Source organism: Eumetopias jubatus, unplaced genomic scaffold (assembly GCF_037043125.1).
Source record: "Eumetopias jubatus isolate StellerSeaLion01/CBP00866 unplaced genomic scaffold, mEumJub1_p1.0 scaffold_11, whole genome shotgun sequence".
NCBI classification, from domain to species: Eukaryota; Metazoa; Chordata; class Mammalia; order Carnivora; family Otariidae; genus Eumetopias; species Eumetopias jubatus.
In genome coordinates, this window is record NW_028274817.1 from 39,286,955 (window position 1) to 39,358,259 (window position 71,305).

The 71,305-nt window shown below is 44.2% G+C and overlaps 2 protein-coding genes across 3 annotated transcripts; one reads left to right on the top strand and one right to left on the bottom strand.

Moving 5' to 3' along the window:
• Nucleotides 1-5,780: 5,780 nt before the first annotated feature.
• On the top strand, nucleotides 5,781-56,833 carry MORC4 (MORC family CW-type zinc finger 4). 2 transcript variants are annotated; one of them, XM_028089738.2, is made up of 17 exons: nucleotides 5,781-5,921; nucleotides 6,042-6,114; nucleotides 11,630-11,762; nucleotides 16,963-17,180; nucleotides 17,801-17,948; nucleotides 20,258-20,390; nucleotides 20,701-20,829; nucleotides 24,920-25,039; nucleotides 26,439-26,539; nucleotides 35,402-35,500; nucleotides 38,731-38,859; nucleotides 41,145-41,213; nucleotides 41,630-41,681; nucleotides 43,068-43,243; nucleotides 54,330-55,023; nucleotides 55,321-55,604; nucleotides 55,912-56,833. In XM_028089738.2, the coding sequence occupies exons 1-17, from the start codon at nucleotides 5,820-5,822 to the stop codon at nucleotides 56,063-56,065; spliced, it is 2,814 nt and encodes a 937-aa protein (XP_027945539.1). In that variant the 5' UTR covers nucleotides 5,781-5,819; the 3' UTR covers nucleotides 56,066-56,833. The 2 variants fall into 2 exon arrangements, with proteins under 2 accessions (XP_027945539.1, XP_027945540.1); XM_028089739.2 differs by having other exon boundaries at nucleotides 55,321-55,566; nucleotides 55,912-56,068.
• Nucleotides 56,834-68,592: 11,759 nt separating this feature from the next.
• CLDN2 (claudin 2) lies at nucleotides 68,593-69,285 on the bottom strand. The gene has a single exon (XM_028089765.2). It carries the CDS (start codon nucleotides 69,283-69,285, stop codon nucleotides 68,593-68,595), a length of 693 nt encoding a protein of 230 aa, XP_027945566.1.
• Nucleotides 69,286-71,305: the final 2,020 nt, after the last annotated feature.

Genomic DNA, 71,305 nt, shown 5'->3' on the forward strand with positions numbered 1-71,305 from the left:
GCTCGGGCATTTCCTTGATCCTCATTTTGAGGCTCTTGCTCTGCCCCCGGACAGGCTCTGTTCGCTGGAGTGCTCCCTTCCAACGTGCCGGCAGCTGCTGCCGCCCTGTTGGGTGGTGAGTGTGTGGAACCTTGTGCTATGGCCTTTCTATTGCCCTGTGGAGCCACAGTGACGGGCTTTGTATGCATTCATTTGCTGCTTTTGCTTCTTTTTTTAAAATTTTTTTAAAGATTTCATTTATTTATTTGAGAGAGAGAGAATGAGAGACAGAGAGCACGAGAGGGAAGAGGGTCAGAGGGAGAAGCAGACTCCCCGCCGAGCAGGGAGCCCGATGTGGGACTCGATCCCGGGACTCCACGATCATGACCTGAGCCGAAGGCAGTCACTTAACCATCTGAGCCACCCAGGTGCCCTGCTGCTTTTTTGCTTCTTGCTGTGCGGTGGCAGCAAGGCTCCGAGGAGGCCAAATCCTGAACTTCCAGCAGCTTCCTTGGCCTCTCAGGGTCATCCCTCTGTCTTGGGGAGCTGGAGAGGGCCTGAGAGGCAACCTCTGACCCCAGCTGCCAGTCAGGAGGCCAAACTCTTGGGAGGACACAAAGGTTTTGTTTAAACAGCAAATCCCCCAAGTAGTAAACACACCAGTACTTATGCAGCATTCCCAATGGCCAAAGCAAAGGGGAGACATGGATGGCACACCTTAGAAGAAAGCAGTAAGGGGCGCCTGGGTGGCTCAGTCGGTTAAGCGTCTGCCTTGGGCTCAGGTCATGATTCCAGGGTCCTGGGATCGAGCCCCATGTCGGGGCTCCCTGCTCAGCGGGGAGTCTGCTTCTCCCTCTGCCCCTTCCCCCTGGCTTGTGCTCTCTCTCTCTCTATCTCTTTCTCTCTCTCTCTCCCTCACTCTCTTTCTCTCAAATTAGTAAATAAAATTTAAAAGAAGAAGAAGAAAGCAGTAAGTGGGCATTTTTAGTAGTTCCAAGTCTTGAGTCAAATAAAAGCGAGGTCCAAACAGGGCCTTTATAATGTTTGTGCTGTGCTGAGAGGAAGAAATGGCAATGGGTCACTCCACAAGGAAAATTCTGAATGCTCGTTCCAGATATAAGGTTCCCGTCCAAACCTCACCAGAATGGACATTTATTGTCCCTGTCCATCTGTTCTGCCCCCCGGGGAAGCCCTATTCTATTTCTATAACTGCACTTCAGGCTCTCCGGCTCCTCCTCCAACCCTGCCACTCATTATGGTAACTGCACCCACCTGACTTCTTTTTTCTTTTTTTTAGATTTTATTTATTTATTTGAGAGAGGAAGAGTGAGAGAGATTGCAGAGGGAGAGGGAGAAGCAGGCTTCCCGCTGAGCAGGGAGCCCGATGTGGGGCTCGATCCCAGGACCCTGGGAGCATGACCTGAGCCCAAGGCAGATGCTTAACGGGCTGAGCCCCCCAGGCGCCCCCTCCCCCACCTGACTTCTGATGGTCACACGCAGCCAAGGCTCTCTGTTACGTCGGAGCTCTACCATCCGCACCGCTATGGTGAGCCTGGCCCCGTAGCGGACACTCCCCCTGGCAGGCCGGACCTGTCGAAGAGAGCTAGCACCAACTTTCTTAGAGGTGCTGGTGCCCCCTCACCAGCTCATTCCTCATCTGTGTGACGTGGTGTATCCTGTGGCTTTCCGTTGAGTTTTCCAGGCCTGATTAGTATATCCACTCGAGGATGCTCACTTCTGAATCTTTTTATCCCTACTTCCACGATTGCCCCAGCAATGCTGCCATTCCAACCTCACTTAGCATGGATCCTCACTTTTTCTGTACTTCTAGGAGCTACCCCAGGAGTGAGTTTGTACCATTTCTTGTGGTCCTTGCCAGGGTGTTAAATTCTATATTCTAGGAGGGTGTTCCCACATTGAGACACTCACTTTTATCCAATGTTATAGTCTAGCTCCCTCGGTCAAGCGCTCGCAGAATCCAATTCCATGCAACTCTTTCCAGCTTCTGCCAATCCACGCTGGCTAGATTTTGCGGCTTCTTGGGGGCATAGTCACTTTCCTCCATTATCAGGCCTAGCAAGTTCAGGCTGTGCCTTTATCCTCCTTATAGGCCTAGTGGCCAGGAGGGAAAGTGAGTGCACACATTGCCTTGTGGAGGAGAAATTCTGCATCATCTCCAAGCAAGAGGTGAGGAGATTATCAGTAGGGAAGTCAGATCAGTTCTGGAGACAAATCTGGGGATTCAAGATTTTGGTGGCATCAATCTAGATAGCCCCAGACCGAGTGTCAGGGTCCTATGCTTCTAGGAAGCATTCTGATTTTGGCATTAGCAAACTTGGATCCATTGGGAGTTTAAGCTTTCTTGGGAGCTCGATAACCACCGCATTCTGTTGGGCTTAGAGCTACTATTTCCCCCCTATTGCTCAAACAGTTGCTATATCACACCAGATCGTATGTTCCCTTCTACCAGTATGCCATTCCAGTTCACCCCCTGGTGAAGATCTTAATAATAATAGGACTGCCACCTTGTGGCAGGGGGCTATCTGTGATGCGGTCCTAACTGCCAACTGGGCAGTGAGTGACCTAGCTCCCCAATTGCATCTACGCACCAATTTCTTGGATAAATCTCCGTTTCAAGTGTCATAATTTTAGTTCCCCAGGAAACGGACTGCAAGGTAGATTGTAGCATGCAGCATGCTTACTTACTAATAGGTGTCTTTTGGATTAGCAGCTGTGGAAGGAAGCTGGTTAGGGGCAGAAGGGCAGCAGAGGTGCACTGCAGACCCACCAGCAGCCTCAGCCAACCCCACAGAGAGATCTGGATTTAAAATGACCCTTTGCAATTGTCCCAAGTCGGGCTGAGATGGTCAGGCCTTTCATACCCCTTCTTTGGTCTGACATCGTGGGCTGCCTCAGAAAACTTGGTTACCTTGAGTGAGGCAAGATTACCTGGGCAATCCCTGAAGGGGCTGACAGCTCAAGTCGGCTTGCCAACAGTGTTCTCAACAGCTCAGCCCAGAAAGTCCTTTACAGAAATAGGAGATGGGCCAGCGTATCACAGCATCTGCCACAGGCACCAGTTCTTCGCCCTAAAAATTGTCAATGAAAAGTAAAAATCGAGCATTTATCTTGTCCTTCCTATAGGAATTATATTTCAGAGTAACCAACCAAACAGCCGTGGTTGATGAGGGTGAGCTCTCTACAGAAGGATCCAGTTAATACATGACAAGAACTTATGGATCGCGGTTTTGCAACCCCAATAAAAATTTTTTTTCAGACAACTGAACATCGATTGATGAGACCATAAAATGAAAGGCCGATGGGGAACTTTATAGCAGAATATTCAGGCTGCCTCCACCTGAACCCACTGATCAATCTGAATATCATTAAGTATTGGATCGTATGTACTTCCTGATGTGATGAAATAGGAAGTCTTTAGTACTGTCTATGAGCATTCCTGCTTTCGAAAAACCTTTGTGCTAGAATCTAATGAAGGCTTTAGAGCCAACTCATGATTCATAGTTAAGTTACACTTATTCCTCTAACAAAAGGAGCAAGCTAAATGGCAATATGAAGAAGCAAACAGACTAAGGAGAACGTAGGGCATTCAACAGTACAAGGGACTGGGTTTCTTCAGCAACTCAATAGCATGAAGTAAAAGAGGGGAGACTGTTTTAAATTAAAGTAGATTTAAGACAAATACCCCGTGCAATGTGTGCATCTTGTTTGGATCTAGGTTTAAACAAACCAAATGTAAAAAGGCATACTTTTGAGATAACTGAGAAGATCAGAATATGGACTGGTACTAGAGGACATCAAAGAGTTGTTATTAATTTTGTTTAGTGTGAAAGTAGCATCGTGGTTATGTTTTTTAGAAAAGTGTCCATATTTTTAGAGGACACTGACATATATAGGGTAAAATGATATGATGTTTGAGATTTGCTCTAAAATGCTTACAGCAATGAAAAAGAAGAAGAAAAGAACATATAAAGCAGGTCTGGCAAAGTCTCGATAATTTTTGAATCTGAGTAATAAGTATATGGGGATTTGTTATATCATTCTTTGTACTTTTGTGTATTTAAAAAAATTTTTTAGGATACTAAAAAAAGGGGAAAATGCAAAGAACCCAATGGGAGGAAAATGATGCTTAAAGGATATAAACAGGCACTTACAGGAAAGGAGATTCAAACGTACAACAAACATTTCAGCTTCACTGGTAGTTGGGGAAATGCAAATTAAAACAATAAGGAGAGGGGCGCCTGGGTGGCTCAGTCCTTAACTTCGGCTCAGGTGCCCCATATCGGGCTCCCTGCTCAGTGGGAAGCCTGCTTCTCCCTCTCCCACTCCCCCTGCTTGTGTTCCCTCTCTCACTGTGTCTCTCTCTGTCAAATAAATAAATAAAATCTTAAAAAAAAATAACAATAAGGAGAGCCTATCTTTTATTCAAAAGATCCGCAAGAAGTTAAAAGAGCAGGACCAGATATCTAGCACTATGAGCATGGCAAAATAGCTGACTTGCTGGGAGGGCAAATTGCTTCCATCTTACAATATTTATTAAGAGTAAACCACGCACATGCTATTAGACAGCAATATTCTGTAGAAATTATAGTACCAGAAATATATTATCTATACATGAGGACGTTTGAGGCAGCACTTTTTGTGTTGTCAAAAAAAAAAAAAATTTGAAAACCTGAGTTATCCTAGAAGGATGGTCAAATAAATTATGGTTCATCCATACCAGGGAATGTTATAGTTTTTAAAATTAAATTTTTTTTCTGTAATCAAAGAGTGTAGGTGTAATAGTACAAAAACTAGAAAATACAAATAAGAAAAATAAGAAACAAATTTATAGTTCCAGACCTGGAGCTATCTTGGAATACGTCATTTCAAGTGTTTTTCATTGTGTGTGTATATGCATGCATATGTATTATGTATGTGTGAATATATATACGCATATATATATATACTTGTTTTTCCAATAAAAGAGCTATCACGTTACACATGTTGTAACTTCTTGTTTCTTTCATTCCTTCATGAATATTTTCCACATCAATAAATATTCATCTACAAACATGGCCTTTAAGATCTGCATAGTATTCCTTTTCATGCGTACTCCATAACTTAACCAATCCCGCATTAGGGGGCATGTAAGTGCATTCCAATGTTTTCTTTTCTAAACAGCCTCCCTGTACACTCGCAAAGCTTTGAAGATGAGTTCCCATTTGCCTTCCAGAAAGTTCTGGGAGCTTCTGGAGGCACTGGAGCCAGCATAATCAGAATGCTTTCCCATCACGCGAGCCTGCTATCTTCCCAGATAGCAAAACTGTAGTCTTTCGAACTTGTAAGACTTGTCTTATCCTGCCCGTTAGTCATGCAGCCTAACTGGGACTCCGTTCCAGAAATCCCTACACCCTCTCCCTCCTCTTGCTTCACTCCCGCCCCTCCCCACGCGCCCGCCCCCTCCCTCCCCCCTGCGCTTTCCCGCTCGGCGGCCCGGCCTATGGCAAACGCCAAGAATTAATTAGGGGCGGGGATCAAGGAGCGGCTGTCAGGAGGTCGCCATATTTCTGTACGGCCCTGAGGCCGCCCCGGCAGGCAGTCGGTGGGTCGGGAGAGGTGCTGACAGGGCGGGGCCGCCGCTCGGCTCTGCCGGCCTCACCCCTCCCGCCCGGGACAGGTGGCTGGAGCGCGCCCCGCCCCCGCCAGCTGCGGGTGGGAGCGAGGGAGGGCCAGCCCCGGACGGCCGCCGCCAGCTGCGAGGGAGAGTGAGAGAGGGCCAGTCCGGGACGGCCGGGCGAGGAGTCCGGCGGCAGCAAACGAGTATCGTGGCGGCCAAAAAAATGCTCCTGTACCGAGGGGCCCCCGCGGGCCCTGGCGCGCCGGCAAGCGGGCTGGCCCGGCCGGGCGGCGGCCCACAGGCCTTCGGGATCCGCCTGAGCACGGTAGGTCGGGGGCCCGAGGGGGCGGACGCGCGCGCGCGGGCCCCGGGGCTGCGGGGGGCGCGCGGGGAGGGCCCGGCGGGCCGAGGCCTCACGCGGGACGGGACCTTCTCTCGCCCCCAGATGAGCCCCCGCTACCTACAGAGCAACTCCAGCAGCCACACGCGACCCTTCAGTGCCATCGCGGAGCTGCTAGGTGAGTGGCGAGGGCGGGCTTGGCCGCGATCGCCCGAGGCAGTGGTGCCAACGTGGTGCCGCGGACGCGAGAGGAATGCGCGGAGCCGCGCGGGGCGGGCCGGGGCTGGGGTGGGGGTGTCGGGACCGGCCCCGGCTCCGCAGGCGGAGGAGGGGGACGGCTCTCCGGCCAGGGGGACGAGGTCCCGCAGATAAAGCTGAGGAAACAAGGTGTGTCCGAAGAGTTCGGACGCCCGTGTGGTTTTTCTCTCTGGATCGTGATGTTCCGGGCACTTTAGGATAGCTTAGTTAATAATCAAAAGGAGATGAATAAAAATATCGGGCCCCGAGGCAGCTGGGCACCGCAGGGACTGGCGACCGACGGAGGGCGCCAAGCTAGCAGAGGGGCATTGTGGAGGACCCGGAAGGGTCCCGAGGAAAGGTCTGGAAAACGGACTTCTTTAACTTTTGGGACCAGAGAGTCTGGGAATGATGGGACATCTTTTAAGAGATGACACGAGTGCATTTGGCTCCCTGCGACTGCGGAGGGCTGGGTCCGTGGTCCACGAGCGCCCTCACACCGCTGGAATGAATACTGAGCACTTAACCTCTCGCTCCACCGATGTTTGCTTTTAAAGCGTTTTCAGTTGATCCCTTGAAGCCAAGTACACCAGCTTTTGCAGTAGTGTGCTAAATACTGTGTGGAAAGCAAAGAAGAAAGGCATTCCCGGACAAAATGCAGCACACAGAGCACATTGTAAATGTTTCAGACATGGAAAGAAAGGAGAGACGGTTATGGGACGAGGTAGCACCGAACAAAATCTTGAAAAGTGGTTTGCAAGCTCGCCAGATGAGCCCCAGCCCGTACTGAAACAATTGCTGTGGCCATTCAGTGTGAGTTGTCTTGAGCAAGAAGTCAGCAGGCAGCAGGAGGGTCAGGAGAGTTACTGGGAAGGGAGATAGAGAACTTTGATGATTAGTTTCACCATCACAAGAATGCTTACATCGTGTATGACTGTTCTTTTGAAGGTGCAAGAAAAAAAAGTGACTTCGACACACTTTGAATCCTAGAGAAACAAGGACTCTATCTTTAAGGGTTTGCACCATGCTTTGAGTGAAACTTTGCTGGGTGGAACCAGACCTCTGTGTGTGTAACTCTCAGAAAAGAAAAAAGAGAGAAAAATCACAATTTACTTAGGGGGAAGTGGGAGACAGAGGTGTTACTCCTTCACAGCTGCACTGTGCAAAACAATGGATCCCGATGCTGTGCTGTGTACTGAACCTTAGAGGTGACTTGAAGAGTGTGTTCTGTTTGTAATTTTCAATATACTATATTATTTTTGTCCCGAGCATTAAATTAAGGAACCTAAGCCTGGCCCAAGATGTCTATGAGTGCAAGTGTGTATGTGTATTAATTTACATAGACACGCATGCCTGCACACATGCATAGGGAAACACAGATTTTAAAACCAAATCACAGCTATCTGTGGTAATATTAACAGTAGGAAGAAAAGGAGAGCAGAGGGTTAACTGGTAACCCAAAGCTTTAGGTTTTCCCTCAATTTTTTTCTCCTCCCTTTATGCATTAATTTTCTAGTGAATCATTCATTCAGTGAATATTTATGGAGCATTCACTGCGGGCAAGGCCACCATGGTAGGAACAAAAATGAATACAACATAGACTCACTTTTCTAGTAGGGGGGAGAGAAAACTCGTACAGAAGGTTTATGCTTTGTATAACAGCAAAATGGAAAGTGATATATCAGCGAAGATCTACGGATCGAGTGCTGTGGGAGTTCAGAAGAAGGAGGGATGACTTCCAGCTTACCAGGAAGAGGAGAGTTAGGAAAGGCTTTGTAGATAGAGGAGGTGACATTTGAGCTGAGATTTGAAGGATTGGGACATGTGGATACGGGTGTGGGGAGGGGAGGGCATTCCAGGCAAAAGAAACAACTGCATGAACAAAGGCATGAAGAATACTGAGTCGCTGAGTTTCATTAGAGCGTGGAGTTTACAAATAGTTACGACTATAAGTCCTTAGAGTATAAAGCGCCGGCACAAGTACATTTTTAACTTTACCCTTTGAGGTATTATACGGCATTATTATAATTAATATTATTATTGTCATTATTATATCATTATTATTCTCATCCTGCAGATCAAGATCCGGAGGCTCAAAGAATTTAACTGACTTTTCCAAGGTTACATGTCTAGTAAGTGGCAGGTCCAGGACTCAAGCGCGGATCTTTTTACTCCCAAGTACCACGTAGGTCATGAGGTTAGAAAGGCGGCCTGGGACCAGGATGTGACTGGGAGGCCCAGGTATTTGGCCTTTTAGTCTGAAGTTTTCTGAGCAGGGGAAAGTCCTGATCAGAGCTGGGCTTCAGGAGAGTTAATCTTGCAGCAGTGTAAAAGATGGATTGGAAAAGAGAAAGAGCCATGACTTCGAAAGACTAGTTGGGAGGTTAACGTGATAATCCGGATGAGAGGGAATAAATTCTGTAAACTGAGAAAGTGACAGGGAGAATAGAAAAAGCTAGATGTGAGAGAGCTTAGGGATGCATAGGGTAAGAGAAAGTGAGGGATAAAAAATGATTTTCCAATTTCAGACTTGTGGTCATTTGAATGCTGGCTCTGTGTATGTGTTTGGGGGGGAACAGGGGAAGAATAGGCTTGTGTTGGAAGGTGATGACCTTAATTTTAGACAACAATGCTTTTAGGTACATGCAGGATGTCTGTAGGGCAACAGCTTGGCCCTGGTGGCCTTGCAGGAATCCACACAGGTCGTCCTCCTGGAACACGAGAGGATGGGAGGCTTGTAAAGTGCCACCTCGAAGCTACCTCCCACTTGCCATCCTGTCTGTCCAGGGAGGCTGTCACGGGACAGTTTTCTCATTGCAGCCCAGGTTCTGATGAGCCCTGAGGCTTCATTCAGTTAGAGTGCTTTTTTAGAAGACCAGGGGTCAGGTGGACCAAGTCAAGGGATAAGATAGATTCCCTGGGATCTGGTTTCTCATGTTCTTGCCTAAGTGGGGGTGAGGAGGCAGAGATAGGGTCCTCCCACTCCAGGTAGCGTGGGCCAAGTTAGGAGACAGAAGACTCCTTGGGATCTGGTAGCACATGAGATTGTATGGGCCAGGTTAGGGGGATAAAGACATTCCAGGATCTGGTAGTGCAGCCCAGGCCTATGTGGGGTGGGGGGGCGAGGACCAGGGGTTCTCAAGGGTTCTCTCCGCTGTCCTACCTGTCTGTAGGCTGGGCAGGCTGGGATAGCATGTGTTACAAGTTGATACATTTTCGGGAGGTTAAGCAGCAAGAGAGAGGATCAAAACCAGCCACCAGATTGGGGCCTTATTATTTATACGTTCATTTGTTGAGCCAAGGGAAAGGCCACTTCAAACTGAAAATAAGTGTAAAGCTGGGCTTGCTACCACCCGCTGCTGCCTCGCTCCATGCTGCTGGAGCTGACCCTGGCTGCTGGGGCACCCCCTCCCCGCTGGACTCCAGCAACCTCTAGCCAAGGAGGTAAAATGCCTAGCTGCTTCCAGCAGCTACCTTGTAACTCCCAGAGTGCCTGTGTTAAAACTCTTCGGTATGTTTTGGTAAAAAAAAAAAAAAAAAAAAAGCATCTAATAATGTTTGGGCAAAATTTGCAGTAAACAGGAAAGAAAGAAAAGTGATTTTGTGAGCTGATTCATTGACTACGCTGTTACATACACTTAGAATTGGGATGGATATGTGTTATGTGCTTGAGTGGTGAATGTTCATAAAATGTTAGAAAGACTTCCTCCTATGTTCAAAGTTTTCAAAACAGAAATGATGCCCTGGCCATTGACACAGTAAAGGTGTCAGTCTCAGTGGCCCTGGCTTTCTGCCAGCAAGAGTGACTGATAAGTCCTAAAACAATTCAGGGCCTGCTTGCCAAATGGTTTCTTGAAACAGTGTAGGCAGCTTCACAGTGCTGAATCCTTCTGTCAGTTCCAGAAAAAAAAAACTGCCTCTCACACAAAGTAAAACACTATTTCTGATAAAAGCCTCTATTGCATGTCAAACTTACAGTTCCTGCCAAAAGTTGGCCCACTTGATTTACCACATGACACAAGGCGTTGGCCCCACCTCGTCCGTCCTTAAAGATCGACCCTACCAGACCTCTTAATTCCCTTCTGGGGCTCTTGGTGATGGCTTACTACTGTTAAGATTTTTCGGCTCACAGTTGGTGATGATTTTATCAATGGACATGGGCAACACCACTCTGGCCCTTGAAATCAATCCGTGTCTTGTTTTCATTGCTGGACATTCCACACGTCCAAGTGGTTGTAATTGAAACTGTTGATTATATTTTGAATATGAGTAATATTTCTCTTGCTTGTAAGGGATGTTCCCAGCGGAGAAATGCCATGATTTGAACAGTGGTGGCAGGACAAGTACACAGCCGGGACCCCACCTGGTGCTCTCTCAGCCCAGCCATGTGGTATCAGTAAGGTAGTCTAGGATGCCAGGGGAAGGGAAAGGGGGTGGAAGGGAAGGTCTCTGTCTTGATTAAAGAGCTAGTAGGGACAGGAGTGCTTAGCGAACCCATCAGACACATGGTTCAACCTGCCCTCCCATTCGGGCCAGCAAGTCCTGGTGAGACTGTTGCAGTCTGTGTATCTGTGAGTGACAGTTGTGTGACCTGGGGTCTGGGACACAAAGATGTGGCTCCTAGACATTGCCCCCCCCCAACTGTGGGGGGTTGTGGACTTTGCCCGGATGTTAGAATGTGGTTCTGTCTGGTGCCTTCGGAGCCTTAAATGATGAGCCCATTATGAAGACGGGACTCAGGAGGAATCATGGAACTTTACTTACAGTTTTTTCTTTTTCTGCTTTAATTCTACCTTCTCTATTTAATGAGGGTGGGGCAGCTTCACCTTTAAGACTGTGACAGAGTACTTAAGCTGAATCCCTCCCTCTCTCTCAGTGTGCTTGTTAGCATTCACTGGGATGGGGCGGGCAATTAAATGTTTTGGTTTGAACTGCTAACTCTTTCAGGGCCTCTTAGGCTGCAAACAGGGATGGTGATGTAAAAAAAAAAAGTAGAAAAATAGAAAATAAAATGTTCACGGGTGCACTGTAATGTGTGCAGTATGCACCGAAATTGCAGATTCAACTCTTCTCCATAGCCACCCTCTGTTGTATGTGTTCATGAGCAGCAAAGTGCTAAAAGACGAGAAAGAAGTAATAAGATGAAAATGGAGCCAAATGCTTTGTGTAGAGGAGTTATTTTCCCCACAGACCCTGAAATGTGAAGGGAGAAAGGCAGACTGCAGTTTGTCATTATATGAAATCTAGAAATCAGCTTCATAACCCCATCTGCAGTCGTTATCTATTGTTCCCAATAACCCAGTAAGCACACTACCATCAAAGCTCCCTGCCCACCTTTGGGGACATCCACTTGAAGGGGATAAAGGCTAGTTTCTGTGTCTTGGGGCACTGAACTAGAGATTTTACTGAAATACGAGAAAAAGGGGTCTAATATCACAGATTTCTACCTTTTGCAGATAATGCTGTAGATCCAGATGTATCCGCCAGGACCGTCTTTATAGATGTTGAGGAGGTCAAGAATAAATCTTGTTTGACCTTTACTGATGATGGATGTGGGATGACACCTCATAAACTACACCGAATGCTCAGGTAAAAATGTCTTCATTCTTTTCCTCTTGTCTTGAGTTCATGAACTCTACTTAGGGCTTCATAATTTTCTTTAATATTTCCCTTTCCTTTTATTCATTCAGCAAATATTTATTGAGCATATATTATGTGCCAGGGCACTGGTGATGCAATAGACACTATTCTTGCCCTCATAGAACTTACAGTTTAGTTGGCAATTCAGACAGCGAAGCAGTAATTATAATAAAAAATGGTAAACATGCTAGAAAAGCATAGGATGCAATGGGGACCAGCAGGGGAACCAAATCTGATCCAGGAAGTCAGACAAAGCCTCTTAGAGGAAGTGATATTTAAACCGAGATCTGAGGGTGAGTAGTAGAATTTAACAAGGTAAAGGAGCAGGGGGCAAGGGTTGAGGGTTCAGGCAGAGAATAGCAAGCGTAAAGATCTGCAGGCCTTCGCTGGCCTGAGACCTCCTCCAAATTATATTAGCCTGAACTCACTCTTAGATCCGAAGTATTGCAGTTGGGATGATTTGTGGGTTAGGACCATGAATATGCCTGGGTATAACCAAGCCCCATGAATGATAAATAGAAGGCATTCATACACATAATCTTTGAAAGGTTTCACAATAGAATGGCAAAATTAGGGAATTTTCTCTTCTAACTGCTGAAGCTGGTGATAGAGATTTCTGTTGCCACTCTCAGTTCATTTAATTACTTTAAAAGGTTTGTAGTTGAGAATGTAAGTTTGTACTTGATTATCTCCACGTATCACTCAGTAAAAGATGAGTGTTTCCTCAACTCCTTCCTTTGCTCTTCTTTTTTGAGCAGGTGAGGTTAATTACTCTCCGTGTGGCTTCCTGAACTAGTGTGTGAAGCATGAGTAACAATGGAAGAGGGGTTCTGTGGAGGAGGGAGAGAGGGCTCTGAACTATAAAAATGGAAAAACGTTCATTTGGTTGTAGTTCTCTTTAAACTTATTCTAATTCTATAACCCTGTTTATAGGGAAATCCCTTTGAACCATCAAAGAAAAGAAATGAAATTTGGGCATTAACCAATTAAATTGCATTGTTTTACCACTCGGCAGTCTGTGTACCTTGTGTCTCAGACCCTCATAATTAGAAGAATGTTCAAGGAAAGCTTCTGGAAGTGAGAGAAAGATGTGGCCAGTATGTTGGTGAAGGTATGGAGTTGGCCCTGTTTTTTAATTTATAGCATTACTTTTAGCTCCTCAAGTTAGTATTTTATATTTAAAAATACAATTTTAGATGGGATGGAACCAAAACATTGATATGTCTAATTATGTATTCATGTTTCCCCTAAAATCACTTTATTTCATGCATGTATTCATTTTTCCCCCGAAAATCACTTACTTCTTTAGTAATTCCTTCCAACCACACTTTATCCCAGTGACATAGGTGTCAGATAGTGGGCCCAGCAATTTTAGTGCCTTCCATTTTGTCTGTGGAACTACATCTATGAAAGTCGGTGCTTATAGTTACAAGAAGGATGAGAAAGGAGGATGGTTTCAAAATAATCACAACCATTTTTGTTCCAGATTCATTCAACAAATTTTTACTGAGCACCTATGTGGACATCACTGAAGATAAAGTGGTGAACCAGATAGACATCCTTGCTCTCAAGGGGCTGACGGTTTAGTGAGAAGGATAGAAAAGAACTGACTAGTAATACAACTAAATAGGTTATCTCACCTAGTGTTAAGTGCTACGAAGGAAGACTACAGTTTCCATGAGAGTATATAGTGGAAGGATCTAACCTAGTCTAGGGAGTCAAAAAAAGATCCCCTGAAAAGGTGGCATTTGAATTGAAATATGAAGAATGAGTATCATCTGTTCATAATTTTGTTCCCTCCCCAAGGAACAAAACAGCAAAACAGGCAGAAACTTATTTAGCCATAGCCTTTTTTGGCATTATCATACCAAATACCTTTCCCACTAATTTGAGCTGGGCAATTGTTCTTCATATGAAAAATTAATTTTAGAGAGTTTTTTAATGAGTCCTGGGTTAATGTATAGTATATGTACCAGATTTTATTTGTGGTCATATCTTAAACTTGAATGAGCTAGAAAGTCCCATTTATTTAAAAGTTCGTTTAATCCAATCCTAACTCCTGGCCATGGATTCCATTTACCACAATTTTGTTATAAATAATTGAACTTCAGAGGTAGCTTTGAAAATTATTAAGTATGTTCATTTTTCTGGATTTGGTTAGGGACATATTACTTTTGTATAATAATAGAGGTAATTATGCAAAATGATTAAACCCACTGAAATTCTGTGTCACCAATAACATTCGTAATAATCCCATCCACATTTTCCAACTGTTCTTGCTACTCTTCCTATTTCCAGGCTAATAGAATAGTTATCTAATTGCAGCAAGTTTCTCCCATAAATACAGAATCCCAATGAAAATCAAATTAAGAAGGAAAAGCCTATCATTAAATTCCTTTAAAGTCCACAGTGAATTCTCTTTAGCTTCTGGGGCTGGTGTGAAGCAGCTAGTCGAGATGTCCAGCTAGCTGCCGTTCTCCGCAAGGTAGAAAACCTCTTCCAAAGGTCAAGGATTAAAAAGAGCCACAGATCCCTGGATTAAAGGTATTTGCCACCTCTGCTCAGTAGTGCATTTCCTAGTAGGTCTGTTCTTCTGAAACAACAGCCAGAGAATAACTGTGCTTAGCAGTGTTCCATTGTTTTATATTCCATATTACATCCCCAGTATATCTAGGAAACAGCACTGCCTGCCGTCGTGTGTCCACGGATTCGCTGAGGTGTGTTTCATTGGTCAGAGTCCCAATTTAAATTGATCTCCTTGGATTCTAGAATCTTGACATTTTAAGGAACTCGGGAGTGAGCTGCTGTCTCCCTGCATTCCACTCAGCTGGTATTCAGCCCCCCGGTCCCCCCCCCCCCCCCGGTGTGTAAACACTGCTGTCACTTACACAAAAGGATAGAACAGGACTTAACTTAGGGAAGCTGCCTGTCTGAGCCAAGAGATCCCTGGAAAATTAGTGAGCTCTACCAAGCTATGTAAAATGCTTCCCTACAATTCTGTTCTTCATTGTGAGGGCTTTTATACTCGGTAGTTATTTGATCGGGGTCTGGCATCCGTTCCATAATTTTCCGTTAAATAGAATACCTAACACAAGAATGTAGATGGAATAAAACAACACGTGGGATGGGTTAAGTGGAACCTAACAACAACAACAACAACAACAACAACAACAACAACAAAATCCAGTGCTTCCGGCTCCTCTCTTCTCATTTTCTTATCCTTTTCCATGTCTGGTTCTGGCCCTGAGCGATTACTTAGCTTCTCAACCTAATATAGTCATTGGGTCTCTCCAAACTAAGTAACACCATGAGGATTTATACTTACAAAGGGAAAAGGGGGTGTTAGATGTCAGAAGAGTCAGGGATGGCTGGGAAATTAAGGGGATTGAATAGAGTCTCCCTATTTTCACCACTTTCCGTTACCCACCGAATTGAAGCTTGTGTGGCACTAGAGATGGTTTGAGTCCAAATAACCATATAGCTTCATTTCGTGTGATAGGTAGGGTTACTATTTATGAGGAGCCCTGAGTTTTAGATACAGCATTCGATCTGAAGTATAGGTAGAAGCGAGCCCAGGACAGTTCTCAGAATGACTTCTAGAGTTCGTTTAAAATTAAGGTTTAAATGCTACTTTATAATTTAAAATATGCTGTACAGACAGTATATAATTTAATCCTCCTAACGACTCCCATCTTTTTTAGGCACTTCTTACACAAGAGGATTAGGAATGCCTGAATTTCACCAGCTTCTATAAGTTTATTTCCCGGATTACTGAGGCCCATAGATGGCAGAAACTCAATGATCTTTTAGTATTTTCCAAGGAACTGCTGCCCTAGAAATTACCTTTTACTGTGGTTAGGTTTATCTGTAGGATATACAAAGCTCCTAGGAAGTGTCTAGAAGGACATAATGGTTTTATTGTGGGACACTTTGAAATAGAAAATTACAAGCTGGTCCCTCTTTCTTAGGGAGTAGGCACAAGCCACAGCCTTCACGAAGTAGAAACCAGGCACCTTAGCCCTGTTCCAAAGCGTAAGAGCCAAGGCCACGCCGCTCAGCCATGGCAGATAGAGTGTCTCTTTTATTGATACTGGAGAAGCATCTAATCTGTAATCCTTCCTTAGACTGTAAACCATGAAGGCAAGAATCATGTCTTTTCTTTTATTATTAACAATTTGCGTCTCCAGCGCTTAGTACAACACACGGCACGTAGTAGGGACTCCGTAAATATTGATTGAATGAATGAGAGCGTACGACATTGTACACTTTGTCTGGAGAGAAGCAGTCCTTAAAATTAGTTTTATTTGTGGTGAGAGAAGACCTATGAGAAAGCCAATCATTGTTTTCTGGATTTTGTACCTTTCATTTTTTTTGGTTCTGTTATTCTGTTGTGTGTTTAAATGGGGAATCTAAGCGAGGGAAAGGACGTGGCTGCAGAGATTGTCGAGGTGACGCAGTGAAAGGTCCCTAATAAAACAAGAGAGACCTCATACTGCAGCTGCCTGCCGATATTCAGCGAGGGACCTACCTATTTTTATCCCTTGGCCACATTCCAGGGAACTGTCCCAGCAGATGGAGCAGAGGTTAAGAATTGGAAGGGTTATCCTCTGGGGGGAAGGTTGAAATTGTTAAGATATATAACCTCTGGCTTTTCAGGTTTCTAGAGGGTGATGTAGATCTCGTACTTCTGACCAGCGCCGCTACACTGTGGGTTCCTTTTGTGACCCGCGCTCGGGTGCACTCTGAGCTAACCACCCTCTTCACCCTGCCCTGACCTCGCTATCAGCAGTCAGAGCCATTGCATCTAGACAAGAAAGGCAGCTGCCCACGGCCTCCTGCAGTTCTCCCTGTTAGTCAGCGAGAAGAGGCCATCTTGACGTTCGCCAAGTGCGACTGTCTGGTGGTGGGGGTGTCTGTGTGCACACAGCAGCCACACGGGAGAATCTGGGCCGTCACGTCATGGTAATTTCCTATGGTTTTCACGTAATAGTTTTGCCCAGAGGTACCGAAAGGAAGAAAGAAGGAGTGACTTTTTATAAGTGTGTTTCGTTCGTATAAGCCATTCTGCCCATCAGCCTGTCTTAGGATGCTTTTTACCTTTCTGGTTTCCTTTTTTTTTTCTGATTTCTTTTTTCTTGTGTAATTACAGCTTTGGCTTTACAGATAAAGTAATAAAGAAGAGCCAGTGTCCCATCGGGGTCTTTGGTAATGGTTTCAAGTCAGGCTCCATGCGGCTAGGAAAGGATGCTCTTGTCTTCACCAAGAATGGGGGTACTCTCACTGTTGGACTCCTATCACAGACCTATCTGGAATGTGTCCAGGCCCAGGCAGTTATTGTACCAATTGTTCCATTCAACCAGCAAAACAATATCCTTTCTGGAAGTGGCAGATGTTGGTTAAAAATTAGTCTGATCTGACTATTATGATAGAAAGCTCTTGTCTTCAGCTCAAATCCAGCTATCAAAAGTTTTCATATTTAAAGAGGTATTCAAGTGTCTTAAATTTACCTGGAATTTCACTGTATGAAATACTTTTAAAAAATAAATGTACCATAGACAGAAGCTTAGAAATGTTTTTTAGTGTATTGAATCAGCTTATCTGATAGCAGAATGGCGCGTTTCCCTATACCTAAGACAAGCTGTTATTTCTGTTAGAGGACAGATTGTCTTGACCCAAGCAGCACAGCAGTAAAGTTTGAACTCAGCTTCCAAAGAGGCTAAAAATTCAGCCTTTGATCTGTTTCTTAAATAGCCTTTGTTTACACTGTATCTTTGAAGCTGTCGTCTGCAGGGGTAACCGATTTTGGTGTTTTGTCTCTACGACCTTTCTCCCTTTCCCCCCTTTCCTTTCTTCTGTAGCAATAATGCCCATGCTTCCGACGGTATGTGTCTATATTTTGTCTAAACATGCAGCCCAAAAGGCAGATCTTCCTAACTGATAGCGTCCTTTTAAGATATTAATTTTTCTTTGACTGTATTTGGTTTTACAAAAAATGATTATTACTGAGGATTCCTTGCCCAGCCTAGAAGCCATCTTGAACTATTCAGTTTTCAACAGTGAAAATGACCTGCTGTCCCAGTTTGATGCCATCCCAGGCAAAAAAGGCACTCGGGTTCTCATTTGGAACATCCGCAGGTATAGTATCTCAAGGGTGATAGGGTCAAGTAAGCAAAGGTAGTATGATGAAGGACATTTTCAGAAATCTCTTTAGAAAAGCAGAGTGGATCAATTTTGATACATATCTGTGTCTCTTTGCATAGCTTTCCTTAATTCTCTTGGAACCACAGCTCCCGTTTGAGAAAGTGGTTCTTACTGGTAGAATGTGGAGCTTGATAAAGTGGAGACATGTGTATCCTGAGGCTGTTGCCGCAAATAATCAAGACAGTTCAACATTATTCTAAGATCTTCAGAATCCATTTTGAATATCTTATATTCATGGACATTGTTTTGAGAGAGGATAATGATAGTTATTTTACATATTTGACAGTGGCAATGAAGTATGAAAAAGACAAATTAGAATAACAAAGCACAACATGATCTTTAAAAATAAGGATCTCTTGTGCTTTCAGAGTAGCTGGATTAGAAGTATGAAAATCTTTGAAGCATGTAAATTTGAACTATAATGAGGCTGGCTTCACATCAGGCGTTGAGAGCTAATAAAACCATCTAGAAATACTCTAGGATATGTCATCATTTGTTTAATCTCGTCGTGTCAAGTGGAATACATTTAACAGTGTCCACAAAAATCTAGAGATCTTTTATATAAAACAGAGGGGATACCGGTATCTTTAGTAGAACAGGGTATCAGATGTATTCATTCTTCTTTTCCTCCTGAGGTGAAATATTTTGCCTCATTTCTTAGCTGGGTAAAACTATATAAAAACTATGCTGGTTTATACAGAGTACTTTCAGTTAAAAAGAAGAACATAAGGAGTTTTTTTTTTTTTTTAACACATTAGTAATTTAGATCCTCCTGTGTCCTACTGGGAAAAATCTCAAGTAACGTAATTTATATTATAAAGGATCATTTTCCTGTGGTGTTTCCAATGATTTAAACATATTAGTCAGACTTTTTTCTTTGTACATTGTTTTTCAGTTACATGGTATTAGGCGTTATGTGGATAAAAGATTCCACAGTCAAAAAACTGTGGGAAAAGCTGGCTTAAACAAAATTTACCATGTTGCTTTATTGCAGGACTTCTCAGAGGCTTTCATATGCTAATGTCATTTCAATCTGCATTGAAAATGTTTAAGAGAGCAATATAGTATGTGGTATTTCCCAATTAAAAAAAAAAAAGTTTCTCCAGACCCCTTTTCCTTGAATGGTGAATGGTGAGGGGCAGGGAGGACAGGGAACGTCCTCAGAGTATGTGTGAGAGTGGGGTGAGGTAGCAAATATCTGAAATATGCTGGAAAATTCAGAATATACTATTATAGTGAGGTGGGCTTCATACAGACCATAGTGGCTCTGGTCCAGCCCTGAGAAAGGAGCTACATTTTTCAACACAGCAGCTCTGAGCTTCAAGCAGCCTTGAAGTGTGGGGGAGAGATCACTAGAGCTTGAGGTGGCCCTGAGGGCCAGCAATTGTTTCTCCGTTTTATTCAGTCATACAACCCTTATTACTTATTTCTTATTTAAGAGTATTTGGGGGAACTACGATTCCACAGAGCAAACTTTGGGAACTGTTGTTCTGATGTATATGTTTGCTGGATAGGCCATCATTTGTTTTGAGTTTTTTCCAGGAACAAAGATGGGTCTTGCCTTTTTACCCTGGCAGTTGTAAGTGATCTAGTCCAGGGTCTTGGAATGGATCAAAGCTAAGTAGCCCAAAAGGATTATGAGAAGAAGTAAGATCCTTATGAAAGGAATATGAGTACCATTATAATTAAATGATAATTCCATAAATGATATTCCAGAGGACTAGCAGATATATGCTGTTTCTAGAGCGACCTTTCTTTTCCCTCGAAGAAATAGGATTAAATCCGGGGAATCTTGGTATTTCATTAATCCTTATACCATTGCTGAAATCAGAAGTAGGTTTTGATTCATTCCTCTATTTATTCAGTTGGAGAAGATGATGCTGAATGACCTACCAGGCAATACCCAGAAAGTTGTGATCTATTTTAAGATCCTACCGTGAGGGTAGCTGACATCCATTTGATTTATCAGATCAGACATTTCCACCTTCCCCTTTTTTTTCCCCTTTTCTTCTGTACCTGGCATCACCACTTCTATGAAACGTAGTCAATTTGTTTAGACTGGGAATACCTCTAAATATTGTGTGATTTTCAAACCAAGTAATTTATAGTTCCTTTGCACTGATAGGGAAAGAAATAGGTGTCTGAGTTTTGGCTCATCTTGTTTCTTTTCTCTTGGGTTCCTAGTGCATTTTTGTCCTTTGGAGCCAGTATTTGTTAGATTGGTACTTGTCTCTTTTACCCAGAAATAAAGATGGAAAGTCTGAGTTGGACTTTGATACAGATCAGTATGACATCCTGGTATCAGACTTTGGCACAGAAGAAAAAGAGACTGGTGGTGTTACCTGTGAGCTGCCAGAAACAGAGTATTCTTTACGGGTGAGTAAGAGTGGTTTTTCTTCAACAATGAGAGGTAAGATGTCTTGTAACATGGAAATATTGTAGAACAAGATGTCACTTTAGTTAGATAAAGATGACAAACTTCTCGCCCTGTGCTAAGATTCCTTTTCACTGTCTCCACTATAGCTAATATAGTCAATAGCACTTTAATGCGGTAGTTGACATAACAAGGTATAGAAACTAAGCCAGATCTTTGCCCAGAATAGATCTCAGTCACTAGCAGTGTTTTATGAGGCTGTCGGTAGAATTGACAATGTCCTGTAATAATTTCCCCTTCACTGTTCCATAGGCATTTTGTGGTATTCTGTATATGAAGCCACGAATGAAAATTTTTCTGCGTCAAAAGAAGGTGACTACCCAGATGATTGCCAAGAGCCTGGCCAATGTAGGATATGATTTATATAAACCTACCTTCACAGTATCCTTACAACTACATGAAGTTGACCTCTTCATTTCAGGATTAGATTTCCAAGCTGGCATAGGAAAACAAAGACCTTTCTTTTTCCAATTGAAAAATGTGTGTTGTAATACAAATCCTATTACGGTATATTCTTTTATTTTAGAGAGAGAGAGAGAGAAAGAGAGAGCAGGGAGGAGGGGCAGAGGGAGAGGGAAAAAGAGAATCTCAAGCAGGTTCCACGTGGAGCCCAACATGGGTCTTGATCTCACCACCCTGAGATCATGACCTGAGCCAAAATCAAGAGTCAGATGCTTAACTGACTAAGCCACCCAGGCGTCCATACAGTATAGTCTCTGAGAAGGTATTTCTTTTCTTTTTTTTTTTTTTGAAGGTATTTCTTAAATGCTGATCGATGTATCAATTTTATCAGAAATCACCTGGAAATTATTAAAATCATACAGCATCCTTAGATTTTGGAGATTCTGGTTCAGTAGATTCTGAAATCTCTTTTTTTAGTAGGAAATACTTAATTTATTTTTAAATCATCAGCTAATTCTAATGAGTAGCCAGGTTTGAGAATCTCTGCAATAAGGAATGATCCACGCTGTTTGGTATTTCCTGGAATTTTGTTAGATGTTACATTGATTGAAATAAGCAAATATTGACTAGAACTTGTTAACCTTTTGGGCATATTATGATTTTTGTTGTAACATGTCCAGACTTACAATGATGGAAGTTAGGAGAGTGGAAATTAAAGGCTGATTTTCTAAGGTGAGGTAAATCTTCAACAGGTCTGACAGATTTCCTGGTACTTGTCATAATGGCAGCCACTCAAAGGAGTAATTACTGATTTTCACTTCTACCCCGCATTGCACTGGGAATGGATTTCAGATACTTGAGAAAAATCTTAAGATGAACTATGGAAATGGGGTCCATCTCTGTTGATGGCTTTTGGGGCAAAAATAAAGTCTTTGAAAGGGTGGGAACTCCTCTAAGCGGCCGTGAAGAATTGCTCTTATAATTTATTTTCTAGTAATTAAGCACAGCTCTTGGCCCAAGAAACATGTTCACACTCGATTTGCTTTATCAAAGGCATTACCTAGTTTGCTTTGTCTTTCTTCCCCAACCAAAAATTAGAAATTATTGTTCCCTTTTTTAAAAGCTGTATAAGTCCTTATTCATAAGTCAATTGATTTTCTCCTTTTTTGGGAACACATACCTTCTCTACTACAAAAGCTTTTTTTTTTTTTTTTAAGCCCATGTTAACAAATCCAGAGCTAGCATTGTTACATCTGTAGGTAAATTAGTTGTCACATCACTGTATATAGGCTAGGATCTTAGTGTCCTAGGTTTAACAGAGCCGGTTTTAAAGAAGTGCTTTCTAACTACTGTTTCAGGGGATACCACATTTCTGCCTCCAGCTTCTTTCTTTTATGTGTTATCAGAGGGAACTCCTATGCAGTGTTAAAAAACAACATTCTCCTGAGTAAATTTGAAGATCTAATTGGCTTTATTAAGTGATTCGTGATTAGGGCAGCATCGCATCTAGCAATCTAGCAATTAAGAGATGTTCCCAGAAGCTGTACAAAATGGAAGGTATTTATAGGGTGGGGCCAGAATTTGTTAGCAAAAGAAAAGAAAGGATTCTTTTAGGCCAGGTCATCTTCTTTTTGTGGGAGAAGGGAACAGCAGGGTTTTTATCATGTACATAGTGCTGATCAGGAAATTTCAGATTGACTGTTGAAAGGTCATACTGCTGGGATTGGTTGAAATCATAACTAAGGCTTGGTTTGTTGTCTTGCAGGGGCAAATGATTCCAATTTGGACTTTTTTTTTTTAAAGATTTATTTATTTGAGAGAGAGGGTGTGCACGCATGCAGGCCGGGAGGGGGGGGGGCGGCAGAGGGAGAGAGAGAATCTCAAGCAGACTCCCTGCTGAGCGGGAAGCCCCATGCGGGCTCAGTCTCATGACCCATGAGATCATGACCTGGGCCGAAATCACAAGTCAGAGGCTTGGGGACTGAGCCACCCAGGTGCCCCATTTTTTTCTTTTTTTTAACAGCAGTACATTTGATATGTATTTCAACCCTCCTTCCCATTAAACTAGTTACCTTCCCCTATTAGAATTTGGGCTAAATGAATTCACTATAGGCATGAGTGAAATGAAACTCCTGATAAAATTTCCCCCCGACGTCACTGAGGGACAAGAGCACTGATGTTGACTTATTTATCCCTCAGTTATTAAAGGCCTCTTTTCTCTTCTTGTCCTTTCTCCTTATACTAATTTGGGGAACCTCCTCCCCCAGTGTACTCCCACCCCATGATTTAGAATTTTAAAAGCGTGCAACAGAAGAATTTGACATATCTCTAAAAATGTTAATTTTATGGTATAGAGTTTTGGTTTGTTTGTTTTGGAGAGTTTGTCCTGTTTTGCTTTTTCATTGGAATAGGGTCTTATCTGAGGTTAGATTGGAACTTCTGGAGCCCAGAACATATTTTCTGAGCCAAACATTACTGTGTTAGGTACCCACTTGTATGATGCCTTTGTATCATACCTGACCCATTTGTTCCATGGATTTGATGCAAGTAGCTTATTACGTAGGGGGGCAATGGAGATCATTTTTTGAATCAGTAACAAATTTTAACTCATTTGGACTTGAAGATGGCTTAGTATTTGCTTTAATGAAAATTTCAGTTTCTCTGTTCTCCCCTGTTTGTCTTTCTCCCTCTCTTACCTTGGTTTTTAAATCAAATAGAACTTGCTAAAAACACATCATGTTCATTTTTTTAAAAGATTTTATTTATTTATTTGAGAGAGAGAGAGAGAAACAGCATGAGAGGGGAGAAGGTCAGAGGGAGAAGCAGACTCCCCGCTGAGCCGGGAGCCCGATGCGGGACTCGATCCCAGGACTCCGGGATCATGACCTGAGCCGAAGGCAGTTGCCTAACCAACTGAGCCACCCAGGCACCCACATCATGTTCATTTTTTACGTATCATAATTCGCTTTATTTCATCTATCCAAACTTGTTCACTTCTTCCCATGAAATATATTGCAACAGGACTGTTCATTGTCCTTTTAACTTTAGAGGTGATTTTGTGCTTTTGCTTTCATTGTGTTTTGTATGATTAGCAGGACTTACCTTATTGCTTATACAGTTGACTCTTGAACAGTGCAGGGGCGGGGTTTGGGGCACCTACCCGCTGCACAGTCGAAATCTGAGTATAACTTTTGACCCCCACCAAGAACTTAACTACTAATAGCCTGCTGTTGGTGGGAGGCCTTACTGATAACATAAACAGTTAGCATACATTTTGTATGATATTATATACTGCATTCTTAGAATAATATCTAACTTTTTCTTATTTTATTTGGTACTTCCGGGCTGCACAGTTTATTTGTCTGTGAGTCTTTAAAAATTGTCACAAATCTCCAAAAATTTTTCCGATGTATTTATTGAAAAAATCCACACACAGGTAGATCTGTGCAGTTCAAACCAACTGAACTTGTGTGGATTGTGTTGTACTAGTTACAACTCTTGTCTTAACCCAGCAGCAAACTGAACAACTTAGCAAGGGTTAAGAAGTGTTTTGTGATTGTTTATGAATTTTTAAACCACTGATGGCACTTTAGTGTATTTTCCTACACTCTTTTCTCTGCATGTATTTATGTATACATGTTTTTAGATAATGCTTATTGTTATATTGTGAACATTTCCTAATGTTACCAAATATTTTTCAAGGACATAATTTTAAGAGGTACATAATAGACCATGTGAATATACCCACATTTATTTAGTCATTCCCTCATTGTCAGACATTTGAATTATTTGTTTTTCTGTCACTATAACTAATTGATAAATCTCTGTAACTCATTAACCTTTATGGGCTTTCCTGACTGTTTCTCTAGGATAAATTCCTGGAAAGAGAATTGCTTGGTCACAGATTAAGAATATTTTTAAACCTATTGTTACAGATTTTTTAAACGTCCCCTGGAAAGGGCATACCAATTTCTATCCAGTGGTATTTGATGTGTTTTGCTATAACATAGTGCAAAATGTTGTCTGCTAAATCCCTTGGCGTTTGTCTCCTTAATGATTTTCTTCTCAGAATAAGCAGGTGAAAATAACTTTTGGGTTCTCTTGCAAGAATAATAACCAGTTTGGAGTAATGATGTATCATAACAACCGACTCATAAAGTCTTTTGAGAAGGTGGGATGCCAGGTGAAGGTGAGTGGTTAATGTTTCTTCGTCATAGAAGGCTGAAAAGAGGAGGAGGAAGATTTAAAATTTGCAAGGAGTATAGACTCATTAATGGCTTTTACTCCCATCTTATGATGGTTGTTAAATCTGATCCTGGAACTCTGTGTTACCGGTGAGCTGTCTTTTGTTGAAAAGCTCTTTCTACTTCTCATTCTTCACAGTTGTTGAGCATTCCAGGAGCTTTACTCAGTGCATTTTCTAGGTAGCCGTTGAGAAGAGATAGTATTAGAACACCAGCAACTTTGCCATGTGTATCAGTTTATTAGTGTTTAAGGTAGCTCTTTCTGTTTCCTTGGGGAGACAATAAGGCATAGTAGAAGAAGCATAAAACCTCGTGGTTGATGACCAGGATTTGAGTTCTGGCTTTTCCGCATAAAAGCTGTGTAACTTTCACGGCATTGTTTAAATTCTATGAGGCTCATTTTCCTTCCCTGTAAGATAGAAACAACAGTAATAATTTTACCTGCTCTGCTTCCTCTACAGCTTTACAAGGTTGAGAGACTTAAATGGGATAAAGTATGTGAAAATACTTGATAAACTGAACTATACAAATTATTACCATCATCTTTAATGTTTTAATGGCAATTTAAAGTAGTAATATCCGCAAGTGTCCTACTCATTCCTGTTTTACAGATAAGATTGCTAAAGCACAAAGAATGATAAACCTCTTTGTAGTACACAGTAGGACAAAGTTACGTACGATCCAGGACAGCTAGTTTACAACTTGTGTTGCTTTCCCTTGTTATATCCTCTTTATACATACAACTCACATTTGTATGCCAGTCTAATTACACCTGGACTTTTTAAATCCAAAAATCTCTTGTATCAGCTTGCCATTAATAACCACTGCAATTCCACTCCCTCTCGTAATTGTTTGGTAGCCTACATATATAAAAATTACTTATTTTAATAGAGTGTCATGTTCCCACAGCATCCTTAAAATCATTTTTCAGATGAAGTTTGCTTTCCACTCCCTAGAACAGTAGTACATAGCCTTGATTTTTTTTTTTTTTTTGGCATTGCCATTCTTTGTTCAAAGGAAATCTTATGGCCATCCCATAATATACAATGCATGAAGGTAGAAGAGTGTGTGTGTAAAGTAGAGATGGCAATCGATCCCTGGAAAATCCTAGGGAATCTATGGATCGTAGTTTGAAAATCTCTGCCTTAGAATTGGTCAGAGCTTCCAGTTCAGTTTAATACTTGCAGTGTGTTGATGTACATTCTGAGTATTTCTCTAGATATTGCTGGACTTTCCTTGCCTTTGAATGTTATGTAACCTTTCTATTACTGCTTAAAATCGAAAGGAAATGCCTCCAGACAGTCAACAGTAATGTAAGTGTTGAAATTAATATTTTTTTCGAAGCCAACCCATGGAGAAGGTGTGGGAGTAATTGGAGTCATCGAGTGCAATTTCTTAAAACCTGCCTACAACAAACAAGACTTTGAGTACACCAAAGAGTACCGGTGAGTAACTCCCAACCCGACTTGTTTCTGACAGTTTCTTCACATACGATTCTCTTCTATTCTCTGAAACCTCTAAAACCATCTCTAAAAGCCAGCCAGATGAGTTAACTGAGAATTCCTTCAAATCACTCTTCCAAGATTAGAGAGAAAACGATCTGATTTTTCAATTAAAACTTACTGATACATGATAGAGAGAGCCCAGTTGAGATAAACCTTACCTTTAAAAAGTACGGGAAGAGCATGGGAGTCATTTCATAAAATACTTCTGGTGAAACAAAGAGTTGGGATTGATCCTAATGAAAAGGGATGAAAGGATCTGCAGGTATTGAATATGTTGGGGAGAAAAAGCCACAGTTTGAAGTTTGTTCCAAAAGAGTTTCTTGAAGCCAGTGAACAGATTGAGAGGAAAGCAGTGGGAAAGACGTGTGTTTTCATAGAAGCATCTAGATGTCATAGGTGAGATGAGAAAAGAATCAAAACGGAACTTGACATTGAGGCTGAAGCAGCAAGGATATTTTTGGAAGACAAAAAAAAAAGTCAATAAAACCAGGATAAAATAGTTTGTTGTAAAACTTTTCGGGAGGGATGAATCATTCATTCCTTCTTCACCAAGTATGAGATACCTCCCATGTGCTAGGTACTAGGGACAGAAGAATGAAAGGTAAGAATCCTTGATGCCTGTGAACAAATGGGATGAGATATATGCAGATAAGAAACTCACATACCTATAAAATAATTGCTTCAATGGGGGATACGTGCAAAATGGAAAGAGCCTTTAAATACACCGAAATGAGTCACGCAAGGCTTCATTCACAAAGCAGATTCTATTTGAGCTTAAACTTGAAGGAGAAATTGGAGTTCGGAAATAGGGCCAGGACATTCTAAGCACAGGGAAGTATGGGTGCAAAGGCGCAAGTGGTGTTCTGGGAGTAAGGAGAGAGAAGGTATGAGGACATTTGGTGTCACTCTCCTTGAAGCCTCAGTAGCAAATTTTAGAGTGGGGGGAAAAGCATTTCCCCAAATCTCTTTTGGCGTGTACACAGAAAATGTAATAAAATTAGTTAATTCTTCTACCTCAATTTATCAGAAACCACAGGAATTTTAGGTTTAGTGCTTGAAAAAGAGAGAGCTGTTTGGATGGCAACCCTAAATTAATTTCGGGGCAGTAGATTCTTGATCACTAGGGCTACTCAGTGGGTATGGTAACTACCTGCCCGCCGCTTAAGTAAAAAGACCCTTTTAGATGTGAGTCTGGTCCAGAGTGGAGATCTTTGGGACTTGACTCTTCAGAGTGAAAGTTTAGAAATGACACCGATTTGACAGGTCTCAGAGCCAAGTCGTTCTCTTTCTCTTGAGTGAAAGGAACAGTGAATTTCTGGTGATTAACCGAATAGTTAAGATTTGTGAAATCCAAATATTAGATATTAAACATCACTTAACATCTTTCTTATATCCTCTCTGTCACACACACACCCATCTACCTTTTAAATTTTAGAGGTATTAGACCTTGGCTTGGGATGTTTCATTTCAGTATGATGAGTTTGAGGTGGTTGCAGGGGATTCAAATAGAGATATTCCATAGACGGTAGGTTTATTTAGTTATAAACATCTAGGATTTTTGCCTTACGTAGCTTAATAACTGCTACACATTTTGTTAAAAACAGGAAACTAGTATACTACCCTACATACAGGGTCCTGAGGATAATAAATTTGCATGACTCTTATCCCAGTTCTAGCATCATCATCCTTTTTTTACTCTATTTTATATAAATGAAAAGGTGTTTAGTTAAAAAAAAATAGGGGATTAGAGAAAGCTGTCTGCTATCAGAAACTCATCCTAAGAGTATTGTAGATATCAAAACTGCAAATGCTAAAAGAGGTACCAGCCAATCACAGTGCTGGAACGTCTACAGATAAATCATCCTGTAATATCACTCTCAATAGTTGTGGATATCAAATTCCAGCTGCAGCTATCAGGGCTCAAACTGACATTTTTAGAGTGAATTTCAGCTTAAGAAATACAATGAATGTGTACCCACTGAGCGCCTCACTGGTGCATGGCACAGTGGCTGGGCTTTATAGAATTTTCCAGAGAAATTCAAGACATGGTTGCTGTCTTTGAGGAGCTTACAGTTGATTTATAATAATGAATTTTCACATACGTGAAACAATTTGGAGAGTAATAACATGGCTGTGTGATCAATGAAAACCTAAGTGATACGATATAGGAAAAAATGCCCTGATAGAGCAGAGAGAGTAGGGAAGGTTTTGGGTGGCAGGTATGACTTGAGATTTGTCTGAAAGGATACAGGACTTAGAAATGGGAGGGAAGGGAATTCCAGGATGGAGCTGTAGCCCCATCTGAGGTAGTGACAGGAACTCAGAATGGTGAGAATATAGGGAGTGGAGATAAGAGGACACGGCTAGAGTGAAAGGGAATAGAGTCGACTGGGTAGAGTAGGGCCGTCTCCCAGAGCAGGAGTCAACACGCTTTTCCTGTGAAGGGCCAGGAAGTAAGTATTTTCGGTTGCGCGGGCCATGTGGTCTCTGTCACAACTGCTCAGTTCTGCTGTCGTATAAAAGCAGCCCTAGACAAGGAGTAAAGGAATGAGCTGTGTCCGGTACAAGTTTTTTGTTTTCTACAAAAGCAATCGGTGGCCTGAATTTGGCCCCCAGGCTGTAGTTTGGCCACCCCTCTCCTAGAGCCACAGTCCCCAAACGACGTGCCAGGCTGCACGTAATAAACTCACAGGGAGCCATAGGGTATTTTAAACTTTTGAGGGAAATACCGTGACACTTGACTTCTGCCTATAAATCCTAGAAATTGTTTTCTCTTCCTGCTGTAACGGATTACCTCTAACTTCACCACTTAACACAATGCTCATTTATTGTCTTCGAGTTCCGTAGGTTCGAAGTCTGACGCAAGTCCCGCTAGGCTGAACTGAAGGTGTTAGCAGGGCTACATTCCTTTCTGGGGGCGCAAGGCGGGGGGGGAGTCCATTCCCTTGCTGTTTCCAACTTCTAGAGGCTGTTGGCATTCCTTGGCCTGTGCCTGGCCCTCTTCCTCCATCTTCAGAAGGTCGAGTCCTTCTCACATCACATCACCCCAGTGACCTTGCTTCTGTCATCACATCTGCTTTCTCTGCTTCTGACTCTTCTGCCTCCACTCTTCTCCTTTTAAGGACCCTTGTGACTACAGTGGATAATTCAGGATAATCTCCCTCTCTTAAGGCCAACTGGTAAGTAAGTAACCTTAATTCCATCTGCAACCTTAATTCCCCTGTGCCATGTAACCCGATATATTCACAGGTTCCAGGGATTAGGACATAGGTGTCTTTGGAGGACCATTATTCTACCTACCACAGCCTGCCCCCTGGCCTTCGAAGATCCACTTATATCTCACCTGCAGAATACATTCAGCCCATCGCAGCATCCCCAAACTCTCGACTGTTACAGCGACTCTCAAGGCTAAACTCTTGCCTCAATGTCAGCAGCTCAAAATCCCCAAATCTCATTCATCTACATCAGGTGTGGGTCTGAGGCATCCTGGGGTAAAATTCCTCTCCATCTGCATGTGTTTTTTTTGTTTTGTTTTGTTTTTTGTTATTTCACTCTCAAAATATAATGGTGAGACAGGCGTAGGATACCAGTTACAGATATTCCAGTTCAAAGAGGGAGAAAAATGGAAGGAAAACGAAGTCACAGGTCTCAAGCAATTTCCCAAAATGCAGCCAAACTAATTCCATTACATTTCAAGACCTGTGACTAATCTCCTGGGGCTTGCAGCTTCATCCTGTCAACTTCAGGCTCCGTCCTCTGGGCCCGTGGCTGCAACCTGAGTCCTCTTTCCTTTTTCAGGGAAGGAGCGTGTCTGTACAGCTCAGGAGCCTCGTCAGCCTGTTTCCCGACTCTAGAGTTTCGGAGGTCCACCAGCCTTCTTTCAGTTTTATACTCTCTCCATCCCTTCAGTCCAGTGAGGGAGTTCGTGGGCTAGTATGCCATCCTCGAGAACCTTGTGGGTCTCACATGTATGTCATGGATATTCATTCGGTCAGACAAGAAGCTCTTGACAGGTCTTTCCTCGATAATCCTATTTCTATTCTTGGCTTCTGCTGAGATGGCTGTGGAGGTCTGAGTCACATGTTTAAGCTTTTCAAAGAGCTTTTTGTGTGACTGAATACTCTGACCTTTTGATCTGAGATATTAGCAAAAGGTTTTCTAGCCACAGCCGTGGCTTTTTCTCTAGAGCATGCTTTCCTGACAGGGAATGTCTCAATTTTAGCATCTTCTGCAGTCCGGATAGGCTGAGGATTTCCAAAATCAGTAAGTCCTGGTTCCTTTTTGTCCAATAGTTCTTTCTCAGTTTATTTGTTTCCTCCCACGTTTTATGTGAGCAGCGAGAAGACACTAGGCCACACTTTCAACACTTGCTTGGAAATCTCAGCTAAATGTCCAGTGTCATCATTTACAAGTTCTGCTTTCCACAGAACTGTAGGACACAATTCTGCTAAGCTCTCTGCCATGATGTAGCAAGGATGACCTTCCCTCAAATTTTCCAGTAGCATGTCCCTCATTTCCTCCTGAGCCTTCACCAGCAGCACCTAATTCATCATCTGTGATTCTACTAACAGTCTGTACCCAGTGATGTAGGTAGTCTCTGAAGAAATTTGTGTTTTTCTCCACCATGCCCCTCACTTCCTTCTGAGCCCTCACTGGGGGGTTGTTTAACATCCATATTTCTACTAACCGTCTGTTCAATCTAGAATCTAGGTTACAATTTCAGCCATTTCGGTCATGGTCCTCAAATTCTTCTGGCCTCTGCCCACCGCTCAGATCTAAAGCTGCTTTCCCATTTGGGGGTATTTGTTATAGCAGCACCCCGTTGCCAGGTACCAAAATCTATTGCATTCCTTTTGATTACATTGCATCTTTGCAAGTCTGGGTGTTTAGTGGTTGCTGTGATGAAAAAGTAACACATGAGAGAAATGAGGGACGCAGTGTCCAGTTTCATTCCAAGGTTTGAGTAGTGGTACACTGCCCAACAGGCATGCCCACGCATGCATCCCATTAGTAATTGTGGCTATTTAAGAATGAAATAAAAATTTCTTTTTCAATTCGTATGTATTATTTTCTCAAATAGATACTAAATTTTAGTACATAAATACTGATTAAATTGTTTGGACCTAACGGTGTGGTAACTGGAGCTAGTACATACTGCTTTTCACCTAAGGGTGCCATGCAAAACTCAAGACACAAAGGGTGCCATGAACCGAGAAGCTTTGAGAACTTCTGTCTTAGAGGGATGTTGGGTAGAGTAAAGTTGATGCCTTAGACAGTGAGACATCATTGTGTATTCTTGAATGGGGGAGTGATTTGAAACCATTCTATCTTAAGGATATAGTATGTTATAACTGTATACGGCTTTATGGTTTTTAAGGTGCTTTACATGAATTAGGTCAGCTGATAAATCGGGAAACGGAGCACAGGATGGATTGAATGAAGGATTAAAGGCTCTTGGAGTAACCTAGGTGTGAGATGAATGTCTAAAATAAGAGTAGCCATGAAGAAGGAAGTATAGGACAGATGCTGTGAAGAAAAGTTCCCACGATTTTGGTGACATATTAGATAAGGGATATAAAAGAGAGGGAAGAATCAAAGATCGTTGCAAGGTCTCAAATTCAGTACACTGGGATATTGGCAGGATCACTGATAGAGTAATGACTCTACTTTGAGAAAAGGAACTGGTGGAGCGGCAATGGTGGAAACTAGACCATAGGGGGGCGGTTAAGACAGGAGAATGAAGAGGAGGTAGTGAGTGTAGACCACATATACCAGGATTGGGGAAGTAAAGGGAAGGAGATGAATAGAACAGTGTTTTTGGAGAAGAAATGGGATTGTAGAATACATGGTAACAGTATCTTGGTTGAGATGGTAGTTACATGAGTATACATTTGTCAGAACTGTTAGAACTACACACTTAAGATTAATTTTACTCTGTGTAAATTTTACCTGAATACATGAAAACAGAACTTTATTTTTCTTTTTAGTTAAGATATAATTTACATACTATAAATGTCACCATTATTAAGTGTACACTACAGTGATTTTAGCATATTCACAAATTGTGCAACCATCGCCACTGTCGAACTCCAAAACATTTCCACCACCCCAAAAAGCGACCCCTTGTCTATTAGCAGTCACTCCAATCCCTGGCAACTGCATAATCTACTTCCCTTTATTCCTCCAGTATTTTTTTATTGTGGTAAAATAACAGGTACTGTAAAATTTACCATCCTAACCATTTCTAAGTGTATGGTTCAGTGGCATTAAGGACATGCACACTGTTACGCAACCATCACCACCGTCCATCTCCAGAACTCTTGTCATCTTGCAAAACTGAAACTCTATACCTATTAAACAATAAGTCCCCATTCCCACTTTCCCCAGCCCCGGGCAACCACCATTCTCCTTTCTGTCTCTATGATTTTGACTACTCCAAGTACTTCGTTTAAGTGAAATCACACAGTAATTTGTCTTTTTGTGACTGGCTGATTTCACTTAGCATAGGGTCCTCAAGCTTCCTACATGTTGTAGCATGTCAGAATTTCCTTCCTTTTTTAAGGCTGAATATATATTCTATTGTGTGTGTATGTATCTATACATAGGCACACTCGCGCACGCACGCAATACATTTTGCTCATCCATTCATCCATCAGCACACTGGGTTGCTTCCATGTTCTAGCTCTTGTGACTTATAGTCTATTTTGTTGGATATTAGTATAACCACCATTTCTCTCTTTTGGTTACTATTTACATGGAATATCGTTTCCCATCCTTTCGCTTTCAACCTATTTGTGTCTTTTTTATCTAAAGTTCATCTCCTAATGGGCAGCATATATTTACATCATGTTTTTTTTTCCCCCAGTCCACCAATCTCTGTTTTTTGATTGGAGAGTTTAAACCATTTACATTTAAAGCACTTATGGATAAGGAGGGACTTCTGCCATTTTGCTCTGTTTTCTATCTGGCTTAGAAGATTTTTTTTTTTTGGTCCCTCATTTCCTATATTACTGTCTTCTTTTGTGTTCAGTTGATTTTTTTGTAGTGAAGATTTATTTCTCATTTCTTTTTGTGTATATTTTATAGCTGTTTTCTTTGTGGCTACCATGGGATTACATGATCCTGTGATCAGGAGCAGCAAACAGTAGTCAGAGTGCAGATCCCCAATATTTGGAGGGCAGGCTCTTTTTGCCCACCCTGGCTCCTGCAGGCTGCTCCTAAAATGTGTGCACAGCTGCCTGCCATGGGCCTGTGCATGGGAGATGGTAGCTACTCCTGTTCTAAGAGCTGAAATTTGCCGATGTACCATTCAAGCCTTCTCCCAAAAGTTGCAAGCCATCAGTAGACTCTAGAGTTCCACATAGTTCAGAAAGTTCTGCCAGTGCAGTGGCTGTCTAGGTGGGGGGATAGATTCCTGGTGCCTCCTACCCCATCATCTTTCCAGAATCCCATCTAATCCACTACTTTTAAAAATAGTTTTAAGGGGCACCTGGGTGACTCAGTCAGTTAAGCGTCTGCTTTCAGTCCTGGGAGCCTGCTTTTCCCTCTGCCTGATGCATCTCCCTCTGCTTGACACTTCTCCCTCTGCCTGATGCTTCTCCCTCTGCTTGACACTTCTCCCTCTGCCTGATGCTTCTCCCTCTGCCTGCCGCTCCTTCTGCCTGTGTGTGTGCACACGCTCTCTCTCTCTGACAAATAAATAAAATAAAATCTTTTAAAAATAGTTTTAAAATAGAATTGTAAGAGAAAACAAGGAATAGTTCTTCGTCTGCGACTTGAAGGAAAGATACAAACATAGAAGTGTGAACGTTAGTAGCTTGGAGGGGAGTAAGTGTTTATAGGGGAGCTCACGGATGATGACTCTTCTCTGTGTAGTCAGAATCTAACTTAATATTAGTAAAGTGGAGGTAAGGAAGAATTCCTCTTAAGGAGAGAAGAGGTCTACAGAACCCTTTGGAATGACCCAAGGAGTCCAGAGATTTTTAAAAAATACTAAATTTGTAGTATTTTAGGTGTGTACAGCTCTACAATAAGATATAATCCTACGTTACAGAATTAAATAAGGACTAGTCATTTGAAATGGGCAGTTTTTAAAAAGTAAAATTCATGTTTTGTCTTAACATGCATTCCATCGTTTGACCCTAGGTTTACTGTTGTTCATTTGGGCAGAGAGATAAAAGAGAAAGAGCAAGAGCCAGAGCTGGGCTCCAGCCTCCACTAACAGATGCGCAGTGGAGGGTGGACGGGGACTTGGTTGTTCACTGGTGCCCTAACTGCTGTGATCAATATTTGAATGAAGAGCTATGTAGATATTTTTTAAGTTAGCATTGGATTGATTTGTAATAAGTAGGGTGCAGTATTTGATATTTGATCCTGACTTTCAACTTGGTCCTGAATTGTTTACCTGTAGTCATCTGACAGTCGGAGTAGCTCCACATCAACTTCTCAGTATGGCCCTGTCCTCGCTCTGCAATTTAGTCTTTTGTCATTGTCTACAGTGTCAGCTCTCCCACCTCATGATTCTAAAAGCCCTGAAAATTTGAAGAACACAGTCCTTTTTAGGACTTGTGATGATTTTACCTTTGCAACCAAAATGACCACTTAACATTACGACTTCATCATTTTGACATGTAATTTGCAAAGGCAGTGGATTCCCACCTTAGTTTCTGAAAGTGTAGATGTTCACACTTAGGCTGAATATTCTACACTGTCGGCTTCTGCTAAATGGGAGCATCTCAAAAATCGTAAAATTGTTCAACAGATCCTCAGCATCGACGTGCTTCTTCTTGCTTTTTCTTTCAGGTTGACAATAAATGCCCTTGCCCAGAAGCTCAATGCTTATTGGAAGGAAAAGACATCCCAAGAGAATTTGGAGACCTCAGCCATTGCCAGGCCAATACCGTGAGTAGTAAATACAGGATATAAAAAGTATCAGGGGTGATGTCCTTAGAACAAATGGAAGGAACAAGAGTAGTAAGATGGTGCTTTTCACGTAAGGAAATTTAATGAAGTAAAAATAGGAAATCACAGGTACTAATTTCATCATTCTCTAGACCTCTTCATTCTGGTTTAACACTTGCATGGTTTGGCTCTTAAATAGGAAGAGTTTAGGACTGTGAGTTTATCCTACAGGCAGTGTGATATAGTGGAAGATTATGGCCATTTAAATAAGACACTCCCGGGTTGAAAATCTGGATCTGCTTCTTAATAGTTGGGTGAGCTTCGGTAAGTAAGTTACTTCACCTCCGTGAGAATATGAAATTAGCATGACATTTTTAGCATAGTACCTGGCATATGATAAGTGTTCAGAAATGTTAGCAAACTTCCCTTCACTTTATTCTTAGTGAACATTGTTGGACCTGTACCAAGGAATTTGAGGGTAGAAGTAGAGAACCCAGCATATCAGGAAAAAGGTAGAATTTATTGAATCTAAGATGGGCAGTTACATACAGAACTGTGGATCAGGATGACATGCCTCGGTGAGCCAGGAAGGGAGCATAAAGCAGAGGATGGAATGTGTAACAACACATACATAATCAATTATACCACCACCACCGTCATGACAAAGATTAGAGTGTTAAGAGTTTATTTTGGGGATTGTCCCCTGTGTTTTTTTTTTTTTAATGGAAATTATCAGGCAAATGTATGATATAAAATTTCATTTCAAATGCAACATGATCGGCTGTTGTGTGAATCACTGTCTTATTCTGAAGATCTCTTCTCATGTCCAGACTCTGTGGTTTTCAAAGAAATGCCAACTTAGACAAGATGCCATTTTTTTTTTTTGCCTTGCAAATAAGCAGTGATTAATGCAATGAAGCAGATGTTCATATATTGCTGGAGTGTGTGTGTATGTGTTATACAACCTTTCTGGAGGCAGAATTGTAATAATTATTATTATTTATTGAGTACTTATATGCCAGGCCCTGGTCTAAGTTCTTTACATGTAAATTTATTTGATCATTACAACAACCCTATGAGGTAGACAGAATCATCATTTACCTCTTTACGAATGTAGATACTGATACACTGAGAACTTAACTTGCTCAAGATGAAACAAGTAGAAAGTGGTAGATACAAGGTTCAAATATAGGCAGTCAGCCCCCCAAACCCAAGTTCTTAGCCATGACACTCTTCTGGAGGGATGCAGTGAGGGGAATATGGTGTAACCCCTTCAACTACCTATTTATTGAAAGCACGAGCTAAATGCCTCTCCTGTCTGCCTGGGTGGAAGGATCTACTGTAGTCTGATGTAAGCTGAGGAAAGGAGTTGCTGTCTCTAATGCTTGTGTCCAAGGCAGTAATATTGGTATACTTCTGTAAGCAGCTCTTCTGTGCATCTACATGTAAAACCAAAGCCAATATGACCTTTCCTCTCCCCTCCCACTACTTCTGAAAGTGCTTTTTGCTGTCTCTGACTCTAAGTAAAACAGTGGCTGTATGGAAATATGTGGACACCAGAGGTCAGGTCTGAGCTTGGAGCTTAGAGGTTACAAGGCTGGAGCAGCCTGGAACTAGGAGAGGGGAAGAAGCTATATGTCCAAAAACATGTATGAATTCTCTTTGTTAAAACAGTTTTATTTTTTAAAAAAGATTTTTATATACTTATTTGTTAGAGAGAGAGAGAGCGTGCACAAGCAGGGGGAGCGTCAGGCAGAGGGAGAAGTAGGCTCCCTGCTGAGCAGGGAGCCCAATGTGGGACTCGATCCCAGGACCCTGGATCATGACCTGAGCCGAAGGCAGACGCCCAACCGATTGAGACACCCAGGCGTCCCTAAAACAGAGTTTTAAACAAGAAGAGGACATTGTGTTTGAGTAGTAGAAATATGAGTGCCTTTTCTTTTTTATATTTTTCTGTATTTTCCAGTTTTTCTATAATAAGCTTATATTTTTATAGCTAGAAAAAAAGCATCATTTAAAAAGATAAGGAAGGGGCGCCTGGGTGGCTCAGTTGGTTAAGCGTCCGACTCTTGATTTCAGCTCAGGTCATGATCTCAGGGTCGTGAGATCAAGCCCCACATCGGGCTCCGCACTGGGCATGGAGCCTGCTTAAGATTCTCTCCCTCTGCCCCTTCCCCTCCCCACTCCACTCCCTGCTCACACGCGTGTGCGTGCTCTCTCTAAGAAAAAAAGATAAGGAGAACATTGAACTAAGACATAAAAGAACCCTATGGCTGTATTGCAATGGCCACTAGAAAAGCAGTATAAATGTAACATACACGCATCATGCTCTAGGCTAAATTACGTGTTTCTCAGATCGGTCCTCGGTGCTTTCTGCCCTCTTTTTGCTTTTCTCCAGCCTTCTCCCTCCAGTCTGCTTTTCACACTTCAGATGCGGACTACTTCTGTTATATACAGACCATCTCCTTTCTCAGAGCTACACAGTCACTGAGGTATAGGTGACTGGGTTATGCTTCCTGGCAGCGACGGGAGTGGCTTTGTGTCTTAAGCATAGAACTCTGGAAGGATTTTAAAAACCTTAATTTAACCCAGTTGTTGGCCTGGAGCCACCATATCTAGTTAGGAAATTTATTCACATTTATAGGACTTTTTAAGATTAATGTTGGGAATATCAACCTAATAAAATTTTGACTGAAGTATAAATAAAGACTTTCAAACAGAGAAAAAGAGAGGACTAGGGAGTCTGCAGGGAAATGGGGGAGATTTGATGATGATGATGCTTCCGTGACTTCCACAAATGCATTTCAACCCTGTCACACAGTTGGATGGAAGCAAATAAAATGATTCTATGGGTTTTATTTCATGGTAATACTGTTACATATCTATATGTATATAAATTTTTCCCTAGTTAATTAATTTTAGAGTTAAAATTATCCTCTTGTTTGCTTAGAACAAGAGATTCTGGGTAAATACGATTCACTTCTGTAAATAATGGTAGCTTAACATGTTAATATTTGTTACTATTTTTCATACCTATATCTGGTATAGTTCTATTATTATTTTATTTGTGACGTTCAAGATACATGTTTTAGACACCTTGACCATAACGTAACAGTTCTAACATATTTCATATATAAAACTTTGTTCTTTCACTTTTAGGGTGCGCCTTTCTAACGTAAGGGCACAGAGCTAGGATATACACAGTCATACTTCTGTTTTCCTTCATTCAGGAAGATTCCTGACCAGACATGGGTACAGTGTGATGAGTGTCTTAAATGGAGGAAGCTTCCTGGCAAGGTTGATCCATCTACATTACCTGCAAGATGGTTTTGTTACTATAATTCCCATCCGAAGTACAGGTAAGGTTGGGACTCAGTGCTGTGTTAGAGAAAATTCCTGATTTGTCTCTGCGTTCTAAAACACTTTTAAAAAAAGATTTTTTTTTGAGTATAGTTGACCTATAATGTTACATTGCTTTCAGATGTCTGAGGCGAGCATAGTGATTCAACAAGTCTGTACGTTCTGCTGTGCTCACCACAAGCGTGGCTCCCCTCTGTCCCCATATGGCAGTGTTACTGTACCAGGGACCATATTCCCCCTTGCCGTACCTTTTATTCCCAGGACTTACTCATTCCATAACTGGAACCCCACCCCCTTGCACTCATTTTGCCCACTTAAAACACTTGACCTCCAGTCCGCACTCTGCAGCCTGGCATCCGAGCCCCATGCTAACCGACCCCACCCTACCTGCCCAGCCTTTGTTTTTGTTGTACCTCAACGCAAACCGTATGCTTTGGCCAGACCTGCAGCTCCAGTGTTCCCTGCGCGCGCCGTGCTTGTTCCCTCCTCCGTGACTTGACCATGTCATTCGGCCTGCTTGCAGTGAGTTTCTGCATTCCGTCTGCCCACCTGCACCACAGCCCTCTGGGAAGCCGAAGTATTCTTGTGTGATACCTCTCCTGTTGACAATAGTTTACAGTGATTTTATGCTGGCTTCCTGTGGTCTTTAATTCTTGACACTTTTGTTCACATCCTGTTTGGTATGCTTTAGATGGTTTTCATATGTATATACTTTGGCTCTTCCAGAGACTGTAAACTATTCGAGACCAAGGGCTTTACATTTCAGGTGGGGTTGATGATTTTCTTCCCATGCTTCCCTTCCTCTGCCTAAATCTGTCGTCGTACCTTATTGTGCATTTAATGCCATCTGTTCACATGTACCCTGCAGGATCTAACAGCTAGATACTGCCTGGCATATTGGTGAGCATTCATTTCAATTTAACAAATATTTTCACTTTGACTCAGTAGTCACAAAGGTTCAAAAGAATAACTCCTTTTGCTTCACTTCAGCTGTGACTTTCTTAATATTTTTTTCCTGTGGGATAAATGCTGATAGAAAAAAAAAGATAATAAAACAGGGTATGCGTTTTCAGAAAAATGTTTAAAATGGAGGAAATTAAGTAAATGAGGTCTAGGTCTATGACGAGTAAGCATTCCCCCATCATCGTCTACTGATGTCCTGAAGCCCCTCTCCCTGGACAGTAACCGGGACTGGGGGCTAGAATGTGGGACTGAGTGCTTAGCAGTCTCCCTTTTGAAGCCTGGATCTTTTGTCGGTTTACACTTTAGTCCAGAAGACATAACCTTCCGGGACGTGCCTCCTTATAAAACGGGTATATCATAGGGTTTCCAGTTATTACTAATTTTCGTTTATTTGTTCTAGGATTGCTTTTGTTCATTGAATACATTTTCTAGTACTCCTTTTAGTGTTTACTCCTGAGATTCTCTTCCCTGTGCTCTCTACATATAGCAGATGTATTTCCATTTATAGAATCCTTTCTCTCCTCTGTGCTCTAGTCTCCGCTGTGTTGTTTTTACAACGTCAGCTCCTAATCTCTTATTGCTTCCCTCTGTCATAGCCTCTGATTTTCTTCTTCAGGTATCATCACTTAGTTTAGGGATTCTCATGCTTCTAGACTGCACCTTGGGAATTACTTTCTTCGTAAACCAGAGGCAAAAGACCCAGGTTCTAGTCTCAGCAATCATCTCTTTGTGTGGATCCTCAGGCAGGTCTCTCTTGTGCTTGAAATCCACTGTGTAATAATAGAGATTATGCTTCTTGCCATCCACCATCATAGGAGTTTTGTAGCTGTCAAGTACTTTGAATGTCTTTGGGGAAAGGTGATATATACACCAAAAATAATTAGATAATGGTATGCCTTGAAGTAAGATTGCTACATGTTGGATGCCTGGGTGGCTCAGTCGGTTAAGCATCTGCCTTTGGCTCAGGTCATGATCCCAGGGTCCTGGGATAGAGTCCCGCAAAGGGCTCCCTGCTCAGCAGGGAGTCTGCTTCTCCCTCTCCCTCTGCCTCTCCCCCTGCTCCTGCGTGTGCTCACATGTGCGCACTCTCTCTCTCTCGCTCTCTCTGTCTCTCAAATAAATAAAATCTTTAAAAAAATAAAAGAATTGTTACATGGTAACCTGGCACACGGGTTTTGTAATGTGAGTGGAATCTGAACTCTATAGTGTCAGAGGGTTGTTGACCTCTATGACCTGCCTCGTCATAGTTGTAAGAAAAGTAAACGGTAAAACCTAAGGGCACATTTTGTTTCCAAAAGATGATTTCTTCTCTGTACTGCAGGAGATGCTCTGTTCCAGAGGAACAAGAACTCATCGATGAAGACCTGTACTTGAGCAAAGCTAAGAAACAGTTGAGTATACCTAAGGTTCTCGATCATACAGTAGAGGGGCCTGACCCTTCGTAACAGGACGGGGGAAGTTTTGAGAAGAGATGATTTTTTTTTTTTCTTTTTTGGCTTTGAATGATTTCCCTCTCACTTCTCTGTTCTCCCAATTCTTTTTATTTTTTTCTTTCTAATCATCTCCTGAATGTCTAACTCATGATTGTCTTCTGTCTCTCACCTTCCCCTCCCCCTCTCTCTTTTGATGGAGCATTTGATCTCTCTCTTCAGTGGCAGAGTTTAGGAAGACACCCTCAGTTACTCAGTGAGGCCCACACTATTTCTAATTCGGAAGGAACATTATAACCTCAATCTACAATTGGAAATCCATTGCAGATGGAGAAATTTCACGAGTGAACTAAATAGTACTTTTATCTTCTCCTAGAGATCAAGCCGTTGAGAAGAAGAAGCTGCCAGTGGACAGTGAGAACCACCAGGTGAGAGACAGTCCACCCTCTTTCTTTTCTCACACGAAATTTTCCCCAACAGAGGACATAGGTTGAAGGGAGCAGCAGTCTTGAAAGCTGCATAGAAATAATGAACCATTTCTTCTGGTGGTCTTTTTTTCCATTGGATCTTTTGATTTTGCCTTGATCTGTTACTGATGTTCAGATCACCAAAAATAGAAGAGCCAAATCTTTTATTTCCCAGATTTGGATTTCGTACTGATTCTGGACAGTGTGAATGTCACGTTCAGTGTCACAGAACATTCAGGGTTGTGTTCCATCCTCATACCGGCTGCTCCTGTTGAGTGTCTGGTTTTTCCTCAGTCTCCTTTCTTCCAGGATTCAGGGATGATTCCTTCCTCCTTCCTCTCAGGAAGAAGGGGTGGTTCTCTGTGCCCCTCCCCTATCCCTGCTTTCAGGCTGGCTGGCTTTATAAAGACTCTGCTGTTTTGAATTTTCAGGAGCACTGTCTCTCGGACATGGTTGCCCAGCTCCGGACGCTGAAGGGTGCAATAAGGTTGGCCGTCCTCAGGGACACTCCTTTCCTGACAGCCACCATAGCACCCATGTATCTTCCCCACCCAACCTTGCCTTTCTGCATGATTTTCCTCTTGACCCTCTTTCCCAGAGATATCTGCTAGTAGCATGTTAGATTCACCTTCTCCCCCCGCCCCCGCCCCAGTCAGGGTAGGTCAGACTGGTGAGGATAGAGGCAATCTAATACTAATTCTTCTTGTGACATCCTGCCGAGACCCAGGCATATGAATACACAGGTTTCATACCTTAATGTCTTGGCTTAATCGTCTGATCTAGAGATTGCGAGATTTCCTGGGACCGCCCTGTCCTCATTCAGTTTACCTCCCCTTTATATACCTCCACCTTCATCATTTCTACTCTCTTCCTCAGCTGGCTCTCCCACAAGATCTTAGATGCATGTCTCTGTGTGTGTGCACTGTGAATATGCGTTAGTCTCTCGCATGCATTTCTCCAAAACCAGCCCTGACACTTGCTGCAATGCTCATTCTCTCCACCCCTGCCCGCATCACAGATCTCAGAGGAGTGAACACCCAGCCCTAAACTGGGTCACAGGAGAGAATTAGATGGTGATTAGGGGGCCTGGGTGTGTGTTGTGGGTGGGATGACTCTAGGAGCCAATAAGTGAGTTGGGGAGGTCTGTTGGTGTCCAGCCGATAAGGTTATAACTGAACTGGGTTCAGTGGTCTAGTGTACATTACCTCGCGCTGTTTGTTTTGTGTAGGAAACCAGTTTCTTTTTATTTGGCCAAGTGTTTTCTCCTAGCATCAGAAGGATTTGACTCATCCTTTTGGTATTTTGTTTGAAATTGGGATTTTTATGAATCGCTTCTTTCTTTGCTAGGTACTTGCTAATCCACTGAAGATCCCTGCTATTCAAGATATGGATGAATTGAACAGTAAGACAATTGGATACGAGGGAATGGACAGACCTAGCCGGCCTCCCTCTGTTGGAGAAGAAAGCAGGACACCTTCTCTTCAGCTTAAGCCTCTGGATTCCAGTGTTTTTCAGTTTTCCAGGTGGGTAGAAAACGTAGTGTGTCTTCAGTAGTAAGCCCCGGGGTCCGTTTTCCTGTAAAGTTGGGACAGTTATGGTGTTTATGTTTCTCCTGAGGCCTAGCATGGACTTCAGATGGAGAAACACGATGTGGGGGTAATAGAACTGTGTGTTGCGTGTACTTGCAAGTTTTCAACATTACAACTGCTGTGTCAAGTCTGTCTGTCTCTCTCTTTTGAGGTAATCATCCAACAAATACTCTTTTATGTATTTTGTATTCACATTATGTTGGGAACTGTGTTAAGTGAAATAATGGACGTGAAAACTTTTTGAAAAGCATAATGTGCACTCCAAATGTAAGGTAATGTCACATAGGTGAGCGTTCTTTCTTTCCTTAAGCTTAGGAATATTGAGGTCCCGTGGGGCCCCATAGGCCTAGCACATGTTGGCCACGTATAAAAAATAACTATTAGAAGTTTGTGCCATTAGGCAAGCCTTCTCGTTCATTGTCTCCTAGAGCCAGTTGTGAATATGAGTTAGTTTTGGGTTTCACTTGTGCATCTTCTAGCACCTCGTCGGTATAATTTTGTTAGTCTTTATAACAGGAAGGCGCATACCTTTTCTTTTTCTTAAATAACAGGGGTATTTGAAGTGTTGGAAGATACGGCTGCCCCTCTACTACCATGATACTGGAACTCAGGACTCCTAGTTAGGACTTGGCTTCTCCTCTCTGCTATGCTTCTCGCTTCTGGCAGGGCCAGACCATAAGGCATGGATAGAGGTGCTCTTAAAAGTAGAAACTTCTGCAGTCATCAGTAACGTGACTGTTATATCATGGGTTATGAACTTTTCATTGACCTCTTCATTTGGGGTATTTTCTTAATCTAGTCTAGGATAGAAGCGATGGTATATACATAACAGGGTAAACAAACAAACAAACAAAACCCCCCAAAAAACGACTCCTGGCTTTCCCCCCTGATGGTACTGATTCTTTTCCTTGTGTCTTGCTTCGTAGGTGGGTCTTTTCAGCTTCTCATCTAGACAAACATCTCCACATGTGGCCAAGTCCCCTATTCTGTGATTCTTCCACAATTAAGCCCTGTAGACATTGGGAGAAGCCCATGACCCCCCTGAACATGAACAAAAGGTCTTGAGAGGAAGTAAGCTATCTTAGGAGCGACACTAACAAAACTCTGAAGGAATTAAATGAGAATTGGTGTGAGATCACCTAGAATGATGCCTCGGAAGCTAGGAGGCACTCAGTAACTACTGTGAAATCGGAGTCCTGTGGCAGGAGCCGTTTCTAAGATTGAACTGTGCAGCAAAATATAGTCCAGTCCGTCTCAGGGCCTTGAGTCTCATTTGAGTCTGTTCCCACCCGTAGTTTTCCAACTCCCGTTGTAGGTGGGGAGGGACATACAGTAAAGCGCTGTGTGTTTTTGAAGCACCTTGTTGCCTCTCTGCTTCGATCTCCTTGAGGTGGCCACGCATCCAAATTGCCATTGGCATTTCAAGCTGTCGTAGCTCTTGAAGGCTGTCCTTTCCCTGCTGCGACCACTGTCTTTTCCTTTTTCTTCAGTGTTTCTTTTGTTACCCTAGAGTGGTTTCCAGTCCCCTGAAGGAGGTCACAGACGCGGATACATGTATGTGTGTATTTAATGTGTGCAGTATGGCAGTATAACCATTGGGTGGCAGACTTCATCAGGCTTTAATGGGATTTCTGTAAGCATTATTTACCGAACGGCCACATCCAGATTTGGGTTTTGGCTACAGAGGACAGGCAAAGTACATCATTTGTGTGTAATTTTAATTTGAGAATAATATTCTTTCAAGGGAAAGAGATAACGTGATCATTGATGTTGCTAATGTCATATTTTATGTAGGCTCAGTAAGCTGAGGATGTCATTTTAAGCTACATGGATAAGGGGATTCAGATTGAGCGCAAAGAATCCGCCTTTTCATAGGGAGAAATGAAGGTACACAAGAGTTTGGTAAAATATACAGGGTTTTCTTGGTACAACAATGTTAATGAAATAATAGGTTTAGTTAGGAGTTACAAAGGTCTCCTTTGTTATTATCAAAACCTGAAGCTGATAAGGGTCCTTGGGTCATGTAGTATAGCTTTCCAACTCTAGATAAAATAAAGCCCATACTATCCAAGAGAGTTTTTTTAAAAGTTTGAGCGGGGTAAGTTATATGACCTAGCAGGGGCCCCTGAAGGGTCATTGGAAATAGCTTTGTGAGTTTCACAAACTAGCCAAGGGGATGGGAGGACGTGCAGTGGAGAGTAAGTTCAGCCAGGATGCAAGTGGGCATAATCGTTTAGCTTATTTCTGTTAAAGGAAATAGTCCTTTCTGTTCATTCATACTGCATATATTTGAGTGCTTGCTGTATGAAAGGCAATGTTCTAAGGCAGCGATGGAATCAAAAATGAAGGAGCTTATGGCAGTCAAAGTTATACATGTAAGTATCCCCAATACATGCTAGGTTTCATACGTGTGGTTACAAACGTAAGGTCCAAAGTATCCATTAGCATATGGACAAAGGAGAGAATTAGTAGCTGTAATTTATTTAGATGTTTAGAGACCCCTTGAATAAACTGTATGTCAAAGGCTAATGATAAATAGTTCATGTTTTATTTTTTATCTTTTTATTATTTTTGAAGATTTTACTTATTTATTTGACAGAGAGAGACACAGTGAGAGAGGGAACAGAAGCAGGGGGAGTGGGAGAGGGAGAAGCAGGCTTCCCGCCGAGCAGGGAGCCCGATGCGGGGCTCCATCCCAGGACCCTGGGATCATGACCTGAGCCGAAGGCAGACGCTTAACAATTGAGCCACCCAGGCGCCCCTTAGTTCATGTTTTAAAAAGGATAACAAAAAGAGACCATCCAAATTACACTGTAATAGTCGAAGGAGAGGAAGACAGACATCCTAATATGTTTGAAGGAATATTTGAAAACAACAAACACAAGGTAGAAACAGAAGAACAATTTTATAAGTGAATAAGATGGATTCAGCAGCCAGTATTAACATTTTAATGAGAGAGACTTCCAGAATGGAGAAATGTGAAGTGTCATGGACTCTTTCACCAACAAATAACCATTTAACTGGAAAATATTATTAAACAAAACAAGCATTTGAAGTTCCTGGAAATTGTCCTAGAGGCATTTAGCAAATACATATTCATTCAAGAAAACCTATGAAATCTCAGAGACAACCGCAAGAGTCTTCAGCATTTAGCTTGCTCCCGTCCCCCTCCAAGCTGTATTTTACAAAAACTTCTCAGGGAGCTCCAATCCAGCCGGGTGCGGTCAAGAAGCTGTGGGCTCCCTCTTTCCCTAGCTCCCAGTCTAGAGCTGTGGTTTCACCTGGGTCGGACAGGCCTCCGACATTTCTCGTGTCCCCTAGTTCTGTCTTGCCTAAGCTCTATTCCAGGCAGACCCGGAGGACTAGGTCTCTCTCCTCCCACCCAGCCCCCACTCAGGGTGGAGGCTCTCCCCCAGGGAAAGCGTGCTGACGATACTGGACTCCTGTTGCTCTAGCCCCAGCATGCTTATAGGACAGAGGTTCATGCCGGAAGCAGCAAGCCCAAGAAAACATGCCAGCATCCACATTCATAAAGAAAATGTTCTTTATTTCATGCCACTTCTGCACAGTGGCACTGAGGTTCTGCTTAGGGCAAGAGGCCTTAAAGATGAAGAACTTGGCTCTACTGGAAGGAGCTGACTTTTATTATATGGAACGGATCACGGAACATTCCATTCATAAAAGCATTGTCAAAAATAACGGAGATCTCGGTGAGCAGTAATTAAGGGAGCACTCAGCTCTGTGATACACGTTACAATGAGCAAAATGGCCGAGAGGTCAGAAGTTTGGTAACAGAGAGAACCAAGGAGAAAGCCAGTCAAAAGAGAACTCTCCTGGGATCACAGTCAGCCCTGGATTAGGAAGGCTGTGCATAAACACAAGGCTCCATTTACTCAGGAGCAGTCAGACCAGGACATGCAGTGGACTTTACATCAGTCCTCGAGCCTCACGCAGATCAAACAACAAAAGGACAGGGCCCTCACTGGCACTAAGGGCTTACGCACAGCCTCTGACCAACCACTGGCCCATTCATATGCTTTTCTGACCCACGAACAATTCCTAGGAAACCAGGCTGAAAAAGAAATCACACATATCCTGATAGACTGGAAGACCACGTACGTGCTCAAAGTTGTGCCCTCTCCGAGGAGATTCAAGAGGGAAAAATCCAAGCCGTTACTGCCTGGCCGGATGTGGGGCCGAAACAGATTCCTTGAACTGTGATAGCGGCCTCCACGCCACACATACATCCAATGGGAAAGGGTAAAAATCTAACTGGCTGAGGGGGCTTAAGCACAGTCTTTGACCAGTCAGTGGCCTATGCTGACCCAGGGCTGACCCCTAGATTGCCAGGTAAGAGGAGAAACCAAGAAGAAATCGGTTTCCTTCACAGTATACAGCCTCTGATATTCCTGCTCAGATTTCTTCAGCCAAGTCACTAAATAAACAACCAAGCGAACAACGACGTCAACCACTCAGGGAGATGGGAGCAGTAACCAGAGTTGCTGTGCTGTGTTACCTAAAACATCCAACTGTCAGGGCGCCTGGCTGGCTCAGTTGTAGGAGCGTGCGACTCTTGATCTCGCAGTTGTCAGTTCAAGCCCTCCGCTGGCTGTAGAGATTACTTTAAAATTAAAAAAAAAAAGTCTTTAAAAAGATAAAATAGCCAGTTGGCTGCAAAAAAAGTCATGAGACATGCAAAGAAACAGGAAAGTGTGACCTGTACATAGGAGAAAAAAAGAAAGCAGATAATAGAAACTGCTCTTGAAGAGACCCAGATGTTGGATTTAGCAGACAAAGACCTCTAGGCAGCCATTATAAGGAAGGGATAACTGGGTGATGGGCATGAAGGAGGGCAGTTGACGGAATGAGCACTGGGTGTTATTTGTAACTGATGAATCACTAAATTCTACCTCTGAAACTATAACCAACTAACCAACCAACCAACCAACCAACAAAAACAGTGGAGACCAGAGGGCAGTCGGATCACATATTCAAGGTAGTAAAAGAAGAAAGAGTGTCAAGCAAGAATCTTAAATCCAGTAAAACTCTCTTTAGAAAATGAAGGTGAAATGATACATTTCCCAGATAAAAGCAGATGGAATTTGTTTCTAGCAAAACTCCCTTTCACGAAATACTAAAGGGAGTTCTTTAGGCTGAAAGCAAGTGATACCAGATAGTAATTCAAATTCACATGAAAAAACAAGAGTACTGGCAATGGTAACTAATTCATTATAAAAGACAATATCATGGCATTTTTTCCTGTTTCTATTCCTTTTTTTTTTTTTAAAGATTTTATTTATTTGAGAGAGAGAGAGCATGAGCAGTGGAGGGGCAGAGGGAAAAGCAGACTCCCCGCTGAGCAGGGAGCCCGTGGGGCTCGATCCCAGGACCCCAGGATCATGACCTGAGCCGAAGGCAGTCGCTTAACCGACTGAGCCACTCAGGTGCCCCCGCCTGTTTCTATTCTTAACTAAGTTAATTTAAAGAATAATTTAATAAAACAATATGTATATATTTGTATATAATTTTACATATGTGTACAATGTTATTGTTGGGCTCATCCACAAATGTGAAAGGTTTGACAATAACCGCACAAAGGAGGTGAGTGGGAGCAAAGCAGTACTGCAGTAAGGAGAGAACACCATAATAAGAAATGAAGAAAATTTTCAATGGAAAAATAAGGTTGATCTAGCAGATTCTATAAGCATTATAAATATGGAATTGCTCTGCTTTCTTCTCCCAGCTTCCTCAAAAGATACAACATTACATAAAGTAATAATGATAGCAATGTGTTAGACTTGTAAATGCTAAACCAGAAAATGTCCATATAATGTGAAAAGAGGAACAGTAGAAGAAGAAAGGAACAAAGAAGGCATGGCACATATAGAGCACAGCAAGCTAAATAGCAGATGTAAATTCTGTCATCTCAATAATAACATTAAATACAGCTAGTTCAAACTATCCAATCAGAAGACAGAAAATACCAGATTGGATTTTTCTTTAATATCCGTGTATACGGCAGATATGCTTTAGATTCAAAGATATAAATCGGTTGAAAATAAAAGGGTGGAAGCAGATAAACCATGCAAACAGCAACCATAAGAGAGCTGGAGTGCTTACACTAATATCAGACAAAATAGACTTTAAACAAAAAATGTTACTAGATATTACACAAGACATTTTATAATGACAGAGTTCATCAGGAAGATGTAATAATTATGCCTATATGTGGACCTAACAAATAGAGCCCCCCAAATATATGAAGCAAAAGCAGACAGAATTGACAGAAGAAATAGATATCAATAAGACTTCAATGGCCCACCTTCCATTATGGGTAGAAGATCAACAAAGAAACAGAAGATTTGAAGAATGCCATAAACCAACTGGACCTAACAGAAATGTGTGGAACACTTCATATTCTTCTCAAGTGTACGTGGACTCTTCTGCAGGATAGACCACATGTTACACCAGAAAACAAGCTTCAATAAATTGAAAGGATTTATAGCATACAAAAGATGTACTCCAGTCCCAATGGAATTAAAGTAGAAATCAACAACAGAAGGAAATTTAGGAAATTCACAAATATGTGGAAATCAAATAACAAAATAAAAAGCTTTTGCATAGTGAAGGAGACCATCAACAAAATGACAAAGCAACCTACTGAATGGGAGAAGATGTTTGCAAATTATATATCCAATAAGGGGTTAATATCCAAAATACATAAAGAACTTAACACAACATAAAAAAAAACATAAAAAAATTGGTTAAAAAATGGGCAAAGGCCTAAATAGACATTTCTCAAGAAGACATAGAAATAGTCAACAGACACATGAAAAGATGGTCAACATCACTGATCATCAGGAAAAGGCAAATCAAAACCACAATCAGCTATCACCTCATACCTGCCAGAATGGCTACAATCAACAACACAAGAAACAACAGGTGTTGGTGAGGATGTGGAGAAAGGGGAACCCTCTCTCACTGTTGGTGGGAATGCAAACTGGTGCAGCCACTCTGGAAAACAGTATGGAGGTTCCTCAAAAAGTTGAAAATAGAATTACCATTTGATCCTGTAACTCCACTGCTGTTATTTACCGAAAGAAAATGAAAACACTAATTTGAATAGATCATATGCAGCCCTATGTTTACTGCAGCATTATTTACAATAGCCAAGATAAGGAAGCAGCCCAAGTGTCCATTGATAGAGGAATAGATAAGGAAGATGTTGTGTACACACATACACACACAGTGGAGTATTACTCCGCCATAAAAAGAATGAAATTTTGCCATTTGCAACACTAGAGGGTATAATGCTAAGTGAAATATGTCAGATAAAAAGAGACAAATACCATGTGATTTCACTCGTATGTGGAATTTAAGAAACAAAACAAGTGAACAAAGAGAAAACAAAAGGCAAAGAAAAAAAAGAACCAAACAAAAAAACAGACTCTTAAATACAGAGAACAAACTGGTGGTTGCCAAAGGGGAGGTGTGGGGGGGGGAATGGGTGAAATAGATGAAGGGGATTAAGAGTACACTTCTGGTGATGAGCACTGAGTAATAGAACTGTTGAATCACTGTATTGTACACCTGAAGCTAATATAGCACTGTATGTTAACCATACTTCAAATAAATACATAGCCACCAAAAAATTTAAGAGAACAGTAAAATGATTCCATTTACGGTAGCTTCAAAAATGAAGTCTTTAGGAATAAATTTAACAGAAGTGCAAGTACACCTTGTAAACTGAAAACTATAAAATACTGTTGAATGAGATTAAAGAAGACCTGAAATAAATGGAAAGACATGTCGTGTTTATGGATCAGAAGATATAACGTTGGGGCGTCTGGGTGGCTCAGTCGTTAAGCGTCTGCCTTCGGCTCAGGACATGATCCCAGGGTCCTGGGATCGAGCCCCGCATCGGGCTCCCTGCTCCGCAGGAAGCCTGCTTCTCCCTCTCCCACTCCCCCTGCTTGTGTTCCTGCTCTTGCTATCTCTTTCTGTCAAATAAATAAGTAAAATCTTTAAAAAAAAGATTTTATTTTTAAAAAAAGATATAATGTTAAGATGGCAATATTCCCCAAATCGAGCTACAGATTCGATGCAGTCTCCTATCAAAATACCAGCTGGCTCCTCTGCCGACAGACAATTGAGGAGTATGTCAAAAAGAAAGAAAATGAGAAGATGGGACGCCTGGGTGGCTCAGTCGGTTAAGTGTCTGCCTTCAGCTCAGGTCATGATCCTGGAGTCCTGGGATCGAGTCCCGAATCGGTGGGGAGTCTGCTTCTCCCTTCTCCCTCTGCAACTTCCCCTGCTTGTGCTCTCTCTCGCGTGCACTCTCTCTCTCTCTCTCTCTCAGATACGTAAATAAAATCTAAAAAAAAAATGAGAAGAAACCAGTTATATAGTTGGAAAAGAATTCCTGGTGTATAAACCCGCAATTAGCCCTTCTAAATGAGTGAATACAGGCCTGGAATAAGAATCAATCCCTAAAGGGAAGAACCAGACCTTTACTTACAGAGCTAGTAAGTACTTCTAGAGCCACTAAGTAAAATCCACTTCTTTTTCTCTCATTCACATGATAGTTTCTTTTTGATTTCCTCTTCTGTGCAGAGTTTTGTCCCTTCCTTCCCATCCAGCAGTTAGTTAAGCTCTCTTCTGTCAAGGAGCTTATACTTTAGTACTTTAGGAGGGAACTTACAAGACACACACACGCACACAGTAAAAAGCGATGTATATTATAATCGAGTGCTAAGGTGCGGTAGGAATTCAGAAGTAGCACTTGAGCCAGTTTTAGACACGCGGTGTTGGGTAGGAGAAGGGCGTTCCAATCAAAAGAAGCAGCATGAGAAACCATGGGCATTTCTTTCGGGTGGTGTTTTTGAAGGGAAGTGATGAGACAGAAAGCTGGGGCCCAGCGATGTCCCAGCCCTGCCCCTGACTAGCCACATGACCTTGAGAAAGTTAACTTCTCTATGTCTGAGCATCCTCGTTAACAAATGCACATAAACATACCACTTACCTCGGGGTTGTTGGGAGAACTGAGTGAGACCATACACATTAAGCACTTATCACACTGTCTGGCAGAGTAGGTGCTCAATAAACATTTCTTACATTTGGGGATGGAATACCAAGCTAAGGCATTTGAGCTTTTATGTTGTGGGGAGCAATAAATAAAGATTTCAAATAAGGGTGTAACACAATCAGGGCAACACCTTGGGAAGATTATTAACTTGGCAGTAGGCAGTCTGGAGGTGAGAGAAGGGGAGACTGGGGGAAGCCATTGCAAGAGCTCAGGAGAGGGAATGTGAGGTTCAACCTGAGTATTGATAGTAGTAGAACTATATAAGATTACTGAGAGTTTGCTGGTGTCATAACACAAATGGGACATAGGAGAGGAAACAGGGTTTGACCTTAACAACGGAAGGCCAGTTTTCTACATCCTGAGACACCAGTGGGACCGCGAGGAAGGAATGTGTGCTGGGCTATTGGAAATTCAGTAGAGATCAGGGCTGGGAGGATGACCAGAGGTTATAGCCAAGAGGTGGTATGAGATTACCAAAGAAAAGAAATATGAGGAGAGAAATAAGGACAGAACCCTTGGAGGTGGGAAAACAAAAAGAAGGCAGATGATTTGACTCTAATTGCCTTTCACAGAAGTTTGGTGTTGCTATCTGGTATCACATACTCTTCCTTCATACCTCCGAAGTGACTGTTTGACTCTCTTCCTCCATACCACAGCTAAATGGGACCCTCTGCAGTGGCCCTGTTCTAGATGAATACATTTGTTCTCACATTGCCCCTAAGTACTTTTGCTTTCCCCCTAAGGTTGACACAGCAAGACCTATTAGGATGTAGACCAGTTTTATTTCTGGGTGAACACTAGTTTTGAAGAACATTCAGGGGGCTGTGAGAAGCTAAGGTCTGAGATGTCTTACAGACGTTCTCAGAACTTGCAGAGAAAAGTGGGCAGCTTTGAAATACTGTGAGGTGGCTGATAGATAACATGCTTGACTCTTTCTCATTGAAAATTTGAAATTTGGTTTTTACCTTGAGATTTCTGGGTTTTCTGCAGGGAGGACAAAATAGTTATAGGGGTAAAAATTAGCCGGCAAGGGGGGGGTCCCATCCTACTGCAGGATTTTAAATTGTCTGTGGATTTCACAGGCGCCAGTCATTTCATTAGTTCCTTCAACACTTAGTGCATATAGCAGCCAGAAATGGAAGGCGATTTGCGCTTACTCTCCTGCACTTTCCTGAAGAAATGAGGGAGTGCCTGTTTGCCCTGACAGAGGGGAGTTCTTTTGCCCTAAGAGGGCAATGACTCGAATTGGCCGTTTCCACTTGTTTGATTCTGACTAGGGCCTTGTGTTTTAATTAACTTTTACAAGTGAATAATGGGCAATAGCCACAATCCAGTTGGCTGGCAAAGGAACTGCATGGTGTTCTGTTGCAATATAAAAAATGTGCCTAAGTCTTTGATGCTGGGAGGTTTTTGTGACACTTTAAAATTAACAAGCTGGCTCAGCTTTCCTCCGCATACTCTACTAGGCTTTTTATGACCTTTTTTTCCATTCTCGTGTTAGGGGATTTTGCATGTGTGTTTCTCTCTCTCTCTCTCTCTCTCTCTCTCTCTCTGTGTGTGTGTGTGTGTGTGTGTGTGTGTGTGGTTGTTTTGCTGCTTTTCCTTGCATTTTGGAAACTTCCAAGTCAGGCTGGTTTCAATCCTATTTTCAAAATTCTTACCAAGATCAACTTGGTCTTGTTATGTCCAGACACTGACTCTCGTACCTTTTGATTTCATCTCTCCGTTCAGACTGGTTGCTATCTCAGCAAGGTGCATGAGGGAAGGGTTTGGAGTTCGGGGGTAGAGTTGTATTTTCCTAACCCGAAATGATCTGTGGATAACAGCTAGGGTCAGTTTTAAACGCGGGAAGTTTGGAGAGAGGCTCCATAGGATCGGAATATACCGAGCTTGTATTTTGACAGCTTAACATTGAATTCCCTCTTCTTCTTGCAGTAAGTACAAATGGATCCTGGGAGAGGAGCCGGCGGAGAAACGAAGAAGGCTCCAGAATGAGATGACAACACCTCCTCTAGATTATTCAATGCCTGGCCCTTACAGGAGGGTGGAGGCACCTGTCGCCTACCCAGAAGGGGAGAACAGCCATGATAAATCCAGTTCCGAGAGAAGCACACCACCGTACCTTTCTCCAGAATACCCAGACGCAAGCAAGAATACCAGTCAGAGTAGGGAGGTGTCAGTCCTGTATTCAGGGGCCCAAGACCAACACCAGGGGTCCCTGCTCCCTGAAGAATTAGAAGATCAGATGCCAAGATTGGTAGCAGAAGAATCTAACAGAGGCAGCACAACCGTAAACAAGGAGGAAGTAAACAAGGGACCTTTTGTAGCCGTTGTGGGTGTTGCAAAAGGCGTTAGAGATTCAGGAGCTCCCATTCAGCTGATCCCTTTTAACAGAGAGGAGCTGGCTGAGAGGAGAAAAACAGTGGAATCTTGGAGCCCGGTGCCTTTTTCCTCCGTGGCCTCTGGTCCCGCCCCTGCCGCAGCTGCTGGGGAGAAGGGCCGGGGTTATGAGGAGAGCGGAGGTCGCAGTACGCCAAAGATGAAGAACCAAAGAGAGCTGGAAGAACTGAAAAGAACCACCGAAAAACTGGAACGCGTTTTGGCTGAGCGGAACTTGTTCCAGCAAAAGGTTAGGGCAACACCTTCCCACTGGGAATAAGAGATCCTTTTAACCAAGAGACCAGAGAGTCGCGGCTCTTGACCATTTCCTGCTCTGAGGCCTTTACACAGCAGAAGCCATCGACTCATTCTGTGTGGTGTCTCAGATTGAATGCCCCCGAGTGGGCTTACCGCCCCTATCTGGGGATCGAGCAGGGCCCTGAGCGGAACGTGTACGGAGGAACTGCAGAGTGAATGTTATCAGGGACACGTTTCAGCGCGCGCCTAGCACGTGGGGCTCATTGAATTTCTGTTTCTTGGGCTGCAGGTGGAGGAGCTGGAGCAGGAGAGGAATCACTGGCATTCTGAGTTCAAGAAAGTCCAGAGCGAGCTGGGGACCTACACTGCCCAGGAGACGGAAGGCTTGTACTGGAGCAAGAAACACATGGGCTATCGCCAAGCCGAATTCCAGATTCTGAAAGCTGAGCTGGAGAGGACCAAGGAAGAAAAGCAGGAACTCAAAGAGAAACTGAAGGAGACAGAGACGCACCTGGAAGTGCTGCAGAAGGCTCAGGTCTCCTACCGGACCCCAGAGGGAGATGACCTAGAAAGGTTAATTCCCAGGGTTTAGTTATCAGCTTGGGAGTGCTACCGGGAAGCATCCCTTAGGACCCCCAGTGACTGGCCGTAGCTAAGGGAGGAAGCCTTAATTAATTTGTAGGCCACCAAGGAGCGAGGAATTGGTTAGAGAGCCGCAGTCAGTCTCCCTGTGCGTGGTGGCACCGTGCTTTCTTCTTTCTGTCTAGCTAATGGACACATCATTGTTGAGAGACGTAGGCCCATTTTTAAGGAGCTTCATTTTGTTCTGTTGGCTAATGACTTCATGTCATCTCTTCTGCCCCCTCACTCCATCATACAGGGCTTTGGCAAAGCTTACGCGGCTGCGTATCCACGTCAGCTATCTCCTTACTTCTGTCCTCCCTCACTTGGAGCTTCGTGAGATCGGGTTTGACTCAGAGCAAGTGGATGGGATCCTGTATACGGTGCTGGAGGCAAATCACATACTGGATTGAGCACCGGACTATATACTCTATATACCCTCCTATACCCTACCCTACTCTTGTCTTCTCTCCTCCCCCCTCCCCTCCCTTCCTCTCTCTCCCTCTCCCCCTTTCCCTCTCCGCCCGCCCCCCCATCTCTCTCTCACACCTTTATGCCTTATATAGAGAATCTTTGAGTAAATCCTGGCTCTCACTCAGTCTGCTTCTTACTCAGTTTTGGTGTGGAGAAGGAGGCTAGTTATTAGGCTTTCAGGGGTTCCAGGAACAGAAAAGCGAGAGTCACCAAGCCAGGTGACCTGAAAGCTTTAATTTTCATGATGTAGACAACTTGGCCTCTTCTACACCCTTTCTGAAATGGTTTGTATTCATTTAGATTAAATCAGTCGGCAAATACTGGGTCCAATGTGGTAGATGTTCGGGGATAAATTAAGAAGTATAATTCCTGGTTGCAGCCTTCAAGGAGCTAACAACCTAGTTGAAAGTGCAGGACACACACCAAGTTAACTAACTGCTACAAGTGAGTGGTACAAACATGATAGAGAAGTTCTGGGGGAGGAAGTTGAAGGAAGGCATCACATCAGAAATGGGACCTAAACTGAGATTTGTTTAAAGAACGAGCACGACCACACTGTCAACAATGGCGACAATGGTTGTTCTTTAGGGGGTAGGATTATGGTTGATATTTTTTTCTTCTTGCTATCTTCCTGCCTTTTTCAAATTTTCTATAATAAACCCATTATTCTTCTTACATTGGAAAAAATAAATCGTTTTTAAAAAGAATGAGTAGGTTTGGATTCAGATATCAGTTGAGAGACTCTTGAACATATAAGGTAATTTTATATTTACAGTTCATGTTATATTTAGCATTACCTCTGGAAGAATAGCATGAACAAAAGCATGGAAAAAGCTGGAATGTGAAAAAGACGTTTGGTAGAAGTGATGGGTTAATGTAAACGGAACTGAGGTTAAATCATGACCCATCTACTCACCCTCACGTGGCATTTGCATGTCAATAAGGAATTCTTGAAAAAAAGAAATCTTCAGGGCTCAAATTCAAAAAATACGTGCCACCAAACTGGGATTTCAGGAAGTGGGGGAGCTCTTTTAGAGCAGGGAGATCTGTTTGATACTCCCTCAGGCTAGTGCTGAGTAAGGGGTTGGTCTCATATTATCAGAAATTGTAAAACCTAACACTCTTGTCAAAGTAGACATTTTGTTGACCCATTGCTTTATTATATTTATATAGCGCATACGCTCCAAAGAGTTCAAGGTACTCTTCACAAGACATTGAACAATGAACACATAAAAATATACCAGCAGTGAAAAAGAAGAAGTAAAGGAGAAAGAATCACAGGGGGTGGACGTGGGATCAAGCAATCGCAATAGGATCCGGTAGTGCAGAAGAATGTTTCGGATATTTGTCCTGTTTTCCCCTGCAGAGGTTACTTTGGAAGACTCTCCCAAGCTTATTTTACCTCCTTGGAGAGGAGGCCCATCAACAGGTCTTCCAGGGAGACCGTAAGGCCAAGGCGGGGAGGTCCGAGCCAGGCTTCAGCCTCAGAATGAGTGCTGACAGTTGCCCCCGGCCCTGGGCCCTCGCCGCACCTCACCTCTAGCCTGCAGCCTGGTTAGTTTTCATGCAGGACATTTGGACTAGGATATTGAAGGCCCCCGTTGTCTAAATAAATATAAATATTACTGAGAAACGGGCGGTGGGGAGGCGTTTTCAGCTGTCCTCTCAATGATACTTATTCTTCAGAAGGGGGCTGTGAAAAGCTGGGACTTGGCACAGATATGGACAATATGGATGGAAGGTGGTGTCGGAAAAAACAATCGGAGCATTAAAGGTTCAGCTTGTGAGGCGGAGAGTAAGCCTGTGTGAGGGGTGCGTGCCTGCGTGCGCGTGCGTGTGTACGTGTGCATGCACACACGCTTTGGGTGAGTGAGGAGCAAAGTAGGAAAGAATATGGGGAATTGGGCTTTAAAAAGAAAAGAGTTGGGGAAAAAAGTTGAAAAAAGAAAAAAGTTGGAAAAATGTAACTCCTCTTTACTAGTGCTTACTCTCCGCCCATTTCCTAGGCCCAGCCCCACGCCGCTGCTTCCAGCCGCAGTTAGGTGGTGCGAGTCCATCTACTGCGATGCCGGAGCTACCTCTTTGATACCTATTTGCAGTGAAACCACACCAGCGGGAGGCCCCTTGAACCAATGTTAAAAGCCGCGGTGGAGAGATTCAAAAGTGTCCCCCAGCCTTACCAAAGCTTATGTACCGTGGAGGCAAAAGACAGCGGAAGAAAAAAGTGGGTGCCTCCTCCCGGCTGTCCAGTTAGGTTAACAGGATCGTAACTGTCCTTTCAAACGTCCCTCCTATTTACACTAACTTTTCATTTCCACAATCCATTTAGGCCCTTATTATCTCATGCCTGGAAAACTGAAATCGGCTCTTAACTGGCCTCACTTTCCTCCCGTTCACACTCCTTCCATCCGCTCTCCTCACTGTCACGAAATTGCTTTGAATGACCTCCTCAGGTTATGCCTCTGCTCAAAGACATGCTAGTGCTCCCAGTTGCTGAGCAAGCGCAGTACAGAGACCCCCGTGGCCGTCCCTGTGCTCTCCAGACTCCTCTTTTAACAGTCCAAAAACAAACCTCATTCCGTCCAAGCTGCACTGTTTCTGTTTCCGAACCTGCCTGGAGATTTTTCTCCTCCACCTTTGCTATTCCGTTCCCTTTACCTGGAACGTTCTCCCTCATCTTTCCTTTGGCTCAGATGTCAACCTTCCCCCGCGCCCCAAGTTCTCCCAATTAACCCGGGCAGTCATAATGTTTCCTTTGAACACGTAAGTTTTGTGTCGCAAGGCTTTTTATCACAAACTTCCTTGTCCTGTCTTCCTATTAGAAAGCTCTAGATTCAAATATATAGCTGCCTACTTGGCATTTACATTTACATGCCTCACAGGCATTTCAAATAAAATGTGTTAAAAATAAACAGTGACACACACACCCCGGGACTATTCCTTCCCCCAGTTTTCCTCATTTTAGAAAATGGCACCTCCACCCACCCAGTCACATAAGCTAGAAACCTGGAAGTCATCCTTAAATTTTCCTCTTTTGTAGTCCCCCACATCCCGTCTGTCAGAAAGTCTGTCAGTTCTATCGCCAAAGTATATCTTGATTTCACTGACTTTTACCACAGCCACCTTAGTCCAAACAACCATCGGCTCCCATAGATGTTTTTGCGGCTCCTAACTGGTGTCCTTGCTTCCACTCTCGTTCCCACAACTCTCTTATCACGACAGCCAGATTAAAAAAAAAATACAAATCAGATTACATAACTCCCTGCTGAAAGCCTTGCAGTGACTTCTCACTGCACTTAGAATAAAATCCATCCTCCCTACTTCCTCTGCTTTGTGTCTTGCCGCTTTTCATCAGATCTCTTCCCCTCGCTCACTGTGGTCTTCCCACGGAAACACGTCAGGCTATTACTTCCCCCCGAGCCTTTACCCATACTGTTCCCTCTTCTAGAATGCTCACACCTCCGGTTTGGGCATGGCTGCCTCAGCCTCATCCTTCAGGTCTCGGTTTTAAGTGTCAATTTCCTCAGACAGGCCTTCTGTGCGGCGTTTTTTTTTTTTCCTCTCTCTCCCCTATTCTATCATTTCCTGTTTTCAGTTCCTGGCACTTCTCACAATTTGCTGTTACATATTCGGCTGTTGACTTGCACTCGTTCAACAAATACTCAGTGGCTACCTACCATGTGCTGTGTGATAGCTGGGAACACAACCCACATGATGTCTGTCCGCCTCTTTCCCTAATAAGGTCCATGAGGGGAAGGGCCACGCCATTTTGGCCAATCCCTTTATCCCACAGCTTATCATTGTACCTGGTATATAGTAGGGAGTCAATGATTCTTAACGAATCAGTTAATGTTGGGAACATGTCAATATTTCCATCTCCCTCAGGAGCCTGTAGCAGTGGCTCATTCGTGGAAGGGGCTGGCTAAATGAGTGAGGGAAGCAACAGTGCTGGACATGAAAGACTGCATATGCAAAACAGACCATAAGTGCTTCAGGTTTCGGGGGGGCAGGCAGGGTGAGCTGGAGTGACCCAACGTTTCTCTGTAGCTGAGTTTTCACTTGAATAATTGGAGAGGCTACCAAAGGCAAAAAAATAAAAAAGGAATATGGGTGTTCTTTCTCACAGACTGAATGTTATCAAAAGGAAACTCCCTAGCATGCAATTTTAAAATACTGAGAATTACAGAATACAATCTGGAGAAGCCTATAGAGAGCACATCTTGAGCGTGAGAACTAAAAGGAGAAAAAAAAAATCTCTGAGGGGTCTTCTGTTCCCTTTTGCCAAGAGCAGTGATAGTGTCTTTCAGGAGAAGAAACGGGGGCGCCTGGGTGGCGCAGTCGGTTGAGCATCCGACTCTTGGTTTCGGCTCAGGTCACGATCTTGGGGTCTCGGGATCAAGCCCCGCATCGGGCTCCACGCTTGGCGTGGAGTGTGCTTGAGATTCTCTCTCCCTCTGCCCCTCCTGCCCGTGCTCTCTCTCTAAAATAACATAAATCTTTAAATAAATAATTTTAAAAATGTTAAGAACAAAAGAAACGGGAGCTATCCATAAAGAGAGTAGACAGAGCAAGCCTCAAGAAAATAAGTTCCTGGCACGTGTTAGGAAGTCGGTACATGCTTGTGGGATGAACAAATGGGCTCCTAGCAGAGGACCAAGTCAGAGACTTGGTGATCCCAGGGGGAGCAGAAAGATAGCATTGTCCCTGTCCGGTGATTACAGATGATCTGGGGTAATAATTTTGAAGCAGAGGCTTAATTGGCAGGCTCTCGGTTCCCAAAGGGTAATCCCCAGATAGAACATGTTTCAGAGTTCTGTACTACGAATTAAAACTCTTTCTGTAGTACGGGGTTAGGAGTGAAGCATGGGGGTATGCTCCGGAAAGTCAGGGGTGAGCTCAGGCGAAGTCAAGCGTAATTTCCCCAAAAGAATACCTTGTTCTTGATGACAAGGACATCCCGGACTTATGACTTCTCTTAGGCAGAGAGGAAATTCAGGGACCATACTTTCTGAGTTCAAAGTCAGGGCACACGGTTGTAATAAACTAGACAGCTGGAGAATACTAACCTAGATCGTCTTGGGCAGATTGTAGCTTTAGTCATTAGGGGAGACATACATAGCATTCATTTTCTGCAGAAGGAACGTGTTTTGTTACTTGCCCCCAACCCCAAGTCTAAAGTTTTGAGGTGAATCATCAGAAACCCCAACCTCCTTTTAGATGAGATTAGTCCAAATGTTTTGGGTGCCTTCTACTCACCAAACACATTTCATACATCTGACCATTGGGTCCTCAGGGGCAGAGACATGATGACTTTAGGCAGAGGCTCAAGAAGGTGTTCCCAAAAGCCCCGATTTTCCAGAAGGCTGTGGAAACCTGTAAGGATCGGAATGGTGGAGATGTGTGGGGAGGGTTTTCCAGGTTGTAGGGAAGAATATAAGTAAAGTCACTGGACTAGGTGGTCGGGGGGGGGCGGTTTGTGAATACAGGAACACCGAAGTGCATTTGAGGAATATTGAATTACTTAATTTGAAGCATAAGGAACAGAATGGACCAAGGGCTGGGGAATACCAGCAAGAGGGGGGCTATGCTAAATCTGCTTACCAATGGAGCCCTTGTAGGCTATGAACTAGAAAAGTGGTTGTTGTATCTCCCCAATTGTCCCCAGAGTTGGGGGCATTAATCAGTTTGAAGTTCCCTTGGACTAAGATTTTCTCTAGAAGCAGGATATGATTGATCATGGTTTTGTTCCACCTCAGATTTTCACAGAGCTTGATGAAGGGCAAAGAGCCATCACCCCTCCTTTCTTCTCCAACTTCTCGAGTCTGCTTTTCCTCTGGCCTCTGTTAATGGAATCTTCAAGGTATCTAGACTTTGGGGAAGAATCTGGAGAAGTTTTGACCTGGGAAAGAATACCCCTTGCTGATGTAGATTCAGATCTGTGGTGGGAAATAGACCTTGTCATCTGCCCCCGCTCCCCACAGACACATATTTTGGTGTGACTTTGACACTACCCTTTGGGTCACCAATATGCTTAGACCACAGTTAACCCCTTGCTAAGGACCTACCAGATGCCATGACCACGCTAAGAGGCAGGCATCATTTCCATTTGATGTATGGGGAAACTAAAGTGTAAAGAACTGAAGTGCCTCTCCCAAGGCCACACATCTAGGGAGTGTGCAGAGGCCAAACCAAACCCAGGTTTGTCTGACTCCAAAGCCCAGGCTCTTTGCCCACGACACCGTACGGCTTGTCTTGAAAACGGTTAGTCTCGTCTTCGTCCCTTTGATAAGAAAAAGCCAAAGCCAGCCCACGCTAATAGGAATTTCCAAGGAAGAAAGTTCCACAATCCCACACAATGTTTAACTGCCCTCATGATCAGGAAATCGTTCACTTATATAACGAATATCCCTCCAAACAATGTGGAAATTCATTTCCTCTTGACTGGGTTTTTCACGCAGGGCTGTCACTTGGCAGCTTTCCTGATATCAAAACAGCCATCGAGATCCTATTCTTTCACTCCAGGAGGTCTTGGACTTGTTGGCCTCTGCCTGTGAGGGTTCTCACTGGCTCCTTGGTACCGCACCCCCACCCCAGACAGTGCTGAGGTGCGCAAGTTTCTCGGGGAGTGAGAAAGTGACACTTGAGAACATGCCGGTTTATTATTACACACAGAAGAGTAAAATTAACCACATGAGGTGCCTCTGGAATTGCCGAGAAAAAGATGGCACCACCTTTCTCGTCTTGTCTGCCTTTTTCTTGATTTCTATTTCATCTCCATTGAAGGCTATTGAATCATTTAGTTGAAGAGTGCACGCATTACTCAGAGAAGGCCCCTGCTCCCCCAAATTCCAGCGTCCACTGCCTCTGAATTGATCATCCATTTTTTCTTAAGCTCCCTGGACTCGTCTTCTCATTTGGGCTCTTTTTTGAAAAAAGCGCTAAACTGAGAAACTAGTGCAAATTCTGACATCAGTGGCTAATCTATGACTGAATGGGTTTATCCTGCTAGAAAAATGTACGTGCTTCCCCGCTCCGCCCCCAACCCGCCCCATCAAGGCCCTCAGTGCCTTTAAACCAAGGGAGCAGAGTCTTTACAGTATCATCAGATAGCCTTTGTGGGGGATGCTGAGGCACCTTCTTGCCTCCCATTGGGTGAATCCAGAAGAAAGCAAACGAAGAGGCTGCTTGTGATTTGGGTGTGATTGGCCTTTCTCCTGAGCAACCCACGCGGAACTTTGTCAGATGTCACAGGCTCGGGAAGTGCTGTTGGAGTAAAGGGGCTCCCACTGAAACTCGGGGTTGACTGCCACTCTACTCATACTCATTGGGCACCTTGATTCACATCGCATTATACGTATCTGTCTGAAAGCCTGTGAGCTTTCTCAGTGTTCCCTCCACAAGGCCGTGTTCACAAATAGAAAGTTCTTCGAAGCCCTCCTCGGAGGTGACTTGTGAAGCGGCGAGGGTGCCATTCTGGAGGAATGGGACTTCAGGGATGACAGGAAAGCGGAACCTGATGGGCTGCCCTTGTGGAGTGACCTCCTGCTTTGTTAAGCCCGAAGCCACTGCCACCTGTCTTGTGGAGAAATGAGGCCCAGAGCAGAGAATTGCAGGCAAGAGTGGGCTTGGAGTTCCTGAGCAGCAGTTCTCGGGAAAGTGGTAGCTTGTGGGAGGCGGAGGGATGGTCCCCTTATAGCTTCTGTATCGCCGGGCCTGATAACAACCTGTTAATATTTTATCAGTGATCACATCGCACCCAGCACGGAGAAGCCACCACTTAGGGCAAAAGAGAGAGATAACCTGCTGGACTTCCTGTTTGAGGTTTTCTCTCCCGGGGAGATAACAGGATTTCTCATCAAAGCCAGCAGCCGCTTGGGCAGAGAGACCAGGCTGGGCAAAGGCCAGGCTTCAGAGCGGGCAGCCACAGGCGCAGAAGAGTCTCCTGCCTGTGGAGCCAGGGCTGAGTGGGCGGGAACAGCTGACCCTGCCCAGGCCCCACTGCCTGCCTTTAGTGCCGTGCCCTTCTCATTCCTCTCTCCCTTCTCCCACATCTGGGTTTCTCCTCTGGTCCGGGGCCAAAAGGCCTCAGGTTCCCCAGATGGGCGCTGCCTCTGCTGCCCCCACCAATTTCCAGAGAGCCGCCCAAGAGAAGCAGATGCGGGAGAAGAGGCCGAGCCCCAGGGCCTCTCTTTCCCCTGGAGCCACTTAGGAGTCCTGCGAGGCAAACTCAAAGGGGTTCTGGGTGAGCTGTGCCGTGGAACCCTGTTTCCTCCTCAGCGCTGCTGTCCACCCTTTTGCTCCGTTTCCCATGGTCCTTCAGCTGCAGGAGGCAGTTTCTCGGGCTCAACCTTCCCCCTCCAAAGCTCAAGTGGTGCCAGGCCCTCCCTTCATACGGATTGGGGTTTGAGGGGACTTACAAGCCTTTCTCGAAGTAGCTCCTGACACCCCTACCTTCCGGCACTTTCCTCCGATCTCTCACAGGACACACCGTACCATGCCTGTACCACACTTCGGTGTGCATGTCTTATCTGGCCCTGGATCAGTGGTCACCTCCTGCAAGGCACAGACTTTACCTCGCCGTTCGCCCTCGTTGCCCTCAGAGCCTTCCGCACATCATCTGACATGGAGTGGGGGTGCAGGCAGTCTGGGCCCCCTGGCTGCGGAGCCCGTTGAATGGCTTGTTGGAGTGGCCAGATGAAAGTCTCTCAGGAAGCCCGAGCTCGCCGTTCCCCCAAGAAGCCAGTTTCAGCCTCCCCCTGCCCTATTAATGATCACAGAGCTGTAGGTCACTAGGGCCCCCAGGGGGAGAAAACATGAGTCACACTATTATCAGAGGAATGAGGGAGGGCAGAAACGTCTTTCCTTGTGCAAGGGTCAGAGCCATCAGTTTGGGGCATAACGACAATGGCCTTCACTGTCCCTTCGGTTGTGGCTAATCTAAATTACTTTATGATGGAAGGCAATGGCATGAGCTGAAAGCCGTTCAACGTGGACTCAAGACACCTAGAGATTTCGAGGAAATTATTTAGAGCAAGGCTTTCCTTGCTTACCCGGCCAAAAGGAGCGGCTGTTCTTTATCGGTCTGCCCTGATTTTTCTAGTTAAGGATGAAATTCTAACTTCTCTGTCCAATCTTCCCAGATTACAAGGAAGGAGGACGTCCCAGGGCAGCCTCATCCTAAGACGAGGGGAAGCCCTGGGCCCTATTTCCCTCGAAGGCCCTTCTATCACAAGCAGCTTTGGGAGTCTGAGGAGCCGAAGGCACTCTTCCACCTTCCCAGGCAGAATCCCAGGCCCACGTTGCTGTTGGGTGGAAGAATTTTCCAAGCTCACAGTCAGACTCCGACACTGTGACTTTCAGGAGGCCTCCATTCTGTCTCCTGTAAAAAGACTGGCTTCATTTCGGGTATTTGGGCAATTCGAGGAAATTGTGGACCTGAGAGCGCTTTGGCTGCCAGGTGGTGGGTCCTCAGAGCCCAGACCAGACGGCTGCGCCCTCAGCACAACACAACAAAGTAACCCCTTCTAGCAGCCTCCCCTGCCCCCTCCCCGAGTCAAGCGCTCTGGGGCTCCTGGTGCCAGGCCAGAGACACGACCCTTTGTTCAACTTCTGTTCGGAGAGCCCACTCGCTCCAGGGCCTGCGTAAGCTGAATCTTGGGGGAGGGGGAGCTGTTATTGTCAGCAATGCCACAGTTAACATCTTTATGAACTGGGCTTTGTTCATTCCCCCCGGAGGTTTGAACACGGCCAAATCATTGGCCTCCCAAACTCTCACACCTCCGGAGTTTGGGAAATTAGAACGGAGGTGTCGTGTCTCATTCAAATGTGAATTGGTCCTGCTCCCCCAGATCACCTCCATGGGAGATCTCCAGGAGAACTGTGTGTGTCCGCAGTGTGTCTTTGCTGGCCATGAGTTGCTTTCCTCCGGCAGCCTGGGGGGACCCCTGGCAGGCTCTCCCAATGAGTGGATCAGCAGAGTCCTATTTGGGGAGTCTAGAGTCTGGGGCACCAACACCAGCAATGCGGCCCTGGGAAAAACAATCTCTTTATTCACGTTTCCCCATCTGCTGCATGGAGATTGTCAGATCGACTTCCCTTTACCTCACGGTGCTGGTTCAGAGAACGAAAGGAATAAACACACAGCCATTTAGTAAACAACTTCCATGAAAGAACTGTGGAGAGGGAGGAGCCCTGAGTGAGATGAAAAGGTAAAGCTTCGCTGGGAAGGTGGGGGGGGGGTGGTGGTGGTGTCTTGTTTTCATAATGTCTCTCTGGTAAAGTCTAGAATTCTTTTATCCACCCAATAGGAAGAAGAGCCAGTTTCCATCCTACCCTCCCCCGGCCCAGTTCTCTCTCACACCTGCCCTGCCTGGGTCCCCTTTGAATGAATAAAACAATAACCAAATTACTCAATCAACAAGTGTTTATTGATCACCTACTATGTGTCCCGCACTCTTACAGACAGTCTGGGGGATACAGAGAGATCTCAGGTATGGCCCCTACCCTCCAAGAGTTTACAATGTACTTGTGAAATCAGATTCGCTCACACAAAAAGATAACTATCCATCAAAAATTGTGAATAATAAGCATCAAAGAAGCAATAGTTATACACTGAGGGGTGGAGGAGGGAGGGGAGAAGAGGGACGGAGTGGTCAGAGGAGACTCAGTGTAGGAGGTGGTGCTGAGCAAGTTCTCCGGGCAGCAGGAGGACTCGGCTAAGGCGACAGGGCCTTCCAGCTTGGGAGAAGAGCTTAATCATAAGCAAGAAGGTGGAGAGGCAAGAGGCATGTTAGAGACAACGAGTGAGCCCCTTCTGCTGGTACTGCGGTTTGGGGAGGTGGACTGGAGTTTGTCAGAAGCCGGGAGTGCTTGCGGGGTGCGGGGATGAGGGAAAATGCCTTTGGTCTATCTGTGACTCCCACCACCACCCCCACCCTGGGGAAATGGAGCATTTCCACACCTTGGAGCTGGAACTGTCTGCCTGGGAGATATTCTCCACCGCCCCACCCCCCGCCCCCGCCCCCGGAACTGAACTTCCAGGCAGCGGCTCAGCTCTCGCTCAGATTGGGGCCACAGCTCCTTGGGCGTTATTGCTCTATGCCAAAGCCCTCAGATGCCTTCTAGCAACTCGGAGGTGTCTGGCGAAGGATGGCGGGGCACATCTGAAGGGTGACAGGGGGCCCACCGGGGGCTGTCGTCTCTCAGAGGTTCTGTAGTGCTCTGTGGGGAGACCCTGGGGGACTGATCGCAGTCTTCGGGCTGCTTTTCTTTTAGGTCTGAAGACCGTCTGGGGAAGCCACCTCTCTCTGCCCGATAGAAACACCCACTGGAGCCACCTCACATGCCCACCCAGCTTCTTAGAGACCCTAGTTCTTACTCTTTCTCGGGCCGCATCAAGGAGTGGTCTCCGCTAAGGAGCCCCAAGGCTCTCATGCAGTCATCCCCCAGCCAAGAGCCATCTCTAGAAAAGCCAGGTTCCCCTTCCTGAGGAAACCACCGTGTAGGACCCGCAGCCTTGTTTCTTAGCAGGGGGTCAGGTCAGAGGGAGGCAGGGGCTTCGGTGAAAGTTGGGGCTGCAGCTCCTGAGGCAGTTCCTCAGCGGCATTAGCATCCACTGCTGCCTTGAGCTACCACCCTATCTTCTTTCTTTGTGCTTTCCCCTAGCAGGAGCGGGGGTGGCTAGATCCCCAACCCACAGTGGGAGGGAATTCCAGGAAATGCCCCGGGCCTGTGAGTCAGGTCTTTTTTTGGTCCTTGGCCGCCTTCCCTCCCTCTCATCCTGCACCCGGTTGCTCTCTGTTCCCTCGGTACCGCGGGGTGGTTTTATTTCAGTCCATGCACAAACCAGTCTGAACACTGTGGAGTCATAAGAACAATGGGATGGATGCTCTGGGCTCCATTACTGGCCAGTTTCTTTGGAGAGAAGCTTGGGAGGTTGGTGAGAGCCATGCCCATAAAGGCCACCACCCCTCCTTACCCCCACCTCACCCCAGCAATGAGCTAAGAGCCAGCATGAGCCAGAGGGAGGGTCTTTGATCACAGAGAGGGTTAGTCAGTGGGATGCAATTAATGCGTGGGTTTGGGGACGGACCGCGGGTCAACCAAAAGGCCGAGGGGAGCCTCTGTGGCATGGCCTAGGCTAAGGGGTGGAGTTTGGAGTTAGGGCTGGGGACTCGGACTGGGGTGGGGGTGAAGGGAGATTGCAGGGCTGTGGGCAAGGTGAAGGAAACAGAAAGGTTGGCTCGGCAAGCATCTTGACAATCCACCCTACATGCTGTCACACCAGTTCCGGTTTCTGCCTTCCCTCGATCCAGCGGCCAAAGTCAGTCTATCCTCAGCAGCACCTGACATGATCCAGTGCCAATGTCCCTCACCTGTGGCCCCGGGGGATGGGGGTGTGGGCTCTGTCCACTGGTTTTCACAGACCCAGCCCCCGCCCCCCACCCAAGCTCTGGCCCCTGGTTCTTCACACATACCCTGTCAGGCTGTAGGAGTTAAACTCACTCTTGACTTTGGGCGGTTGACCAGACCTTGGGGAGCCCCTAGTTGCGAGGGGCTGGGCCTGGTAGGAATCGTAGTAGTTGGAGCGATTTCCCTGGAATGGGCAGGAAAAGCAGAGGATGATTCCAGCCACCAGGGAGAACAGGGAGGAAATAATGCCCAGGTAAAGAGCCTCTCCGATCTCAAATTTCATGCTGTCAGGTACCAGTGGGGAGTAGAAGTCCCGCAGGATCCCATGAAGATTCCAGGCAACTGGGATGAAGCCCAGGAGGCCTCCGAGGATGAAGAAGACTCCGCCCACCACCGCCAATCTGTCCTTGGCTCGGGAGTCCTGGCAGAAGACTGTGCATCTCATGCCCACCACAGAGACAATGCAGGCCAACGAAGAGACCGCACTGGATGTCACCATCATGGCCTGGGCAGCCTGGATGTCAGCGGGCAGGCCTAGGAGTGTGCTGTAGATGTCGCACTGGGTGATGCCTGTGCTGTGTGTGGCACACTCCATCCAGAGGCCCTTGGAGAAGCCGACCGCCGTTACGATGCTGGTACCAACGTAGGAGCTCGTTCTCCAGCTGGGAAGCAGCATGGCCACCAGGGTGCCCATCAGCCCCAGGAGGCCCAGGATGTAGCCTACGAGTTGGAGGCCAAGAGAGGCCATGGCAGACCTCTCAGCAGTAGCGTCGTCGGGGCCTGCTCCCTTGCCTTCGGGCTGTGGTTCTTGCTCCTTGGATCCTGGCCTCTAATCCTTCATTTCAGAGTGTCTGTAAGCGGGCCGATTTCTCTCCTCCTTACAAGTGTCTGTGGGTGGCCACAAGCAGGCTCAAGAAGGCATCTAGAAGGCCTAAAAAAAAAAATCCATAAACCAGATTAAATATTGACCAGAAGCTTATGAGAAACCAGAAAATGCTGGATGCCTTTTGACCTTTGTTATCTTTAGAAATAACACATGAGAAAGAAAAAAAAAGAACTTTGAAAGCAGAGCCAAAATGTCATCGCCTCCTGCGTAGGCACATGCCTTGGGTTGGGTTGGCAGCCAGACAAAGCCAGAGGCCGGACGGGTGGCTCCTTTCCGAGAAGGTGGCGGTTGTGGCGGCCACATTAGCTCCCAGGCAGGCTCTCGGCTGGCACGGTTCTGTCTCCCCAGCCTGATGTTTAATGCATTGCCCAGCAATACTGCCACAGGGCCCCTCAACTGCAGACCGAGGCCAAACTCTGGGAGCCTGGAACAGGAGGAACAGGTCCCAGGGTATAGCTGTGGACTCTGGCTTATTAGAGGCCTCTCAAATCTCCAGGGGCCCGGAGAGCTGGGGTCTGGCCTTCGGGTCATAGTCCCTGCAGGGGAACATCGACACCAGGGCGGATTGGGATCGGCAAAAAAGACTTCTGTCCACACTCTGAGAGTTCAGGTCCGCCCAGCCCTGCCCAGATTCCCTCCACAGGCCAGCCTAACGACATTTTCCTGTCTGCTCTCTTCATAGGTTCCCCTATCAGCCCTAGCCTCGGAGATAATGTGGAAGGATTTTGGAGCAAAAGTTGTGCCAAGGCCTGGGGGTGGTGGGAGTCCTGAAATTCCCTAGGCTATCTCCCAGCAGATAGCCTAGGATGGACAGAGGAAAGGCAAGCTGTTCTACCGTAGAAGGCTTTGTAAGAGGAAGGCATCTGAGCTGATCCTTGAGAATCTCAGAGCTGTCTAGGATTGTGTGGTGTTCAAGGAGCAACCCCTGCAGGGACTTGCCAAGGCTGATCATCTCTTCGATGTGAGTATGCCTCAGAAGTCCATTCTTTTCTCAGTCAACCCTCTGTCCCTGAGCAAATAGGGATCATGACTTAAGTGGACTTAACCCACCCCCATGACTTAGTCTCCAACCCATCCACTGACACTTCCAGATCTGAATTTCCATCGTAGACCTTCCTCCTGAGCTTCAAGACTACCAGAGCAATCACCTATTTAAAATGTCCACCTTGGGGCGCCTGGGTGGATCAGTCGGTTAAGCATCCAACTCTTGGTTTCAGCTCAAGTCATGATCTCAGGGTTGTGAGACCGAGCCCCGCGTTGGGCTCTGCACTCAGCGGGAAGTCTGCTAGAGATTCTCTCTCCCTCTGTGCCCCCTCTTTCTCTCTCAAATAAATAAATAAATCTTTAAAAATAAATAAATAAAATGTCCACTGGAAATGCCATAGGCACCTCAAATTTGGCACGTTCAAAAAAGAACTTATCACCTCTCCTATTGCACCCTTCCCCAAACTCCTATCGCACCCAACTCTTCCCTGGGTCCCCGGGGATCAATGAACCATACCTCTATCCATTCCACCAGACCAAAATCCTGGGAGTGATTCTTGACACCTCTTTCATTTTGGTTCCTCACCTTCCATGGTCAGTGTCTCACCAAGTCTACCTCTTGCATATACCTCAAATCCATGGCACCCTCTCCCCATCCCTACTGCTTCTTGCCCGGGTCAGTGCATCACCACCCTCTCTCCCCCAGACTATAGCAATGACTTCCTAACTAGTCTTATTTCCAGTCTTGTCTCCTACGATTCGTTCTCCATGTCGTTGCCAAGGTGATCTTTCAACACATTAATCTGATCAAGTGTCTACATAAAACATTCCTGTGGCTCCCCATTGGCTAAAGAATAAAGTCCAAACTCGTCTGTGCTCTATGACCTCTCAAGCCTCA

Bases quoted from the DNA above. Each gene is read 5' to 3' on its own strand.
- MORC4 (XM_028089738.2), top strand. From the start codon at position 5,820: ATGCTCCTGTACCGAGGGGCCCCCGCGGGCCCTGGCGCGCCGGCAAGC. The intron at 35,501-38,730 runs GTGAGTAGTAAA...TCCTTCATTCAG, and splicing joins GCCATTGCCAGGCCAATACC to GAAGATTCCTGACCAGACAT. The intron at 43,244-54,329 runs GTGGGTAGAAAA...TTCTTCTTGCAG, and splicing joins AGTGTTTTTCAGTTTTCCAG to TAAGTACAAATGGATCCTGG.
- CLDN2 (XM_028089765.2), bottom strand. From the start codon at position 69,285: ATGGCCTCTCTTGGCCTCCAACTCGTAGGCTACATCCTGGGCCTCCTG.